Source organism: Ascaphus truei, chromosome 8 (genome assembly GCF_040206685.1).
Source record: "Ascaphus truei isolate aAscTru1 chromosome 8, aAscTru1.hap1, whole genome shotgun sequence".
Classification (NCBI taxonomy): domain Eukaryota; kingdom Metazoa; phylum Chordata; class Amphibia; order Anura; family Ascaphidae; genus Ascaphus; species Ascaphus truei.
In genome coordinates, this window is record NC_134490.1 from 45,055,877 (window position 1) to 45,127,965 (window position 72,089).

The 72,089-nt window shown below is 43.7% G+C and overlaps 3 long non-coding RNA genes and 2 gene segments (V, D, J or C); all 5 read right to left on the reverse strand.

The window, feature by feature from the left end:
* Nucleotides 1–4,354: 4,354 nt before the first annotated feature.
* Nucleotides 4,355–5,141, reverse strand: LOC142502170 (T cell receptor beta variable 20-1-like). The segment is given in 2 exon segments: nucleotides 4,355–4,740; nucleotides 5,093–5,141. Coding segments are annotated over 2 exon segments (435 nt in total).
* On the reverse strand, nucleotides 5,091–15,407 carry LOC142501650 (Ig kappa chain V region 3381-like). The segment is given in 5 exon segments: nucleotides 5,091–5,170; nucleotides 8,735–9,124; nucleotides 9,500–9,580; nucleotides 10,495–10,567; nucleotides 15,267–15,407. Coding segments are annotated over 3 exon segments (444 nt in total).
* Nucleotides 15,408–24,453: 9,046 nt separating this feature from the next.
* LOC142501654 (uncharacterized) lies at nucleotides 24,454–26,528 on the reverse strand. 2 transcript variants are annotated; one of them, XR_012803532.1, is made up of 3 exons: nucleotides 25,487–26,528; nucleotides 25,162–25,239; nucleotides 24,454–24,593 (listed from the first exon to the last, which is right to left on the reverse strand). It is a non-coding gene; the product is annotated as an uncharacterized LOC142501654 (long non-coding RNA). The 2 variants fall into 2 exon arrangements; XR_012803531.1 differs by having other exon boundaries at nucleotides 25,444–25,501.
* Nucleotides 26,529–36,725: 10,197 nt separating this feature from the next.
* Nucleotides 36,726–44,388, reverse strand: LOC142501657 (uncharacterized). Of its 2 annotated transcripts, XR_012803535.1 has the most exons (4): nucleotides 43,968–44,388; nucleotides 39,326–39,473; nucleotides 37,427–37,504; nucleotides 36,726–36,859 (listed from the first exon to the last, which is right to left on the reverse strand). It is a non-coding gene; the product is annotated as an uncharacterized LOC142501657 (long non-coding RNA). The 2 variants fall into 2 exon arrangements; XR_012803534.1 differs by having other exon boundaries at nucleotides 39,326–44,388.
* Nucleotides 44,389–44,635: 247 nt separating this feature from the next.
* Nucleotides 44,636–46,022, reverse strand: LOC142501656 (uncharacterized). The gene is made up of 3 exons (XR_012803533.1): nucleotides 45,871–46,022; nucleotides 45,400–45,600; nucleotides 44,636–44,772 (listed from the first exon to the last, which is right to left on the reverse strand). It is a non-coding gene; the product is annotated as an uncharacterized LOC142501656 (long non-coding RNA).
* Nucleotides 46,023–72,089: the final 26,067 nt, after the last annotated feature.

A 72,089-nucleotide genomic window follows, 5' to 3' on the forward strand; every position in this document is an offset into this window, starting at 1 on the left:
GAGGTGTCTTCCAACACTATAAGGTGTCTTCCAACACTGCGAGGTGTCTTCTAACAGTATGAGGTGTCTTCCAACAACATGGGGTGTCTTCAAACATCATGAGGTGTCTTCTAACACTATGAGGTGTCTTCCAACACTATGAGGTGTCTTCCAACACCATGAGGTGTCTTTCCCCACCATGCAGTGTCTTCCAACACCATGCAGTGTCTTCCAACACTATGAGGTATCTTCCAGCACCGTGAGGTGTCTTCCAACTCTATGAGGTGTCTTCCAACACCACAAGGTGTCGTCCAACACAATGCAGTGTCTTCCAACACTATGAGGTGTCCTCCAATACTATGAGGGGTCTTCCAACACCATGAGTTGCCTTCCAACAACATGCAGTGTCTTCCAACACCATTAGGTGTCTTCCAACACCATGAGGTGTCTTATGGCAGATGACTGTTTAGTAAATATTGGTAATCCCAATAGCATGTAAATTACAGGACTGGATCCTAAGAGATTGTTTTTCCCAAAAAGAGTGATTAAGATATTTACCATTTGTACATTTGCAATTAATTGACTATAGTATATTATGACTGGACAAAGACATGCATATTACATATTATTACATTAAAATACTGATGTGGTAAATGTATTTCAGTGAAATGGATGAATACAGAAGTCAGTCCCTTAATATGTCTCACCTTCCTTGTTGTGGTGGTAGCCGACAGGTTACAGAGTGTGAGAACTCACCGGTCTGTTCCACTCTCAAGCAATGGGATATCCCAGGTGTTTATCTGTTTACTTTATTTATTTAGCTTCACTTTTTAACTGCTAAACTACAAATGCTAGGTGTTCTTCTGCCAGCTTAGGCAATAAGGTACCTCCCAACACTGGAAGATACCTTATAGGAGCCTCAATGAGGAATACGGTATCTTCCAGTGCCGGAAGGTATGCTATTACAGAATACTGCTTAGTAAATATGGCCCATAATCACATATGAATTGATTGCAGAGTTTCACTATGGTAACAAGTATAAATGTTTTATTCACTTTGCAGACATGGTAACATGGTACCATGGCAACATGGCTTCCCAGTCTCATTCCCTAACATGTTGCAGCAGCATGGGTGAGATATGCTGTCAGAAAGAGGTTTACCCTTCACAGCTGCTGCAACATATGTATTTTTTTTTTTTGCTTTTTATCTTTTAATTAACACTAAAGATTATGGAAAATGTTGTTACATAGTTCATACATATTCAGCCCATGTTTCTTTTTACAATAGTGTAACAGCTAAAGGTGTAATAATTATAATATCACTGACTCCATTGTCTTTGGGATGAGATAAGCAACTCCACCATAAACAAAACACGTACAAACTGAAGATCTACATTTTACTTTACATCTGAGATATTTATCTATGTTTTAATTTTATTTTCCTTGAATTTACCATGTACTTTGTAGTGCATCTGGATCTTATGGTGCCATTCTGTGCTGTTTGCATTGTGTAATGTATCAGAGACCTTGGAAGGTCTGAGAAAAGATTTGGGTGTTTTACCATTTGCTCACTAATGTCCTATAGAGAATATAATCTAAAATAACTGACGGGAAACGTGAATATTATTATCGTTTATTTATAAAGCTCCAACATATTCCGCAGCGTGGTACAGTGGGGGAATAGAATTACCCTATTTCCTCGATTCTAAGACGCACCTTTTTTCCAATTTTCACATGTCTGAAATCAGGGTGCGTCTTAGAATCGATGTATTAAAAAAAAGTATATATTTTTTTAAGTGTCTACAGTACTATCCCCTTTTTTCTCTTACCATGTTTCAGTAGAGGTCCCATGTCAGCGGAGGACGAAGTATGCGGCGGCCAGAGAGGTCCCACGTCTGCAGATGGTTGAAGATGGACAGCGGGCGGGAGTGCGGCGGCGGCAGGTCACGTCCCAAGTCTGCAGGTGAATGAAGATAAGATGGCGGGTGTGCGGTGGCTGTGGCGGCAGGAGATCATAATAGCAGGAGAGCTGAGCAGAGCGGCATAGGGAAACGGCTTGGGAGGTGCACACTGTAACACTGGAAGTTGACCGGTGTCTGACTTCCGGTTACAGTGTGCACCTCCCAAGCCGTTCCCCTATGCCACTTTGCTACTGCTCAGCTCACCTGCTATTATGATCTCCTGCTGCCGCTGCCAACGCACGCCCGCTGTCTTCTTATCTTCATTCACCTGCAGACTTGGGACCTGTCCTGCCGCTGCACTCCCGCCCGCTGTCCATCTTGAACCATCTGCAGACGTGGGACCTCTCCTGCCGCCGCCACCGCCAGCTTCTTCCTCCACTAACATGGGACCTCTCATGAAACATAGTGAAAAAGTAATTTTCCTCAATTGTAAGTGCCAAATCGATGGCGTCTTACAATCGAGGAAATACGGTATATAAATTACACAATACAATAATTACACAGAATGACATACCCATTAAGGACAAACAAGCACAAACAGATACAGAAGGTAATGAGGGCCTTGCTCCTCAGAGCGTACACTCTGAACAGAGTAAGGGGCAAAGTCGAACTAAAAAATAAAGGGACTTCTCATTGTGGTACTGAGTATGCCTCAGGGTGGAGTATGGCCCAGCCGCACCGCTGGTCACAATTGGGTTAGGGGCTGCATATGTTAGGTGGCTGTAGATGTACAGGGGGATGTACATGTATAGGGGCTCTAAATGTTTGGGGGCTGTATATTTTATGGGGTGGACTTTATATGGTTGGGGGCTGTATATGTTTGGGTGCTGTATATGTATAGGGTGCTGTATATGTATAGGGTGCTGTATATGTATAGAGAGCTCTATATGTATAGGGTGCTCTATATGTTTGGGGCTGTATATGTGTAGGGGGCTGTATATGTTAGGGGTGTACTGTATATGTATAGGGGCTGTATATGTATAGGGCACTATATACTGTATGTATAGGGGGATGAATATGGTAGGGGGCTGCATGTTAGGGGTTGTATATATTAGGGGTGTATATGTTAGGGGGTATATATGTGCAAGGGGATGCCACATAGGAAATATGTTTGAAACATTAACATACAGTATAGCAGAGAGAGAAATGACTGTGGGGCCTATACTAGTAGCCTTCATAAAAAAAATCGCTGTGCCGGTTACACCGCCAGTTTTTATAGTGTTGCTATCACAGTATTCAGAAAGCTCCGAAGACCTGCGATAGCAAAATGACCAAAACTGGCACGTAGCCAGCGATGTGATGCTCACCTCTCTCAAAAGGGCTCACCCAGCGACCTACTGTGATCTGGCCTGCGCATATCTCGCCAGTAATCGCAAGATTTTAATAACAAATGTAATACTAGTGTATGTGAGCAGGGGGTCTCAGAGCAGAACTGCGTTGATTTCAGGTCCGGGGATCCCCTGCTTCCTAAGATACAGGCCCCGTTATGGGTTGCGTCACGTGACCGGGACATTTAAATGCATAGGAGATACCGGCACTCCATAATCGAATTTAAATGGTGATGTAGTTACTCTCAGCTGCTGGTATCTCCAGGGACACCACTTTCCTTGTACAATAGGGATCCTTTATTTAGAAATTAATTACAGCAATAAATCGCCTGGACTGGGCTGGCGGCACACAGCATTTCCCTTGCAAGGTGAGGTTGCTATACAGCTGTATACCAGACTTCCCTCTCATTGGTTTGAAAAGTATTTTGCTAACATTGGTCTAAATTATCTGCACTACCAATTCTTGTCTTCCCCTCCAGCGGTCGCGCCTTCACGCTTTGTGAGCGTGCGCACACACGCCTACTGTGGCCTGCCCTATAGAGGGCTGTACTTTGTGTGCTGCTCGCACACCATAGCGCGCAGGCGCGGCCAACTGGGACGAAGCCTTATGTATAATCCCTGACTGGAACATGCCATAAACTCCTTTCTGAGGGTCTCCAGGGTTTCAATGACAACACATTTGCTACAATGTTGCAAAACCTTTAGTTCTTACACATATTTCCCTAGCAACTACCCTAAGAAAAGGATTTAACCCCTTAAACCCTTATAGATTCCAAGAGTTAGTAATCTACTTCTCTAACCAATAGTAATGGATATTCAGGTTTATTACACTACCCTTTTTGCTGCTTTAAACCTGGAAGCTCCAGCGATCCAATAATGGCTTTGTGTTCTTGGAACATCATGAACTGATTTCTAGCCCAGAATCCCATTTGTGAACACATCAGGGAAAATAAAAGTTACCGATTCACTATGGGGCCAGTAAATTGGGAAACTTTAATTATGATTACAAGGAATCATAGAATATAAAGAGATGAAGGAGTATCCTCCTCTTCGGACTAAGTTAGGATATGCAGCTCTTCAGCCCTCTTCAGACTGTGTTAGGGTGTGCAATGTCTGAACAGAGCTGAGCTGTGGTTTTGTGTTGGCTGTTGCTTAGCTCTCTGTGGCTGTGTATACTGGATGCACAGAAATACAAAGCTGAGTCCTCAATGTTTGCTGATGTGAGTATCAAGGTAGATTTCAGCACTTCACTTCTCTTTAGGTTCCACCTAGATTTAAATGCCTCTTCCATATTTTCCTCATTAGCATTTATTGACAAAACCATGAGCTTCAGCCCCTCTCCTGGCTTCTGCTGGTACCAGAGCATATTGTAGTAGCTGTTGTCATTGTGTTGGCAGTGAAGATCAACTGACTTTTCAGTCTGGACTAGAAGGAGCTTTGGTTCCTGAATGACTTGAACCCCATAACATAAACCTGTAGGAGAAACATGGAGACACAGGGAAGAGGGGGTACAGATGTAATGTAAAAACAATATAACCAATATTGTATCCCTTCTGCCTGTAGTGGAAATAAAGTATACAAAGAACCCCCAAAGGAAAGACAAAGCTGACAGGAAATATCAGGACTCTGCATAAAATCAGACTTTATCCCCTGTGCCTCAGACTCACTTATTCACTTCAGATATCACCTTACATTGTTATTACAATTTAACCCTGACTGCAAGTGAACTCAGCCCCTTTATCTCCCTGTACCCCACACTGACCACTTTCTTCTTAATGTGACCCCAAACAGTCCCATCATTACCGCCCCTGTGCCTCAGTCTTACATGGGACAAAGTTCAGCACCAAAAGCATCAAGAAGTGTCGCCTCCTCATTTCACTGAAGATTCTGATCTTAAATTATCCTGAAACAAAAGCAGACAACATGTTTGTGATTAAATAAAGAATATCATTCCTATAAAATGTATCACAATCGGAAGAACAAAGTATCATTTCCTTACAGCTCTGAGTGACCTATATAAAAAGTTACATTCCTTCCTTTGCATAAGATTGGATCTTAGGATGTCTCTGTGTATGTTCCCTCTCTGAATATAGGCAACTGCCCTGTCCTCCCTAGGTGCCTCTGACTCCCCTGTCCCTCTGCGGTTTCAGGGGTTGCTTGTTAAACACAGGACATTTCAGAGAAGTTGTTTCCTCCCACACTCAGGAAGCTGAGTCTCTTTCTGCATCTCTTCCTCCCCTCTACCCCAACTGTCTCTGTTTTATAAATGTTCCCCATAACCACTTCTCTTGTGAGCCCATGCTCAGGGGGAAGTTTGGGGTTACAATGTGGTCATGTCTAAGAGGTATAAGGGAAAACTACTATAACATCATCATCAGAACAGCAGGCGCTAGAGAATAATGAGACTGTAACTGTATAATACATTAGTGACAAACTACACCGTGAATTATTTGGGACATCAACACATTTCCTCCATTCTGTCTCATTCCTCTCCTTTATATTCTGCCCCATTCCTCTCCTTTATATTCTGCCCCATTCCTCTCCCTTATAGTCTGCCCCATTCTTCTCCCTTATATTCTGCCCCATTCCTCCCCTTATATTCTGCCCCATTCCTCCCCTTATATTCTGCCCCATTCCTCTCCCTTATATTCTGCCCCATTCCTCTCCCTTATATTCTGCCCCATTCCTCCCCTTATATTTTGCCCCATTCCTCGCCCTTATATTCTGCCCCATTCCTCTCCCTTATAGTCTGCCCCATTCTTCTCCCTTATATTCTGCCCCATTCTTCTCCCTTATATTCTGCCCCATTCTTCTCCCTTATATTCTGCCCCATTCCTCTCCCTTATATTCTGGCCCATTCCTCCCCTTATATTCTGCCCCATTCCTCCCCTTATATTCTGCCCCATTCCTCTCCCTTATATTCTGCCCCATTCCTCTCCCTTATATTCTGCCCCATTCCTTCCCTTATATTTTGCCCCATTCCTCCCCTTATATTCTGCCCCATCCCTCTCCCTTATATTCTGCCCCATTCCTCCCCTTATATTCTGCCCCATTCCTCCCCTTATATTCTGCCCCATTCTTCTCCCTTATATTCTGCCCCATTCCTCTCCCTTATATTCTGCCCCATTCCTCCCCTTATATTCTACCCCATTCCTCCCCTTATATTCTACCCCATTCCTCTCCCTTATATTCTGCCCCATTCCTCCCCTTATATTCTGCCCCATTCCTCCCCTTATATTCTGCCCCATTCCTCTCCTTATATTCTGTCCCATTCCTGTGGAATTCTTTACTCATTCACAGCTCCATGAGGAAAAAATGTTTTGCTTGACTGTATCTAAGTGTAACTGTTCATTAGCGTATGTCTTTTTATATAATGTATTATGGAACGTTGTTGTGTTCTTTTTATTTCACTTGCTGGTCCCATGTGACTAATATCTGGTATTGTTTATTTTGTCAGCATTGTCCAGCTGGACAGAGGACTCGTTTCCACAGGGTGTGTCTTCTGAAATCAGTTCTAATATGACTTGCTTCCGTTTATAACATTAACATTGGTGTGTATCCTTTATTCCAAGATGAACTTTCCAATGGAAACCGCGTTTCAGTGAATATTTTCTGATAATATTTTTTTCATAAATAAAATAAGTTAAATACATTTTACAAAATGTGTAAAAAATAAACCCAGCCTGTACTGTTTATTGAATGTTACAAATTTGTCATGTCACTTTATGAGCCTTTCTATTATTAATTTATCATCACAATAATTACTTATTTAATTGGAATAAGCAGTTGCGGGCATGTTATATTTCAAATTATAGGCTAAAGCAGTCAAATTCCGGGCATTATTGAAATTCCTGCCCTCTGATTGGTTAAAATTCCGGGCATTACCCAATTAGTAATGCCCGGAATTTTAGCTGCTTGCAAAGTGTTGATTTCAATGTGATTATTCCCAGCCATTCAGCTTTCAGAACAGCTGAGACAGGGCAGGGGATTGGTCTAAAAGTAGGAACAGCTCTGAGACAGGGCAGGGGATTGGGTACGAAGTATCAGCCACGGGTTGACTCCTCCCCCTTACTCCCGTGAACTGAGCAGATTCAGTTGAATTAGTGGGGTGGGGGAGAGAGAGTCTGCAAAGCAAGTGAGTGTCTGTCTGCAGTTTGTTTCAGGCTGTAGTGTGTGTGTGTGTGTGTGTGTGTGTGTGTGTGTGTGTGTGTGTGTGTGTGTGTGTGTGTGTGTGTGTGTGTGTGTGTGCGCTGTTGTGTTGTAGAAGCAGTTTGTGTGTGTAGAGGTGCTGTGTTGTGTGTAGAGGTGTTGTGTGTAGAGGTGCTGTGTTGTGTGTAGAGTTAGAGCAGCAGTGTTTATGGGTGTAGCAGGAGTGTGTGTGTGTCCTGTGCTGTTGTGTTGTATGTGTCTGTGTAGCACCAGCAGCAGAGTTTGTGTGTAGCAGCAGTGTGTGTGTGTGTGTATAGAAGAAAAACACAGTACAAGTGCGCAACTATAATGAATAAACAGAGTAAATTGAAATAAATTGCATTAACCACTTAATACCCAAGTGAGTATAAGTAACTAGGTTACCAATAAGGAGCGTCTGATGCTGTGATAGGGTGGTCCAAGACCCTGAATCTAGACAAAACAAAACAACTAGTTTCGTAGAAACTATAAAGGCCCTGATGAAGGCCCTGATGAAGTGGCCTTTATAGTTGCTACGAAACTAGTTGGAATTATACTTTTATTGATCTACTAGTACCCTTAGTATTCTATCACTTTGCTGGTTAAGTGAAGAGTTCGATTACCAGCTACTCCTAAACGGAGCTTGGGACTTATCTACGTGGATTACGTGGAAGCCTAAAGGGAACCCTCCGCATCTAAAGAGCCCAGCAGATGAAAGCACTGCCTGATATGACTGCAGATTCCTGACATTGGGTGATCCGCTGCAGCCTTCTCCTGTGTCCTGATACCTGAGTGGTAACAACTGTCATAGTTACAGTTACATGCCTGTTTTACCTTTATCTGATGTACGCAGAACCTTGAATTAGTTTTTAATATAAATTGTTCATTCTTACCTCACCATGAGCGTTGTGCGCTGTTTTGTGTTTTGTTTTGTGTGTGTATAGAGCTGTTGTGTTGTGTGTTGAGCTGGTGTGTGTGTGTATACACAGAGGGGGCGGCAGTGTGTGGATATAGATATCTGCAGTGTAAGCGTATATAGGGGTGGTTTCATGTATTTACCATTTTATATTAATTAAAAAATCTATATAACTATACAAAAGTGTCTATTACTTATGAAAAAAGCCCACATTTAGCCTATAATAGTAATAATCCCCTCAGAACAGGGCATTATTGGCCCTTAATGCCCTGTTCTTCGGGGATTATTACTTAAATAATCTGTATTACACTATAGAATACAATATTACATTACCTCTAGTGCAGTAATAGCTCCCCCTGAAGGTGTAACAGGGATGTACAGTACCTTGACTCTCTCCCCATGTAACTGTCCCTATGAGCAGTGCTGAGCTGCAGGTTTTCAGCTCACCGCTGCTCTTGTATCTGTGGCTGTGTTTACTGACTGCACAGAAGTACACCGCCGCATCCTGAGACTCTGCTGATGTCAAACACAGAGTAGAATTCAGAAGGTGAGTTCTATTCAGACTCCATCTGGCTTTGAATTTCTCCTCCATATCACCAGACGCTTCATCTACTGAATAAACCATGAGCTCCAGACCCTCTCCTGGCTTCTGCTGGTACCAGAACATTTTGTGGTAGCTACTGTCATTCTGTTGGCAGTGAAGATTAACTGTCTTTCCAGTCTGGACTATAAGAAGCTTCTGTTCTTGAGTGACTTGCACCCCATAACATAAACCTGTAGGAGAAACATTGAGACACGGGGAAGAGGGGGTACAGATGTGTAGAAAAAGCAATATAATTCACATTATATCCCTTCTGCCTGTAGTGGAAATAATGTACACAAAGAACCCCCAAAGGAAAGACAAAGCTTCCAGGGAATATCAGGACTCTGCATAAGATCAGAATTTGCCTCTCTGTGCCTCAGACTCACTTATTCACTGCTGCTCATTCCCTGTGTGACTTCAGATATCACCTTACATTGTTATTACAATCTAACCCTGGCTGCGAGTGAGCTCAGCCCCTTTATCTCCCTGTACCCCGCACTGACCACTTTCTTCTTAGTGTGACCCCAAACAGTCCCATCATTACCGCCCCTGTGCCTCAGTCTTACATGGGACAAAGTTCAGCACCAAAAGCAGCAAGAAGTGTCTCTTCCTCATTTCACGGATGAAGATTCTGATATTCAATTATCCTAGAACAAAAGCAGACAACATGTTTGTGATTAAATAAAGAATATCATTCCTATAAAATGTATCACATTCGGAAGAACAAAGTATCATTTCCTTACAGCTCCGAGTAACCTATATAAAAAGTTACATTCCTTCCTTTGCATAAGATTGGATCTTAGGATGTCTCTGTGTATCTTCCCTTTCTAAATATAGGCAACTGCCCTGTCCTCCCTAGGTGCCTCTGTCTCCCCTGTCTCTCTGTCGTTTCAGGGTTTGCTTGTTATACACAGAACATTTCAGAGAAGTTGTTTCCTCCCACACTCAGGAAGCTGAGTCTCTTTCTGCATCTCCCCCCACCCCCAGCTGCCTCTTCTTTATAAATGTTCCCCATAACCACTTCTCTTGTGAGCCCATGCTCAGGGGGGAAGTTTGGGGTTACAATGTAGTCATGTCTAAGAGGTATAAGGTAAAACTATTGTAACATCATGCAAAAAAACAGTAAATGTTAATATAACATCATCAGAACAGCAGGTGCTAGAGAATAATGAGACGGTAACTGTATAATACATTCGTGACAAACTACACCGGGAATTATTTGGGACATCAACACATTTCCTCCATATGTCTCTTCTGACAATATAATGTATACATTGTGATACAACATATGTATTAATCCCTTTTAGTTGTTTAGGATTAGTAGTTAAAAACAAGATTAATTTCACTATTGCTGTATTAATAATAATAATTGTTTGTTCTTGTATAGGGCTGCCATTTTTACATAGCTCTTTACAGACACAGTCCTGCTCTGTAAAGCCTGGTGCCCGAGGCACAGGGAAATAAAGTGACTTGACCAAGGTCACAAGGAGCCAACACCAGGAATTGAACCAGATTCCCCAACTCAAACTCAGTGCCCATCAGTGTCAGTGTCGTTACTTACTGAGCTGCTCCTTTTCCCTTCTGCTGGAGGCTGGGAATACACATTATTACACATTTTGTTTGTTGTCTCATTACTGCAAAGAAACAAATTCTGTTACATTAAAGTTCACACAATTATTTAAAATAAGTGTGTATATTGGGTGAACCCTAATATCTCAGCTAATACCTGTTTCCTTCTCGTGAAACCACAAAATTATTATTTTTTCTTCTATTGATGGAACAAATACTTTATTCGGTATCATTACAGATTACCATTAACTAAAATAATGAATGTTCAGTACAATTCGTAGTGATGCTGTGGTGGAGGAAACCTCGCTCTTGAAACCCCTTGTTGGAAAGAGCGTGCTGCCTAGGGATGGGTTGAAATAGCTAGAAAAGTGTATCAAAGGAAATACACCAAAGGAATCCCTTTCGTAGGTGCACCGCAGACCTTTATAATATATACGGTCAGGGGTGAATGTAGTGGGTGAAGTTAACTTTATTTCATATTAATGTGTCAATCGTGTAGTTAAAACAGTATATAGTGGTGATCTATATACTCAAAATAAAAATAGACAACTAAAGTCTATTCGATCTCTACCATGCCTCTCCTTTGGTATCTATCTACTACTCTATATGAAATAGATATGTCCCTTTTATTTTTTATTTTTTTCTCTTATGCTTCTAATCCCCGTGTGTTTGTTTGAGGTTCTCGTGTCCTTGGTATATACAGATGGATAGATGTAGATCCTTCTGCGTAACTTATTTTTGTTTTAGATAGTTTCACCTGATCCCTCGTTTGTGAAGGTTATATTCTTATCATATATGACCAATGCTCCACTGTAGGAGTCCGTCCCCTGTATCCCTGTTTAGTGTATGTAGCTGTATATTAGCATAGGACAAGGTGCCGTGGTTGGCTGATGGTAAAAATTTCAAGGGGTTGTTTGTAAAAACACCTCCTGTGTTAAACAGGTTATGGGAATATTGGTATATATTTAACACGTATGTTCATAGAAAACAGTGTGTTATCAGTGGATCTAGGTTGTAGTTACTGAAAGTAAACTGTATACTTGATACGGTAAGTTTGCTGATAGTGTTAATTTCAGCAGAGTGTTGTGTTGCTAGCACTACAGCTGAGGAATTAGGGCATTCTATCTATTTCATATAGAGTAGTACATAGATACCAAAGGAGAGGCATGGTAGAGATCGAATAGACTTTAGTTGTCTATTTTTATTTTGAGTATATAGATCACCACTATATACTGTTTTAACTACACGATTGACACATTAATATGAAATAAAGTTAACTTCACCCACTACATTCACCCCTGACCGTATATATTATAAAGGTCTGCGGTGCGCCTACGAAAGGGATTCCTTTGGTGTATTTCCTTTGATACACTTTTCTAGCAATTCGTAGTGATGTCAGATATAAATGTGTGAGCACAATCAGAATCATCTCAAATGTGAGAATATGTCCTTCTAATTACAAATATCAGATAAATAATTCCAGCCTCTGTGGTACCTCTATGTTTGTCATACATAGGGATGCAGGGCCATTAATCTAGGGAAACCAGGAGAGAGTCGTGAAGTATTTTCTATTCTCTGATTGAATTGTAAATTACATTATTTTCTTCTCCCAAGACACCTAGTCATAAAGTGTCTTTGAGTGGGCGAGTTTGGGTCACCTGCCTGTCAGGGATCTGGAGTCTGTCAGAAAGAGTGCTTGGGTATAAAAGTGTGCTTTTGAATCTTACTAAAAAGATCCAATCATGGGAGTATATTGTTTGCATAGTTCTCATATTTAGTAGCATCGATGCCCCACTTATCTAGGCTTTTGAGCAATCATCGCACACAAAAAATCACGCCTCGATAAGTGCACGGCGAAAGCATTTAATCACCATTTTGGCACTCGCCCAAACACGCCATGCGGTATGCAGTGATGACCCCTAAATCGCAAGTTTTGGGAAATCGTGCAATTCTGGTAGCCTCAATTATGTTTTCGAGGCTTAAGAATTGTGATTTTATCCAAAATTCTTCTCGCCCGAAAAAGTTGGCGAGAAGCAGGTGAGAAGGCAGCGACAGAGGGACTTAGAAAAAAAAATGCATTTTCCTGTATCAGATTGATGCTGGGGGTCAATGGAGCTGATACACATTAATACCAGCACCGGAGACCCCCGGCATCAATCCGATGTAATAAAAATGCATTTACAGACAACTTATTACCTTAGCGGCTAACCGCTAAGGCAATTAAGGGGTTAACTACCAGTGCCATGTTTATTGTGTGTAGCGGGGGTGGGTGAAGGTGGTATTTGTCCCTTGGTGGGTGTTTAGGCCTTGTGGGGGTGTTGCGGGCGGAGTTAACCACTTCATGACCATAGTGGTTAATACTGCTGAGGTAATGAAGGGGTTAAACCTTCCCGCTACTCACCTGGTAGGTATAAACACCCACCAAGGACCAAAACTCACCTTCACCCAACCTCGCTACCCACAATAAACATTCAAAAACACAACAACCCTACTACCCACCTCCTCTACCCCCAACACATACAGTACAGTAAAGGGCAAAATTACTATTATCCAGATATGCATAATAGCTCATTTGCCCATTCTAAATAAAACATTAGCCAGCCAGCATAATTAAAGTAAATACAATTTCTACTTACCCCTGCATAATGAAGGGCATCCTTGGCTAGCCGCTAAGGTAATGAAGCTGTTTTAATAAAAACATGTAATACAAGTGTGCATGAGCAGGGGGTCTCCGGACCAGAACCACTTTGATTTCAGGCCCAGGGACACACTGCTTCCCGAGATTCAGGCCCCGTTATGGGGTACTAGTATCCCTATGCGTTTAAATGTCCCGTGTCACATGACCGGGACATTTAACCGCATAGGAGATACCGGCACCCCATAACAGGGCCTGTATCTCGGAAAGCAGGGGGTCCCCGGACCTGAAATCAACACGGTTCTGCTCCTGAGACCCCCTGCTCACACACACTAGCATTAAAAATGTTATTAAAACCCTGCAATCACTGGTGAGATATGTGCAGGGAGAGGCGGCTCTCTCTGTGCAGCTCTTTTTGCCGCTGGGCCAGATCGCTGCAGATCGCACCGATGAGACCTTTTGAGAGAGGTCGAGATCACATTGCTGCTCATCGTAAGTTTCGGTCATTTTGCTATCACATGGCACCAGAGTCTTTCTGGATACCATGATAACTAAACTGACAAAACCTCCGGCGCTAGCATGCCAAACTTGCGATTTAGCAGCGATTTCATCAAGGCTAATAGAATACGGCCCTTTCTGTTCTTGACCCCTTGAAGAACCCACCGTATTACATCATATTTGCTGGTAATGTACAGGTTTTCTTTTTTACGCTTTTTTTATTTTATAAACTATGATTTTCTAATCCTTTTTCTGGCACAAGCACTGTACACCTTTCGTAATATTAAATCTAAAATGGAATATGTACTGTCTTTGAGCTGTAATTGAACCTACTAACATTTATAAGGATTGCCATCATTTTTGGACACATTTTGCTAAACTGTGTTTTTGTTTAATTTGTATATTTTTCTGGTAGAAAACAGGAGCGAGGACTCCTGAGGTATAAGCCTTTAAAGCGGTACTCCTGGTTTTTTGATACAGGATTGAAGCTGGGGGTTTCAGGAGCTGAGCTGTGTTAATTTCAGACCCCCTATTTACAGAGATACCTCCATAGGGACGGGGGGGGGGGCGGTATCTCTCTGCAGGTTTAAATGTCATGGTCATGCAGGCCAATTGGAACTCGCAAGAGATGATGTCACAGCTTCCTATTGGCCCACTGGAACGGGACATTTAAAACATATTATTTTAATAGCCCCACCTAGCACGGATCTGCTGCCTGCACAGCGATACCGACACCCCCTACAGAGGTGTCTCTTGAAAATGGGGGTCCCCAGATTAACATAGGCCATTTTTTTAACCTAGCGAGTACTAAGGAGTACCAGCAAGTACCAGCGAGTACCAGGGAGTACCAGGGAGTACCAGCGAGTACCAGCGGTGACATCTCTGGTAAGTGGCTGAGGGAGCAGGGGGTCCCCAGAGTGGAAATCAATGCTGTTGCACTCCGGAGACCCCCTTGCTTCCTCTACATTTAAAGGGGAACTTCTTTAAGTAAATACTGCCGATGGCAGCGTAATTGGGGTTCAGTGTGTCAGATTTTTGGTTGCAATGTGACAGGTGCAGTGTGACATATTTGGGGTGTAGTGTGACATATTTGGGGTGTAGTGTGACATATTTGGGTGCAGTGTGACAGATTTGGGGTGCATAATGACAGATTTGGGAGTGGCGGTACTCATTTATAGTGCTTTGGGGAGAGATGAGTAAGATCAAATATTAACCCCTTACACACACATACACACGGGTATGCGTGTATGTTGCACTTTATGTGCCATTCTAATATTTGTTTATCATCACAATAATGATTTCTTTAATTGGAAGAAGCCGTTGGGCCATGATAGGTTTACAAATAATCTATATTATATTCTAGAATACAATATTATTATATTATTAAATAATCTGGTATATAAAGATAAGGAGATAGCTCCCCTTGCAGCTGTAGCTGGGATGCATTGTGACTCCCTCCCCATGTAACTGTCCCTATGAGCAGTGCTGAGCTGCAGGTTTTCTGCTCACCGCTGCTCTTGTATCTGTGGCTGTGTTTACTGACTGCGCAGAAGTACACCGCCGCATCCTGAGACTCTGCTGATTTCAAACGCAGAGTAGAATTCAGAATGTGAGTTCTATTCAGACTCCACCTGGCTTTGAATTTCTCCTCCATATCACCAGCCTTAACATCTGTTGAATAGACCATGATCTCCAGCCCCTCTCCTGGCTTCTGCTGGTACCAGAACATATAGTAGTAGCTCTCATCATTGTGTTGGCAGTGAAGATTAACTGAATTTCCAGCAGTGACCATTGTGAGCTTTTCATTCTGAGTCACCACCACTCCTTGGCAGAGACCTGCAGGACATGTCAGGAGGATAACAGAGGGCAAGCATCAAATACACCAAACAGAACTGGACACCATGTATTCGTCCCCTTCTCCCTGTAGTTGAAATCAAGCTACATTATATCAAAGTAATTTCCTGTTAATCAAGATCATTCTCTGCCCATAGACACAGGTTGACAGCAAGAGCAGGAGAAGCAACAATATTGAAGAAAAGTGATAGCTGGACCACTTCTTACTCTGAAGCAGGGCACAAAATGAATATACTATTTATTTTTTTATTGTAAAGCAATTTCCCTTTCCTCCTCCTGAAGCTCAGTGTCAACCCCAGTTCTGATTCCCAGAGTGACTTCAGTCTTACATGGAAGAAAATTCAGTATTAGAAGCAATGTGAGGTGTCTCCTCATTTCACTGACGATGATTCAGATGTTGGATTCTCCTGGAACAAGAACAGATAATTCATATTATGTGGGATAAAATATCCTTTTAATAAAAGTGACTCCCATGTTAACAACATCCCATAAAGATAATCACCCCTCACTAAGTTCACTCATATAGATACACAAGTTTCCCCCTATAGATTCAAAAGGAATTCTTCCTATCTGCACTTATGTAAGCCAGTTACCTCCTTACTGTATATGGCTTCCGCTTCTATCTCCTTGAGATTTCTCTGCCCAATCTGCACTTTAAGTGCATCTACTGTACTTCTCCATTCCTCACTGACTGTCTGGGTTTGTCTGACTGTTACAGTATCTCCCTAAATGTTCTGTTCTTGTCTCCTCCTCCTCCCCGTCCCCCTCCCTCCCTCTCTCTCTCTCTCCTCACAAGACAAGGTGTTAGAGAATCTTGTCATCTTGTTTCCTGTCTCCTCCCCCACTCATTTTGTAGATTCTCTTTTTTCACTCTCCAGATGACCCTGCAGACCTTCTTTGTACAGCGTAATTATTATATATTTTATGTCCGTCCCTAGGTAAGTTTAGGTAAACTCCTGGTAACACACATTTCCATTCTTCTCTATCTATTCTGTTTGGTGTCTTTAGAGATATAACCCCAATCAGCAAGAGGCACAAGAGAAGCCTGGTAGAAGAAGCACTTGGAAGAAGAAGTATATTGGTGTCAGCGGCATAGAGATGATACTGAAAGTCAAATGAGTATATTAGTTCACCAAGAGAAGAGGTATAGCGTGGGAAGAGAATAAAGCCTAGGTCAGAGCTTTGTGGGACCCCAATAGAAACAGAGTGGAGAGGAGAAGATACAAAAGAACGAGAACATTGAAGGAGCTGTTAGATATGTGGGCCATGCACGGACGCCAACAGAATGTTTTAGGTCCAGAACAAATATGAAGAATTGGGCCCCTGCAAATGTTACAACATAATGACATTCGTCTACCTTGCCCAGTCATGTCTTTATCTTTCCTTTTCCCCCTACTGTCTTTCTCTTTTACTCATCTTTTCCCCTTGTCTTGCTCTCTGCTCTCCTCTCATATATTTCACTTCCCCCCCCCTCATGTCTTTCATTCTTTACCTTGTTCAAATGTGTTTTTCTTCTTTCCTTCCCCTAATGTGTTTCTCAAATCCATTTCACCCTTATCTATCTCTTTCCTCCAATGTCTTTCTCTTTCCACCTTTGACTCTCTTTCTTATTGAAGTGAAACTTCTTTGCTGGCACCTACCGAATGAAAATTTCCCTTGGAGTAAATCACGTTTATGGTGATGGAAGTGCAGTCCCGGAAGTGACGTCACTGCTGGCAGAAGAGGCCGCCAGTGTTGGCAGCTCAGCGCGAATGCGGAGGCCTCTGCGCTCTGTGCACATACGCAGGAGCCATTGCCGCTGGCTCGGCACACCCGTGCAATAGGCGCCGGCTGCGCATGCCTGTGCAGACGCAGCATGCGCACAGATGCAGCACACACACGAGCAGACGCAACACACACAAACAGACACACAGAGAGACACACACAGAAAGAGAGACACACACAGGGACACAGACACATACACAGAGAGACACACAGACACACACACACAGACACACAAAGACACACACACAAGGAATTCAAAGTTACTATACATATAGAAGTGCAAATAGATAAAACGGGGTGTGTGCCACGCACACACGTTCTAAGTCAAACTTCTTTGCGTTTTGGCACTGAAATTGTGTTTTGATTTTTAATTACATTTTTTTTAAAGTGTGTGTGTCTGTGATTGTGTGATTGATTGTGTGATTAATTGTGTGTGTGTGATTATGTGTGATTGTGTGTGTCATTGTGTGACGTGATACTGTGACGTGGTTGTAGGCTTAACATATTTTGGACAAAGGATTGAAGTAAATGACCCATATTTATGAAGAATAAATATAAATAAATAAAATACATAGTAATGTACTAAGTGATTTGTCATTGGAAGTAGCATTAGGGTCTTTTTGTTACTTGGGGTTTTTTTTGTTACTTGAATTTGTTATTGATCTTTTTAAAGAGAAGGGATACATAAAAAAGAAAAAAAAGGGGGGGGTACATTGATACATACAATATGGTAATAACACGGTTGGGGGAGTAGGGAAGGAGGTAAGGGGGACAGCATTTGTAGATATATAGTATAGTGGGCAACAGTTTAAACACATCGTGAAACACACTGCTCAGAGACTATTTTAGTCTAAGTATGGGGATATACCTGTGTGTTGAATTTTAACATTTAATGGTAATTAGAGGATTGTTTATTAGCTTGAAGGAGCATCTGTAAGAAGAAAAGTTGTTTGTAACAGGAACATCTGTTCAAAGGAACAGCATTATAGAGTTACAGATGCCAGTGTAATGTTATTGTAACCTGACGCCCACTTCCGGGAGGAAAATTCTGTCTCACGCGCAACTGATTCAAACCAATGGCCCCTTCACCCCAGGGCCACCAACAGCGGGGGACTGCCGGTATTGGCATCCCGGGCCTGTGGGTCAGACGGCCCATCCGCCCGGCCCCCCTGTACGGCCGGGCCAGTTATTTTTTTTTTAAACGCTGCACCCGGTGCCAGGTCTCCCTGGCAGCAGCACCGGAAGTCAGCTTGGCTAAGCTTCTGGCGTGCCGGCATGAAAGGGAGGCCCGGCGCACGCGTGAGCAGCCAGCGTGGGACAGACAGGTGCCTGCAGCGTTGTGGGACCGTCAGCAAATGCTGTGACCTGCCACCGGGCCCCCACAAACCCCCCCACCGCCAGCCCCCGGGCCTCGCCCCCGCAACACCGCCTGCCACCACCAGTTTTGCGCTGAATAGCGAGGGGTCTCTGTAGCCGCCGCGTCCCCCTAAAATCTGTCATGCCCACCTGGGGGGCACGCCTCCTAATTTACGCACCCCTGGTATATAGTATTGGGTCTGTTCATTGTGTTCAACTAACGTTTTGCAGATAGATAAAGTAGCAGCTCCCCCTACAGATTGGTATAAGTGGTGATCTATCTGTCTGTCTGTCTTCTCCCTTCTACCCACAGTATGAACCACAACTGAGCTGCAGGTTTTGTGTGGGCTGCTCCTCAGATCTTTGTGGCTGTGTTGACTTGATGCACAGAAATAAACAGCCGAGTCCTGAGTCTCTGCTTCTTTCCGTCTTAGAAGAGATTCGGTGACTTTAAGTCTCTCCAGGCTCCACTTGGTCTCATATTCTTTCTCTATAGTGAAGTCATTAATGCCTGTTGACATAGCTATGAGCTTCAGCCCCTCCCGTGATTTCTGTTGATACCAGAACATGTTGTAGGTGCCAGTGATGTCATCATGTTCACAGTGAAGCTTCACTGGATCTCCAGAATGGACCATTAGGAGATTTGTTACCTGAGTCACCACCACACCCTGGCACAGACCTGTAGGACGCAAAGGGAAGCAGTGAAAGGAGGATACACAATATGAGAGAAACTAAAAATCTATAAAATATTGCAATAATCCTCCTGTGACCTGGCGGGCACTTTGTCTCCCTTGTGTCTCGCATTGACCCTGGATCTGCCATTAACCCTGTGTGTGGCCTCCAACAAAGCCTCAGAATCTCTACAATGTGTCCCAGTCTGATGGGTTTTGCCTCTGATTAAACACGTCCCCAAAGATGTTAATGGATCTCTGAATTAAAATGGATATCAATTTAATTGCTCCTTGTGTCATTCTTGCCCTGGTACCAGTCCTGCTTGGGCACAGTATTCTGTGCTTTATTCTTACATGTGGAAAAGCTGAAGGTGAAAAGCAATGACAGGCATCTCCCCATTTCATTGACGAGGATTCTGATCTTTGGTTCTTCTGTAAATACAAATAAAGAAAATATACAGTATGGTTAAATATTCTACTAACCCATAATCACAATACATAGAAGTCCATGGATGCCTCATACACCTTTTATAAGAACATTCCCATTATAAGCACCTTGGTGGGCTTTCTCTATGTGGCTCTCACTGTGTGTGTTTGTAATTCTGATACTGGATATTCTCTCTCTAGATGTATCGGTCTGCCTCCACTCTCTATATGTCACTTCCTCTCTAGATGTCTCGTACACATCCTCTACATTAATGCACAAACACAAACATCCATTCTTCTATTCTGATTGGTGTTGTGGCTTTCAGACACTGCAGCGATCAACCATCTGCACAAGAGAACATTCTATAGCCTTTATTGATTATCACAAAGGCCAACAGATCTTTTGATATTTACTAAACATAAAAAGGGAATTGTAAGGTTAAATTTGTTTTACACCTGGAAATTACATTTTAAGCTCTTTTGAAAATCAACTAATTCCATATACAGTACAGTCAAGTTCTATATGGAACATGAAACATATGATATAACTGAAAATCTCATGGATCTGGCTGGGAATGCACACTCCCTGATACAGGGTACTTAACACCCTCTGATAGCAGAGTACTTAACACTCCCTGATATCAGCTTACTTAACACCCCCCGATAGCAGGGCACTTAACATCCCCTGATAGCAGGGTACTTAACACCCCCTGATAACAGAGCACTTAACACAGCCTGATAGCAGGGTACTTAACACCCCCTGATAGCAGGGTACTTAACACCCCCTGATAGCAGGGTACTTAACACCCCCTGATAGCAGGGTACTTAACACCCCCTGATAGCAGGGTACTTAACACCCACTGATAGCAGGGTACTTAACACCCCCTGATAGCAGGGTACTTAACAACCCCTGATAGCAGGGTACTTAACACTCCCTGATAGCAGGGTACTTAACACTCCCTGATAGCAGGGTACTTACATGTTTTATTTTGGAGGATTACCTGCTGATAAAGGTACAATTACTGGACAGAAACCATGATTGGAAATGTATATCATATTAACCATTCCTGTATTAATCATGTCATTGTAACTACTACATTTTTCCAATGAAGAGATACTGTCGAAGTTGAATATCTCTCTTATGGATCGTGACTCACCGTGGACATTTCTCCATCTATAACACATGAGACATGATTTATATCATTCATGATGAGTTATTCTAATTTATTTAAAATATGTTAAAAAAAATGTTTGGACTTATTTTCTGATACAAAGGGGGCGATTCACTAAACAGTGATAACTGCTTTTAAGGGTGATAAATGCCCTTTATGTGCAATAATGCCTGCGGTGCGATTCACAAAGCAGTGATAACAGTGCAGTATCGCACCAAAAAAAAGTTGTCCGATCAGGCAAAAAATGGCAAACCCGGTGTTTTTTTGCCAGTCAGTGCAATTCACAAAGCAGTGATAAGTGAATCGTACAGAAAAAACTCAGCATTTCAATTCACCAGCTAAAGGCTGGCGCAAAAGAGATGGAGCCATGAATAAAAGCATTGTTTATGTTTGTAAGGACACCGAATTAATACAAGAGGCCAGCGGGTGTCCCCGGGTGGTTCCCACGGGTGTCCGGGGGCCTCCATGTGGTCCTCGTGTGTGTCTGGTGGCCCTCAGGTGGTCCCCACAGGTGTCCGTGGGTCCTCGGGTGGTCACCGCGGGTGTCTGGGGACCTCGCTGGCCTGCGGGGCCCAAAAAAACACAACAGCCAATACTTTGAAATAAATACACCCCCCTCCCCTCGCCTGCCCCCTAACACATCCATGAATGGTCAAAATTTACTATTATCCAGATAGGGATATAGTGCATTTGTCCATAAAAAAACTAAAACATTAACAAGCAGAAATAAAGTAAATAAAACTTGCACTCACCCCTGCCAGGCTGCCACAATGATGGCCATCCTCATCACCGTCCATGTCCTCCGTTGCCACAAACAATGCAGTACAGTAAAAAATACAATGTAATGTCCCCTAACCCCTTAATCACCTGGTGATGAGGAGGAGGACGGGCTTCATTGTGGCAGCCTGGCAGGGGTGAGTGCAAGGTGTATTTACTTTATTTCTGCTTGTTAATATTTTATTTTAAATGGGCAAATGCACTATTATCCCTATCTGGATAATAGTAATTTTGCTCATTACTCTACTGTATCTGTTATGAGGGAGGGGTTTGACTTCACTTTGTTTCGTTCGAGTCAAAATTTCATACTCTCAAAAGCTCACTGCTTAGTGCATAGCCCCCAAAGTGTGGAAGTAGCAATAACATTTATAAACTGACCTGGAATTACACAATTTTATCCATGTGCAAGTATTACCACTGAATCATCTGAGAAATGTGTGGTATGCTGAAAAATGTTGAGAGCACGACTTATACTGTACGTCAAAGGACGTTAACTTTGCATGTTACAAAGAAACCAGATCTCTATATCCGGTACGGTTGCCAGATTGCTTATCCAAAAATACTGGACACAATGGGGAAAGGTGCGACGCGCTTGAGACACACACACACGCTCGAGACACATGCTCGAGACACACACACACACGCTCGAGACACATGCTCGAGACACACACACACCTCTCTCTCCGCTCTCCACTCCATGCTGTTTCCTCCTCTCATTAGCCCTACCATCAGGCTCCTGACACCTCCTCCTGATTGCTGCTGGGTAAAGCAGTCAGCCAATCAGGATGGAGGAAGCTGCCCAGCCTCCTAGCAACAGCCCTCATCTTTCCCTGCTCAGGGAAATCCCGTAGCCCCTCAAGTCACTCAGTTCACTATGTCCAGAGAGGTAATACCGGACACATACATGTCCAGTATTACCTTTAATATTTTACTGGACAGAGTGTCCAAATATAAGGAAAGTCCAGCTCAATACTGGACACCTGGCAACCCTAATAGCCGGGATTCACTGAGCTGCAATGCAGGTGATAGCGCCCTGATCCAGAGTTGCCTGCCATTCAAATCAAGGGAGGTTTATGTCGGATCGGGTGCAGAATTAGGTTCACATATCTGTCTGCTATTGTACAAATAATATTTCTCTGTCTTTGAGACATAGGACAGGGCTTTTATTGCCAAACTTTGTCTGAAGAAGCAGCGCCCCCTGTAGGCCTGTTAAGGAGATGTTCTGACTCTTTCTCTCCCTATCCCAGGTTGTGAAATGTTAATCTTCTGCACTGCACTGCACTATACAGCCCTATACAGTCCTATACTGCAATATATAGCCCTATACAACACTATACATCACTATATTGCACTATACTGTACTACATCGCCCTATACTGCACTATACAGCAATATACTGCATAATACAGAACTATACTGCACTATAGAGCACATTACAGCCATTTCTTGTATCTCAACTTTTGTCAGATTCAGAGAAGATTCCCGTCAGATCTCTTTACATCTGGCTTTAATGAGTGTCCCCTGCAAGTGACCAAGCGATAGCCCCCTCACCTAGTTTCTGTTGCTAGGTTGAATAAAAGGGTCGAGCCTAAGTCTATACGGCCTATGTACCTGTAATAAGATTATATTTTCCTTTTTTCCCCAAAATGTCTGTGTGCGTCGTACGTATACATATGGTGCATCATTTGTTTTTAATGAATCGCATCATGTTGAATACCAGATTGATACCATTTAAATTAAAATACAATTGTCTATTTTATTTATAATTAGTACTAATAAATAATAATAATTAGTGTAATATCATTTTTAATAACCATAGTGTGAAAACAATACATGTTTGGTATCCATTTATCATGAACACCTCTGATGCTTCAAATATATTTTTTGTGTTGATGAATAGCAACTTTGTGCAAACACTATCACCAGTCATTTAAGCATAGAGAAACGGGTAAACAAAGTTAACCCACCAGGTGCTCTAGAAGCCAACACAGTCACTGAATTGTGTAGAGATATAAAATGCGCAGCAGGTCAAGGCAACACTCCCAATAAGTGATGTAAAGTTTCTCCCAGGCATTGGCTCCGTATTGGCACAAGTAGCATTGAGTTAGAGAGACTCACGGTTGATGGAGTGTATGCTGCACGCTTCCGTCGCACAGGGCGGTCACATGACCGGCGGTGATGACGTCATCAGGGACAGCAAAACAGCAACCCGGCGTGCGGTCAGTTAGTAAACAGCAGAACTCCTCCCACAGGAGGCAAGTAGCAGCGCACAGCCGTAGGACAGAACGGAGGAATAGCTTGTGATAGTGACTAAAAAAAGTTTATTGTGAACAGAGTATACAGCTGACGGATCCTCTGACGCATTTGACAAAGGACTGAATATGTGGGTTAGTGGGGTGCTCAAGTTTGCCTATTATAAAAAGGGAATCAATTAGCCAATAAACAAAAGCAATTGTTTCTTAAGCAAATCCTATTCCAGCACCAAAACACAATGTGATATGATGGAGGACCAAATTAATTGTGACCACTTTTTCTCTTAGAAAGGGGTTATTCTCATATTAACAAGCAGCTATGAGACGTTCTGATAATAAGTGAAAATAATACTACGTTTGCAATATGGAGTTCTTATGGCAGCTCATTATCACTAGGGTAATTCCTGAGCAGCCCCAGGAGGTGTCCCCCTGTATCTCCTCCCTCTGTCTCTCTCAGGGACTGAGTAGGTTTTGGGCTGGCTGCTGCTTTGGTATCTACGTCTGTGTATACTTGCTGCACAGAAATACACAGCCGCATCTCCAGTCTCTGCTTGTGCCAGATACAGAGAGGATTTCTTTGTCTCAGGTCTAGTCAGATTCCACCTGACTTTATATCCTACTTCCATCGTAGCTTCTTCATTAGCTCCTGTTGACCAGACCATGAGCTTCAGCCCTTCCGCTGGTTTCTGTTGGTACCAGAACATGTTGAGGTAGGTGTCATCATCGTGATGGCAAGAAATATTTACAGATCCCCCCTCCCGCACTAATAAGAGCTTTGTATCCTGAGTTACAAGCACACCCTGGCACAGGCCTGAGAAAGACACAGGAACAAGAAGAGAGCACATTTCAATGACTGATTATAAAATGGGACATACAGAACCATCTATTAGTATAGAAATTCAAAGTGGTGACTGTAGAAAAGGCAAGAATATAACCCCCTGGATCACATGCCCAGGCAGTCAACTGTTTGTTTTTTTTGTTTTTTTTTACGTGTCAGTAATTCACATAACCCTTATTTTAGTTCTAACACTAAACTTAATTAAATAAATTCAAACATGAAAAAAAACATTTACAGTAGCTCAACAAGTCAATATATTTCTCCCTATGCTTCAGTCTCGCCATGGCTGTTCCGCTCAGTCAGTGTATGACCTTGGGCAGAGTCCTTTCACCTCGTCCTGTCCATCAGTCTGACCCCTAACAGTGCATCTGAGTGTAATCTATGTATGGCATACGCCCTGTGCCCCTGAGTCTTACATGGGAGAAGGTTCAGGACCAGAAGCAGCAACAGGCGTTTCGTCATTTCACTGACCGGGACCGGGACTGTAAATTCTCCTGAAACAAATAATCCACGAATGATCAAATATCCTTCTGAAAGATTTTATAATAAACCATTTATATAAGAACACCCTGTGGTGTCCTGTCATTTATGTGAACTTCTACCCTACATAAGCACCTCTTAACCTAGCATTTATCTTCCAATTATAAGGACCCCCCCCCCCCGTGGGCATCGTTTTGGGTTTCTCTGACTGTACCCACTGCATCTCTGAAAGTCCCTGACAATACTCTTCCCTCTTGATACCTCTGACACTCCCTCGTTTCTTTCTCTTTGTCTATATCTGTAAACGTGTTGGGTTAGTGCATGTGACACGCAATATCACAGAGATAATTCATCATACACGTTTCCTTCCTCACACAGGAAGTGGCTTTTCTTATCTCTCTTAAGTGACTAACTGACTCCGGATCACCTCCAGGTGTTAATGACGGGCAGCTTGTCTTACTTAGGGCAGCTGTTGTAAATGTCTAAACTGACTAAATCTCCCCTGTTACTATGTGAGGTGGCCACATGGACTTCTTCAGCCCAATTTATAAAAACCTGTTTCTGGATGGAGATTTGTGTATGACCAGAAGCCAGGTGACAGTACTACTCATCTCCAATGTCTGTGATTTACAACCCACCCCATCTCCTCCCCTTTATCAGCCACAGATACAGATTGGAACAGAGCAATTGTTTACAGTTTGGGTGACAACGGGTGGAGCTGCAGAACCATGTACAAAGCCATTCACATCTAACACATCTGTGACTTTATCTTGCGCCTGGTGAAATGTAGATTCATTAGACAGTAAAGACTATAGGCCCTAATTTAGATCCCTCTTAAAAGTATCATATCTCCATGGCACTGTGAGCCATCAGCTGGTTTAGCTCACACTACTAGAGCTTTTATGGGTTCTAGTCCTGTTGGGTCTGACACCATTCCAGTCATTAGGTTGGTGCTTTAGGCTAATCAACTCTATATAGTTGGTATGGAAATCTTTTTAGGAAGTGTAGGATGGGACTCATTTAAATATACTTTGCATATCTCCCATGCAGGTAACTCAGTGTGCTCCTTTTCAGCATAGGCATGTCTAACTCATCTATTTGAGGGGATATATACAATTGGAACACTACTAAATTTGAAAGACCCTTTCCCTCTCCTCTATCTCTCCCTCGTGTTTTTGAGATTGATCCGTGGACCAAAGGAACCAGCGGATCCAAATCCGCAAACATTTTTGCCCATCTCTAATTATGGGGCGTGACTTTTGAAGCTCCCAAAGATAGTGGCAGCTATATCCGCCATGCTGCCTGCACACATTGTGGGGCAGTTTGCGGCCTTATTAAAGCTGCAGTTCAGTCTTTTTTTTATTTAATTTTTTTTTTACTTCAATAGTTTTATGTGTGCAATCTCTAATTACCTAAAGAACTGTATAGCTGTCAGTCAATTCGTTCTCCATGTATTGATAGGTCGAAATTTGGTGACATAATTAGTGAAGGGATCTGTTTATATTCTGCTTGTCTGTCAGTGGAAGCTCATGAATATTTATGAGCACTCCTGCACTGACAAGTGCTAGAGGGAGGGCAGGGCTGACAAAGGGGTGTGCCAGGGCTTGTGACAGGACATGAAGGGGCTGTGCCTTAGCAAATGGCTGTTAAAATAGAATACAAGAAAATTGGTCTTTCAAAGTTGTTTTTTTACAAACAGAAAATGCTAAAAGTATTTTTTCTTACTACAGAACTGATTTATTAAAAAAAACACACATGCAGGATATTGACTGAACTGCAGCTTTAAGCATGTGTTCTTTCCAGTAGCTCAGGACAATATACAGCCTGGGATCGGTCACACAGTTTTGTTAGTAACAGTCTGATGAGTCAGCAATAAGATGTATTAATTGTGAGTTTGTGGAACAAATATTTTCTAACAGGGGGAGCACAATGTAAAAAGATATTGGATGGGAACCACTGAGGAGCAGCTCCCCCTGCAGGTCTGGTTGGTAAGTATCCTGTCTCTCCCTTTGGCCATGTTACAGCTGGTTTTCTGTTGGCTCCTGCTTTAGTGTCTGTGGCTGTGTACTAACTGCACAGAAATACACAGCCGCATCCTGAGACTCTGCTCTTTCCAGTTTCAGGGAGGATTTCAGAAGCTCAGTTCTCTCCAGGCTCCATTTGTTTTTAAACTCCTGTTCCATCTGACTGTCATTCTCTCCTGTTGACAAACCGATGAGCTGAATCCCGTGTCCTGCTTTCTGTTGGTACCAGAGGGTGGTTATGTAGCTGCGGTCATCATGGTGGCAGGGAAGCGCCACTGAACTTCCAGTCTGGGCAATTACAAAAAAATTTCCTTGGGTCACCACCACCCCATTGGACAGACCTGCAGGAGATGGACAGAGACAGGGAGAGGGGAGGAGAGACAGGAAGAGGAGGAGAGATTGGGAGAAGAGGAGAGACATAGGGAGAGAGGAGAGGCAGGGAAAGAGTAGGAGAGAGAGGCAGAGAGGAGGAGGGACAGGGAGAGAGTAGGAGACACAGGGAGAAGAGGAGAGACAGGGAGAGAGGAGGAGAGACACGGGGAGAGAGGAGAGATAGGGAGAGAGGAGGAGAGACACGGGGAGAGAGGAGAGACAGGGAGAGAGGAGGAGACACAGGGAGAAGAGGAGAGACAGGGAGAGAGGAGGAGAGACACGGGGAGAGAGGAGAGACAGGGAGAGAGGAGGAGAGACACAGGGATATTGTCATGATCTAAGACATTTTGATTTAGGAATCCTCTTTCCATGGTTGAAAAATCCAGAATGAACATAACCTAGTCCCGGGGACGTCTCTGTGACTCGAGTTACTTTTTACATCCCTCTGTAGCTTTATCTGACACTGGCACTGATGGTGATCACAGACTTTACCTCTTATTTTGGCTGTGCCCCAATCGGCCCTTGTTTCTGTCACTTATTCTTAGCGGATGTTTGAACAGTCTCTTTACCAACCCCTGTGCATCAATCTGATCATGCCCCTTGATTCTCTCTTTAGTAGAATCCCTTTACTTTGCCTCTTCCTACTCTATTTTCTTGGCTCTGCCCCTGATTCTCAGTATGACCTCAGGAAGAGTCTTGTGTACCACAGTTTGATCTGGTCACATGTGCTGTTGATTCTAAGTGTGACTTTAGGCAGTCTTACAGTGGGAGAAGTCTTACATGGGAGAAGGTTCAGGACCAGAAACAGCATCAGGTGCCTCCTCATTCTCCTAATGAGGATTCCGATGGTGGAAGTGCAGAAATAGTCTCCTTCTCTGTGTGTTTTAGGACTGCCCTCTCCTCTTCTGCTTCTATGGATGTTCTCTCTCTCTCTCGCTCATGTTTCTGAGAGCTTCTGGTTTCCTCGATCAGGAAGTGGCTTCTCTTATCTCCAATCCTCCATGTACCTGCATAAAACACCCACTGGTTACATCACAGTTTCACCACCACATAGCTGCATCATATTACAGAGTGGAAGTTTGTGGGATTAATGGTGATCACAGTAATAGAGTTAGGCCCTGAACAAAATCATTAACTCTTAACCCCTTCCGAGCTGCTGAGACTTTAAATTAAATACACTACTCTTTTTGCACCAGGGACCATCAAATAGAGAGTAAGCTCTTTGACACAGCAAATTATTGTGCCAGTATTTCCTTTTCCTTGTAACATGGTCTAATAAAACTGGGAACTGTAAGCTCCTTTGGGCAATAACACATTGTGCTTTTTCCCCACAATGTCGTACGGTATAAGTATTTATTAATAATAATAATCAAATTATACATATAACTAAGTATATGTATGTAGCCCTCATGACTTGGGCCCAGGTATTTCCCAGTGTTATGGGGCCAGATTCTGAGACGTGATTGGATGTCCCGCAGCCAGATCCTGAGACATGTTTTGATGTCCCGCAGCCAGATCCTGAGACGTGATTGGATGTCCCGCTGCTAGATGCTGAGACGTGATTGGATGTCCCGCAGCTAAATCCTGAGATGTGATTGGATGTCCCACAGCCACATTGCACCTGATTTTAGGCTCTTACTTGTGGTTCCGAATCTGACCTCTTTATAACCTCTTATGATTTCCTTATACCTGAGCAACTAATACATGAAACGGGGCAGCATTGTGTGCTACATACAGCAGTGTACTACTTTATTTCAGATCCTTTATTCAATCCTCATGTCACTGCTATTGTTAATATTTCCAGTTGGACAAAATAATTTTTCGTGTTTACTCTGTTTATAACAATGTTGGTAACTTTGTACTTTATCCCATAACATGCTTTAGAATGAGATGCACAGTACAGAGTATCTTCCCAGCACTTTATACATTATATAGAAACAGGAGGAGCTTTTCTGAAAGGACTTGGTACTGTTTTTATACAGACTCCTATTCGTCCTCTCTCTGCAGGGTCCATCTATCGTTAAATTCCTTCTCTGATGCTCTTACATTGGTATTTCTGGATGTGACTGCCATTAAAGCTGCAGTTCAGTCACTATCCTGCGTGTGTGTTTTTTTTTAATAAATCAGTTCTGTAGTAAGAAAAAATACTTTTAGCATTTTCTGTTTTTAAAAAAACTACTTTGAAAGACAAATTTTCTTGTATTCTATTTTAACAAGCATTTGCTAAGGCACTGCCCCTTCATGTCCTGTCACAAGCCCTGGCACACCCCTTTGTCAGCCCTGCCCTCCCTCTAGCACATGTCAGTGCAGGAGTGCTCATGAATATTCATGAGCTTCCACTGAGTGACAGAAGCAGAAGAAAAACATATGCCATCTCTAAAGATCTTGCCAAATTTTGCCGATCAATACATGGAGAACGAATTGACTGGCAGCTATACAGTTCTTTATGTAATTAGAGATTGCCCACATAAAACTATTGAAGTAAAAAATTAATTAAAAAAAAAAAAAAGACTGAACTGCAGCTTTAAGCCTCTGTTGGTACCTGTACATGTAGTAGATGGTGTCATCAGCGCTCTTGCACGGCCGATCTGTAATACCGGTTTTTAAAATCCACACTTCTTTGCTGATGTCACGTTTCAGAAACCCGACCTGTGTTATTTTAAGCTGTACCATTTTATATTTGCTCATATTTTATAGGGGTTGCATTTGATGTTGAAGGAAAAGCAGCTGCCACTTTAATTCACAGGAGAATGCAACGCACTGAGAGATTTAAACACATATTCTCTAATGTCTAATAATAAGCAATAAAAGCATATGGTTTCTCAGTGACATGAAATTATGGAACCAGCTTGAGAGAGAAGGGCAATACAGAATCTCGTCTGTTGTGTTGTGTGACATCATCTCTTTCATGTTTCTCAGACCGATGATTACCCCCTTACCATGTATGCACAGGTCTTCACAATGTATAAACCGGGGGTACAAGCATTTACATTAAAGTCATTTAAAGATGAGCAGCACAAGAAGCATCTCTGCATTTCTCTTCTTCTGTGATAACGTATTCTATTAACTAAACCCGTTCCGCTGTTCACATTAATACCTATAAACTGCGATTAGAAATGAATCATTTAGAATATACTACTGGGTTATCCACATACACAAACCTGCACGCACATGTAACCCCTAAAATGTATTATAGAAACGAAACTGTTTTCTGACTCAGGAAGGGGTTTGGTCTTCTCAATAATGCTACATGCACTTCCATTTCACAAACACAGGAGAGCTTCTTGTGGGTGCAGTAAGTGTTAGGACTTGCAAAACAGGGGATACCTTGGCAGGGTTTGCAAGCTTAAAATGCTTTGGCCAAAGAATTGAACTGAATGACCCTCTCTTATGTAAAGATAAACAGATAAACAAACAGGAAAACAAACTGCAATTCATTGATATATTAACAAAACAAAAGTTAAATGTTCTTATATCTCTAAATTCATATAAGTACGTGTGTGCTGTGAAGTGAAAACATAATTCCCTTCTTTTTACTAGTAATATCTCTCTCCATATGGGCCACCTCCACCCAACCTTCCCGAATCCTGACAGATTTTAGAAACAACCAATAAATTGGCAAACAGATGTTCATTTCTTGTTGATGGCTTCTGTTTTCCTAAAACATGGTCTGTTTGTGGTTCCCTAATCCATGCCTCTAGATTGATAAAGATCCCACCCATACGAAGGTGAAAGTATGAGCTTGGGTGTCCACATAACAAAGATTCCTTACAACCTATTCTCAAGAAGGAATGTTCTTACAACAGGAGTTTCTCACACAATATTTGGGGGACATTTATGTAGCCCCTTCTTTGGGGTCTACTGGTTCTTTAAAGGGGTTAATGCCTTAAGGGGTTAATTGGGGGATCACTCAGGGTTCATCCCTCCCCTTCCCCCCGTGAGCAGTGATGTCATCATAGGGAGCATAGAGGGTATACATAGTTCCATCCTATGTTCTAGAACCAGGGTATCAGAGTTCTGACTGGGGTCCTCACTGTGAGTCCTGTAAATAGGTTTGTATGTGTATAGCTGAGTGTATTAAGATGTGTCCTGTCACCATTTGTTGTGTTACATTGTTACATAGTTACATAGTTACATAGTAGATGAGGTGGAAAATAGACATACGTCCATCAAGTTCAACCTATGCTAAATTTAGACGACAGATACTTTATCCTATATTTGTACTTACAGTATATTGATCCAGAGGAAGGCAAACAAAAAACCCCAGTGAAATATCATTCAGTGATATTTCATAATGGGAAAAATAAATTCCTTCCTGCCTACAAGAATTGGCAATCAGATTACTCCCTGGATCAATATTCTTCCCATGTTTACTTATTTGGTATATCCCTGTATACCTTTCCTTTCTAAAAAGACATCCAACCTTTTTTTGAACAAATCTATTGTATCTGCCATCACAGTCTCCATGGGTAATGAATTCCACATTTTAACTGTCCTTACTGTAAAGAACCCTTTCCTTTGTTGCTGGTGAAATCTCCTTTCCTCCAACCTAAGGGATGACCACGAGTCCTTTGTACTGCCCGTGGGATGAATATTTCTTTTGAAAGCTCCTTGTACTGTCCCCGAATAAATTTGTATATAGTTATCATATCCCCTCTTAGGCACCTCTTTTCTAAGTTGAAGCTAGGAAACATGCTCCGATCTAAGTAAGTGCCAGTAGTAAAGGCCCATGATTGTTCTTCTCATTGATAAGGATGCAGCATGCTCTTGATAGGAGTTCTCAGCATAGTAACTCCGGAGTATGTTTGGACCAGCCTAGTGCAATCCTGACGGAATAGGTATGGACTTTGGAAGAAGTTTGCAATACATAATGGCGGGCTGCTAATCCAAGAGCCTGAAGTATATGCCTGAAAGGCCTATTCGACAAGTGGGGGAGCATTTCTTACTCTATGCAAGAGACAGTCAATGTATCCTTTACTATGGGTAACAATTTAAGTACCTCCACAGCGTAGGAGTGAGAGCTACTGGGGGATGAAGTATTGATATATACTATTGTTTGCAATACCAGTGGAGCATTAGTGACCGCTATTAAATAAAGCACCTTTTTGTTTTATAAAAGTTCCTGGCACTCATCTTTTTCCTATCTGCATAGTGGAAAAGCATGCCCAATCTCAAACTGTGAGTATTGGTAGGTTGCCAGGGCAACTGACTAGAGGCTGTGTAAAAGGGGATTACTTGTAACAACTATGTTGCAATATACACAACTCTGTCTGCTTCAGAGCAGGGAAAAGAATGTAACTTTAGCTGGGGAGGGCTGGCAGTCTGAGAGCAGGAAAATTACAGAGAAATAAACAATCCTTTTTCAGGACAGATCTAAATAATTTAAGTAATGTTACAGAAAAAAACTAAACTCAGCTATGGAGACATCAAAACTACATTGCCAGTTACATGAGTGGCACCTTGTGGTCAATTTGTCGAACTACAGCTAAAACAATACAGAATCAAGTAATAATAGAGGTAATTTGTTTAAGTTTGTACTAGATTTAAATAGAGTGATTCCTGAATATGGTTGTGCTAGAGCTTTTAAGACCTCATATGCTCTCATGATTTTCATATCTTTATAATGTAAAAAATAATTGATCCAGAACTGGGAGATGTCCTATAGTGGTCAAGGAATGATGGTACTGGGCTATATATAGTGTTACAATTTCTTTATTTACAAACCCAGACTATATTTTTATTTATACACCTCTAATGTCTGTTTAATTTGTTGGGAAAGGGAATGTACAGTATTTTAGAAAGCCTCTCTCCCTTTCTGTTTTAATTAATATAGATATTGTTCAAATCATTCCCAGAACTGGTCAAACGCTTGCAGCATTTAGGCCAGTGATTCCCAACCAGGGTTCCGTGGACCCCTGGGGCTCCTTGAAGCAGTCTCAGGGGTTCCTCCTACAGACCACAGACCCCCTCCCTCCCTCCCCCCCCTGGGGGTGGGGTTTTTTGGTATGTATTTTGTAGGGTGGATTGAGTGAGAGTGGGGTAATTGACCAAAGGTAGGGGCGAGTGAGAGAAGAGAGGGGGGCAGGAGGGAGTGAGTAAGGAAAAGAGGGAGTAAGAGTGAGACGCAAGGGATAAATACATGCAAGGCGGGGAGGGGGGAGAGTTAGTGAGATGGATGGGACAGAAATACATGGGTAAAGGGTGGGAAATAGAGGTGGCTCGTGAGGTGTGAAATGTTGTGACTGACCCCTGTTGAACCTAATATGTGTCAGCCAGATAGGGGTTCCCCGAGATTTTTCGAAATACTTCAAGGGTTCCTCCAAACAAAAAACATTGGAAATCACTGATTTAGGCATAGTACCTCTTTTTTTTCCCCTGGAAGATGTGGGGAAAATTAATGAAACAAACAAAAAATTAATTTGTTACTTTATTGGACCATTGAATAGTATATAGCAGAAGTAGCCAATTCAAGTCCTCAAGGGCAACCAACAGGTCAAGTTTACAAAATATCCCTGTCATTATGACTGAGCCACCTGTGCTAAACCAGGGATATCCCGAAAACCTGACATTTTGGCGGCCGTTGAGGACTGGAGTTGGCCATTCCTGGTGTATAGTACAAAGGGCTCTTCATTTATTTATCATGCGCAATAATGCAATGAGATACATAAAATACTATACAATGACATGCACAGGGAGACACATAACATACAGTACAATGATATACACAATAAAACACACACAGGTACCCAGCAACCTCTAAGGAACCCCAAAAATTACCACATAATATAATAATATAATATATATATATATATGTCAATTGGAGTGCTTGTGGGCGTGGCTAAATGTATGCAACAAAGAAGCCCAAAGCTACATCCAATATGACAAAAATACACAGTGAAATACCTATATATATCTCGAAAAAGGGTCATTTAGTTAAACCCTTTGACCAACGCCTTATAAGCCTGATAGCCACACCAAGGCATGACCATTAGCAGATCCTAACACTAACTGATTAAAATTCTTATTTACCTCTATAATTAGAGGTAGAATGATTCTAATTCTCATTTTTCCTCTAATTATAGGATGTAACTGACAAGAGGGTCTGCTGCATGGCTGGGGCAACAAGATGCCTAACAGAAGTGTGGAGGTGGTAGGGTGGTTAAATGATGCTGTAACTGGTAGGGTGCCTAGTGGATTTGTGGAGGGAGCATTGTACTCAAAAGATGTTTGAGAGCAGCATGTAACCTGAACAATGCTTGATGGGTGTGTGTCAATACAGACCTTAGAGCAGCAATGTGTTCTTTTTTTAAATAAATCAGTTCTGTAGTATTAGATAATACTTACTACCTTTTCTGAACTTTAGAATTCTACTCTTTGCTATTTTAATGAGTTTTAATATACTGAGTATCTTTTGATTTCTATAGCAGGCTTCTTTGTAACACTTTCCTGTTTGTCATAAATTGTTGCCAATATTCCCAGCCGTTTGAGCTGTAAACTGCTACAATAGCAATGTTACCTTCGTAATATAACAATACATTGTTGCTGCTCAGTTACACTGACTGAAGGGTTGATTGAAACTGAAAGGCAGCCATTTAGTGAACCCAGGGATGCAGGGTCGTTGCTGATCGATCACGGGAGAACAAATTAATTTGCAGTTTAGGTAATTAGCTTTCAATAAAGGTAATCAAATGCTGCATATATTATAACCAAACAAAGATTTTTTAAATATTTTTTTAAGCAGCTTGGCTTGCCTCCTTAATTACATCTTTCTCTGGGATTCCTCCATTATGATGTGTGGGGGCATCAGGTCAGGATTGGGTATGGTGGTTCAATAATGCACTTTTTCTTCCATGTGTGCTCATATTACTGCCACCAACATAAAAAAGTATAAATACACTTCTAGGAAAAGGGTAGAGCCTAAGGCCCGGGCCATAGAGGGGGGGAGCCGTGCTGAGGCGAGCGGACGCTGAGGCGAGCCTGCAGAAGCTGGGCGATTTCATGCCCATACAGGCGAGCCAGCGTCCGCGATCGGAGGTGGGGGGAGATTGTAGGGAGGCGGGGCAGTGACGTCGCTGGGCCAATCGCCTGCGACGCACTGACGTCGACGTCACGGCGCCGACGTCACGGCGCCGTGACGTTGACGCAGCCCCACTCTCATTGGAGGGTTTCAGCCGACAGAGCGCTGAAAAACAGCTTGGCGCTCGGCTGAAACCTCCAACTCCTCCGCACGCCTGCGGACGCTCGCGTGAGCCCCCTCTCAAGGCATCCTCATTGAGGATGCAGGGGCTCAGCGCGGAGCGTCCGCAAACCTCAGCACGGCCTGTCCATCTATGGACACGGCCTAAGTCTGTCTGAGGGGCAGACAAGGTGTTCAAAATGTTTTCTGGGAACAAAATGCTTAAAGAATGCACGAGGCCGCAGTGTCCCTGAAATGTAACTAAGGACAGCATAATACCTAATACATGTGTGGGGTTAGTAAAGTTAGTGGGGTTAGTGAGGTGCTCGAGATCACCTATTAAAAAAGGCACCAATTAGACTTACCCTAAATCCATATTCAAAAAAGGACACTAAAGTTGGACGCGCATGTGCGGTCGGCGCTCATTGCTCGCGCAATAAAAAAGCCGCACATGTCTGTGAAAATACAGACATATATACTTTGCCATTAAACAAAAGCCCATATTTCTTAGGCACATTATATTCCAACTCCAAAAAACAATGTGAAATGATGAAAAAACAAATTAATTTTGACCGCTTATTTTTCTCTGTTATGAGTTGTTCTTTTAAGTGGAAAAATAATACAATAATAGTTATTGTTTAATGTAGTGTTCTCATAACAGCTCACAGGGTCCCAGATTCACTAAAGGGTGATCATTTGTAACCTTTACTCCAATTCATATGACTTTTTGTGGATCAGCAGTAGGCTTTGGGTGGCTCCTAAAATAAATTAGCAGCCCCTGTCGGTCTACTAAGGAGGTGTCCCTCTGTATCTCCTCCCTCTGTCTCTCTCAGGGACTGAGTAGGTTTTGGGCTGGCTGCTGCTTTGGTATCTACGTCTGTGTATACTTGCTGCACAGAAATACACAGCCGCATCTCCAGTCTCTGCTTGTGCCAGATACAGAGAGGATTTCTTTGTCTCAGGTCTAGTCAGATTCCATCTGACTTTATAGCCTACTTCCATTGTAGCTTCTTCATTAGCTCCTGTTGAGAAGACCATGAGCTTCAGCCCTTCCGCTGGTTTCTGTTGGTACCAGAACATGTTGAAGTAGGTGTCATCATCCTGATGGCAAGAAATATTTACAGATCCCCCCACTGCACTAATAAGAGCGTTGTATCCTGAGTTACCAGCACACCCTGGCACAGGCCTGAGAAAGACACAGGAACAAGAAGAGAGCACATTTCAATGACTGAATATAAAATGGGACATACAGAACCGTCTATTAGTATAGAAATTCAAAGTGGTGATTGTAGAAAAGGCAAGAATATAACCCCCTTGATCACATGCCCAGGCAGCCAACTGTTTGGTTGGTTTTTTTTTTTTTACAATGTGTCAGTAATTCACATAACCTTTATTTTAGTTCTAACACTAAACTTAATTAAATAAATTCAAGCATGACAACAACAAAAAACATTTAGCTCAACAAGTCAATATTTTTCTCCCTAAGCTTCAGTCTCGCCATGGCTGTGCCGCTCAGTCAGTGTATGACCTTGGGCAGAGTCCTTTCACCTCGTCCTGTCCATCAGTCTGACCCCTAACAGTGCATCTGAGTGTAATCTATGGCATACGCCCTGTGCCCCTGAGTCTTACATGGGAGAAGGTTCAGGACCAGAAGCAGCAACAAGCGTTTCGTCATTTCACTGACCGGGACTGGGACTGTAAATTCTCCTGAAACAAATAATCCACGAATGATCAAATATCCTTCTGAAAGATTTTATAATAAAACATTTATATAAGAACACCCTGTGGTGTCCTGTCATTTATGAGAACTTCTACCCTACATAAGCACCTCTTAACCTAGCATTTATCTTCCAATTATAAGGAAGTGGGCATCTTTTTGCGTTTCTCTGACTGTACCCACTGCATCTCTGAAAGTCCCTGACAATACTCTTCCCTCTTGATACTTCTGACACTCCCTTGTTTCTTTCTCTTTGTCTATATCTGTAAACGTGTTGGGTTAGTGCATGTGACACGCAATATCACAGAGATAATTCATCATACACGTTTCCTTCCTCACACAGGAAGTGGCTTTTCTTATCTCTCTTAAGTGACTAACTGACTCCGGATCACCTCCAGGTGTTAATGACGGGCAGCTTGTCTTACTTAGGGCAGCTGTTGTAAATGTCTAAACTGACTAAATCTCCCCTGTTACTATGTGAGGTGGCCCCATGGACTTCTTCAGCCCAATTTGTAAAAACCTGTTTCTGGATGGAGATTTGTGTATGATTAGAAGCCAGGTGACAGTACTACTCATCTCCAATGTCTGTGATTTACAACCCACCCCATCTCCTCCCCTTTATCAGCCACAGATACAGATTGGAACAGAGCAATTGTTTACAGTTTGGGTGACAACGGGTGGAGCTGCAGAACCATGTACAAAGCCATTCACATCTAACACATCTGTGACTTTATCTTGCGCCTGGTGAAATGTAGATTCATTAGACAGTAAAGACTATAGGCCCTAATTTAGATCCCTCTTAAAAGTATCATATCTCCATGGCACTGTGAGCCATCAGCTGGTTTAGCTCACACTACTAGAGCTTTTATGGGTTCTAGTCCTGTTGGGTCTGACACCATTCCAGTCATTAGGTTGGTGCTTTAGGCCAATCAACTCTATATAGATGGTATGGAAATCTTTTGGAAGTGTAGGATGGGACTCATTTAAATATACTTTGCATATCTCCCATGCAGGTAACTCAGTGTGCTCCTTTTCAGCATAGGCATGTCTAACTCATCTATTTGAGGGGATATATACAATTGGAACACTACTAAATTTGAAAGTCCCTTTCCCTCTCCTCTCTCTATCTGAGCTGCAGAACCATATACAAAGCCATTCACATCTAGCACATCTGTGACTTTATTAAGCAAAGGCCTTTTAACTATGTGTCATTCTTTCACAGGGCTATTATTATGTATAATTATAATATTATTATTTTAATTAATTTACATCTCTTCAGGTACACTCTTCAGCTTGTACAGCTGCTGCTGCTGTTTTCTCTCATGTTCATGTAATGTAATGCAGTTTTGTGAATTCTAATTGAAAAGGATTGTGAGATGGCATTCTCTAGACTAGGAACATCTCCCCCTGGAGGTCTGGGTGGGAAGTATCCTGTCTCTTTCCAGGGGTGCTCAAACTTTTCCCCTTTCCCCGTGCACACCCCTGCCTGCTCTCCTTGGCGCCTCGCACCCACCCCCTCCCCCCGCCAACTCGACCTCGGCGTCAAATGATGCACGGGCTCGTGTCATCACATCACCATGGTAACGTGATGTCACGCGACTCAGCGGCGTCATTTGATGCCGGGTTGCCAGGACGATGTGTCACTGGAAAGGAAGGTAAGTGTATTATAGAGGCCTCGCGCAGACCCCCGGCATTTAATTTAAATGCCTGGGGGGAGAGCGCGGGACCTCTATAACTGCCATGCCCCCCCCCTCAGAAAATCTAGCGCCCCTCCCCCCCCCCCAGTTTGCGCACCGCTGTCTTCCCTGTACCTCTCTGGCCATGTTACAGCCTGTGCAGGGCTGAGCTGCAGGGTTTCTGCTGGTGTCATCATCGTGATGGCAAGAAATATTTACAGATCCCCCTCCCGCACTAATAAGAGCTTTGTATCCTGAGTTACCAGCACACCCTGGCACAGCCCTAAGGAAGACACAAGAACAAGAAGAGAGCACATTTCAATGATTAAATATAAAATGGGAAATACAGAACCATCTATTACTATAGAAATTCAAAGTGGTAATCATAGACAAGTCAAGACTATAACCCAGGATCACATGCCCAGGCAGCCAACTATTTGGTTGTTATGTTTTGACAATAAGCCAATTTAGCTGAAAATCACAGAAGGCCATTTTTAATTTGTATTTACTAATAATAAAATTATGCATATAAGTATATGTATGTAGCCCTCATGACTTGGGCCCTGGTATTTCCCAGTGTCTGTTATGGGGCCAGATCCTGAGACGTGATTGGATGTCCCGCAGTGATTGGATGTCCCGCAGTCAGATCCTGAGATGTGATTGGATGTCCCGCAGCCAGATCCTGAGTTGTGATTGGATGTCCCGCAGCCAGATCCTGAGACGTGATTGGATGTCCCACAGCCAGATCCTGAGATGTGATTGGATGTCCTGCAGCCAGATCCCGAGACATGATTGGATGTCCCGCAGCCAGATTGCACCTGTTTCCAGACCTCATTTTTAGGATCTCACTTGTGGGTCCGGATCTGACCTCTTTATAACCTCTTATGTTTTCACAAACACACACAAACCTGCACTTGTCCACCCAAACCTGCACATGCGCACACAAACCTGCACACACACAGAAACCTGCACATACACACAAACAAACTTGCACACACACACAAACCGGCACACACAAACCTGCACACATGCGCAAACCTGCACACACACCTGCACGCACTGTTGTCTAGAACGCTGTGCACCCTAGGTCATCGGAACATTTCTCTTGCACGAGAACGTCTCCACGTATTTTCTTGAAACGCCTTTGTGTCTCTTTGTTAACTGCCATCAGGAGGTTGTTTTCTCCCTGGACATAACGAAGAACAGTCTCTTTTGGCCTTGAAAATCCCTTTATGAAATGTCTCTGCGACTGTCTCTTTTTAGACGTGTGAGAGGACAGTCTTTTTGTCCCTTTGGCTTCACCTGCAGGGTGCAATCTTTTGCAGCTGTACCAGCCATGGCGGCTGGCTGCTCTGCCACCTAGTATTTACGGAAAGGAAGGGCTGTACGTCTCAGTTGTGCCATTGCTTGCAGGAGAATTGTCCAATTGTTTCTCTTAGTTTGGGCGATACTTTCGTCGGTCACCTTCAGGAGGTTACTTTCTTCCTTCGGTGTGTTGGTCGTGTTCTGAGGTAGTTGCCGGGAGGGTCCTTGCGGTCGCCTCTTCCTTGGCGTGTACGTGTGATGACTGCTGGTCAGTGTGAGGGGCTGTGTTTTCCCGTGCGGGTGTACCTGGATTGCGAGCCTGTTGTAGTGCATCCGTGTACGCGCTGTTGTGTGGATCACTGTTCCGGCTGTGGCTATCCAAGGTAGCGTGTACCCTTGGTGGAACAGCGCCTTTTCCACGTGGATCTAGCAAGTCTTCGGTGTCTGTGGAGTCACCCCCGTTGTGTTAAGATGGTGCGCTGGTATTTACGCTGAAGAGGCTCCTCACATAGTCCTCAGTGCGTTGGACTGGATCCTCTGAGGCTATCCATCTGTACGGTTGCTCCCCGCTGTCCTGTCTCGCAGCTGCTTCTAAGACTTCAGCTTGGGCTATGGCGGCGGCGTCCTCTTGTTTGCTTAGAGCTTCTAGATCCGCGTCCAATTCGTCCTTTCTACGCGCAGCGGCGGCGGCATTGGCGGCGGCATTGGCAGCGGCGGCGTCATTGGCAGCGGCGGCGTCATTGGCAGCGGCGGTGGCATTGGCAGTGGCGGCGGTGGCAGCGGCGGCGGTATTTGCGGCATTCTGCTCCTCCTCTTCTATGCGCGCTTTTTCTGCCCTTACGACTGCCTCTCTCCGACTATATTCAGCCCTGGCACGTGCGGCCTCGGTGGTGGCTTGCGCTTGCGCTCGCGCTGGATGCATTAGATTGCGCTGATTGCGCTGACCTTGATGAGTGCCTGGATGTGCTGGAGCGCTCTGATGCGGTCTCCAGCAAAAGGTCCTTTCTCTGGTCTTCGGCCTCAGTGATAGTAGTCTGCACGAAGCCGTCGCGCTCCAGGTCGGTTGCCTCCTGCTGGTCACGTTCACTGAGGCTTTCTTCCATGTTGATTCTTTTCAGGTAGGCGAGATATGTTTGTGACAGCATTTGGTAGCGTTTGTGACTTGACCTCAATTGTGCTATAGCTGTTTCTCCTGATCGCTAGTACTTGCAACGTTACATATTTCATGACCAGTGTCCTCCAAGGCCTTCTCTAACCTTTCGCGGTGCGTGTCAATGTCAGCTTCATATTATTCGCGGGCCTTTTGTGTGAGTGTGACTATCCGTTTAGGCCTTGCATCTGCCTGTGCCTGTGGCAGTTGTGCGGCGGTCTCTGTGTCTGAATGGTCACTCTCCTGCGTCGTGTCTGGTGGCGATCTGAGTTCTGCCATGCTGTTGGTGTATGAAGGCCTTTAGCCAATGCGTGTGGCGTGCGGTCTGTTACCTGCGTCAGCGATGGGCGACTGTCTCAGATAATGCCGGGCGGTGTCCTGCAGCGTTCAGCTTAGGGGTAGCTGTACTCACAGGTGTCCGGTGGCTCTGACCCGTGTCCTGGCGGTTGTCCGGTGGCGTGGCCCTTGGTGGTGCTAGCCATGGGACGGTGCGCAAGGGTAGGTGAGATGGTAGATCCTCACTGTGTAGCTGTGCAGAGGGTGGACTCAAACAGAAAAGGCAATCAAAGTTCTGTGTATAATGTACTGTCTGTCTGCAGTGCTGCTGCCTTGTGTGCAAAGTTTGGGCTCTGTGGTATAGAGCCTGCTGCTCTGTTTGGCAGTGTAAAGCTGCTTGCTGTTTGTAGAGCTGTTTTCCTTGAGCTGGTGTGCAGAGACTGATATGTATCTGACAGTGTAAATTGCTTGCTTGTCAGTGTGCAGAGACTGCTCTGTATTAGCATAAAGGCTGTGAGTAGCAGCTTTTGTGTGTGTCCCCAAAGCACACAATCTCCTTTTCACTATTCTGGACCCAGGGTCATGTCTAGGGTATGAATGGACCCAGATAGCTTCAACTCAGCCCCCTTTCCAAAGCACACCAAGTCCTGTTATATTTTCTTCACTTTATTAGGAAAGGAGCAGTATATACAGGCACTTGTGGATGTAATGGTGTTGTAAGGGAGTGCTTCTCTATAGGTGCTTCATAGTTAAGGGCAGGTGAAAAGGATTGGGCCTTGCCGGGAGGAGTATAACATAGAAGGGGTACCCACTCAATCAGTGTCAGGAAGTAAAAGACAGTGAGGGGGATCTGGGAGACAGGAATGGTTTAGGGACAGACCAACTGTCAGCAAGACAGGGGGGAGGGCAGAATAGCCCATTCTGAGAAAAGCTCTCAGGGGTTGCTGTAGCAACTCGCTGGCTACATGCTCAGAGGCAGAAAAGGCAACATAGTAATATATCACATTAACACAATTTGTTTGATAAGGATACGTGTGTGTGTGTGTGTGTGTGCGTGCGTGCGTGTGTGTGTGTGTAGAGCAAATACATGCAGCTGAAACTAAGCAGCTGACAAGCAGAAGCTGCAAGGGGGGTCAAACAAAAATATGATTCTTGTTCCATGACAGGGGAGGTTAGAGGACAGTATGATCTGTACTGCAAGGTGGGTGAGGGAGTACAGGTAGTGTATGCCCCATGGTGGTGCTCCTTTTTTTCTGATACATGAGGATGTGGTAGTGACAACTGACAACTGAGGTGGTAGTGACCTTCCGATAGGGGCTCTGTGCATTCAGACTAACAAACTTGCCGCACACACAAACCTGCCCATGCACACAAACAAATTTGCACATACACAAACCCACACATACATGTTGCTCCCCCTCTAGGGAGTACTAAGTTATGTATGGAGTTAACGGTCTTAATTGGTTAATCGGGTGGGATCACTGGTATTGCCCTTCCCCATCATATGATGTAGGATGACTGTGCAGAAGTAATTGTCCCTCTCTGTATGTCTTGTGACCGATGATGCCACCATAGAGAGATAGCAGGGTATATATAGCTTCGCCCTATGTTCTAGAAGTAGGTTCCTCTGAGTTCTGGCAGAGGGCCTCCCCGTGAGTCCTGTAAATATGTTTTTTAAATATGTAAATTAAGAGTGTCGTGTCACTGTTTTTATTGTTTTCAGTTAAGGGAAGTGCCCTATATAGTTAGCGCCTATAGTAATGGCCCAAGGTTGTTCTGATTCGTGAAGTGGAGTGAGCGGGGCTCAGCAGGGAGTTTTCAGAGTAGTAACTGTGGAGCATAATCTGATCTGCCCCACCGAAGGTCCTTAGTAAACTCCCAATCCAATATGCATGGACGAGGTTTGCAGTACACAGTACTGGGATACTGATCCCAGAAAGCAAGGCGGATTCCTGGCAGGGGCCCACCCGAGATTGGGTATTACTGATGCTATGCAGGAGATTGCCAATCTAACGCATACTAAGGGAAACAAGCATAAGTACTTACCCAGCACAGGAGAGAGAGCTGCCCAGGGGAGTAACTTTATGATATGCCCCCAGTTAATATGTCTAACGTGAAGTATGTCCTTCTATGGTAAACCTTATCAACAGCTGTGAATAAAGCTTTTTTTGTACTATAAAAGCCAATCCTTATTCTAACTGCATATTCACGCCCAGCCTTCAAGTTGTTCTTATAACAGGGGATCTCTCACACAGCCCCTGCTCAATGTATAAAGTTGTCTTGTAGCAGGAGCGATCACTCACACAGCTTCTGCTTAATGTATAAAGTAGTTCCTATAACAGGGGTCTCTCACATAAGCCCCTGCCTTTCTCCAGCGCTAGGAAGCAGCTGCCCAGCATATTGAGTAGAGACCACAGCCTCTGCCCTTTGTTCGAGGGATAGGTCTTTTGCTCAGTATCTGCATTTCTCTAGTTAGTGAGTGTTATAACAGGGAGGAGTTTCTCTCCCAGTTCTGCACAGTCTCTCTCTCTCTTTCTCTCGCTGTGGATGCTGCTGGCGCAGTAATACACCGCACTGTCTCCCACTGACACATTTGAGATGCTTAGGGTGCTTTTCTGAGCACTCTCGGGATGGATAGTTATCCTTTCCACATTGAACGCTTCCTCCATGGTGGGATTTTCTGTGTTATATGTGTATCCAATGAGATCCAGTGGCTGCCCTTTCCTCTGACGGTACCAATATTTAGTGAGATAGCTGGAGTCCTGGTGCTCACACATCAGTGTCACGTTCATCCCAGGACCAGGCAGCAGGAATTCAGGTTTCTGGACAACATCAGCAGCGAGACAGACAGCTGGGAAAAGAGAGCAACAAGAACTGTCAAAGACTGCTGTCTGTCTCTCTCCCTCTCTGTGTCTCTGTCTCTGTCTCTCTGTCTCTCTCTCTCTCTCTTTCTCTCTCTCTCGCTCTCTCTGGGGGTGATGCACAAAGCAGTGATAAGTGCTTTTAAGTAGCCATTATAGCAGGTTACTGCACTGTTATCACTGCTTTGTGAATCTCACAGCAGACAGTATCACGCTATAAAGACAGTTATCTCACTTAAAAGCACTTATCACTGCTTTGTGCATAGCACCCAGAAACCCCACTTATCATTGCTTAGTGCATAACCCCCTCTGTCTCTCTGTCTCTCTGTCTCTAGCTCACTTTATTCCTCTCTGTCTCTCATTGTTTTTGTGTCTGTCATTATTGTATTGCTAATTCAAACAAAAAGACAGAGACATAAGCAACATAATGTGATACACAAGTGTGCCGTGACACATACAAATCAAGTTTACACATTGAAACAAGCACCAAATGGCACACACAACACAAAGGGACACATAATGACAATCATGCAATAATAAACACACAGCATGTGGGGATCATGCAATGACATGTATATTACACACATACAATCACAGGCACAGTGACATCCACACACCTGAGATCACACACTACACACAAGCACACCGTGCTATACAGTACTAATTAGCCCTCCTCACAGTACAGCCACCGCAGGGTGATGAATAGACACAGAATGTGTCTCATCTTCTACGATTCCCAGAGTCACTGAGGAGCAAGGACCAGCCACCGAGTCTGTCACACCGGGACAGGAAATGACATCATTGCAGACTTTCCTTTACTTAAAAAAAAGAAGAATATTCCCGTTAACATAAAGAATTTGATCATTTTATTAAAGAAAATATTGATAACGCATATTCAATATATCATTGGTGATGTGTTTATTTGTTTATTGCCTTAACCTGCCTATATTTAATAACATCTTGAATAAAAATGTTTTAAAATAATGTAATTTAGCTTCCAAGGTGACAGCAGGTATGTAATATGTGTTAATGGAAGACGTCAGCAGAAGGTTTCACACATTCTTAGCATTTGCGTCTGATAGACTCACCAAATCAGCACATTTCCATTGAAATAACATTAATGGTCATAAGTCCCCAAATCTCCCTGATTTTAGTTGTTGCAGGAAAGTCTGGGGTGTCAGGAAGACAAATCTAGAGATGGGTTCAGTGCCAACACCATAATCCCTCCTCCATTACTCAGATCTGTGCCGCCGCACTGATCCCTCCCAGGAGATCTATACCTCACGTACTGACCCCTCCCAGGAGATCTATACCTCACGTACTGACCCTTCCCAGGAGACCTATACCTCACGTAGTGACCCCTCCCAGGAGATCTATACCTCACGTACTGACCCTTCCCAGGAGATCTATACCTCACGTACTGACCCCTCCCAGGAGATCTATGCCTCACATACTGACCCCTCCCAGGAGATCTATGCCTCACTATTGAACCATCCCAGGAGATCTATGCCACACGTACTGACACTTCCCAAGAGATCAATGCCCCACATATTGAACCCTCCCAGGAGATCTATGCCACATGTACTGACCCTTCCCAGGAGATCTTTGCCCCACGTGCTGACCCCTCCCAGGAGATCTGTGCCCCACATACTGACCCCTCTCTGGAGATCTGTACCCCACGTACTAATCCACGGGGCCAGCTACAATCATCATGGGCCACCAACAGGTCAAGTTTTTAGGATATCCCTGCTTCAGCACAGGTGGTGCAGTCTTCGACCTAGCCACTGATTGAGCCATCAGTGCTGAAGCAGGGATATCCTGAAAGCCTGACCTGTTGGTGGCCCTTAAGGACTGGAGTTGGCCACTGGATCTAGTTAATAGAAATAATGTTACTGATATAAAATTGCCATCGGAACATCATCTTCACTGCATTACCAGTTACATGAGTGACACCTTGTGGGCAAATTATGCAAATGTAGCTAAAGTGAATCCTGACCAGTGGGGGTGGGGAAACATGACCATCGGGGGCCTAGTGGGAGAGGCCTAGAGTGAGAGGAGGAGGGAAGGTGTAGGTTATTTAAGAGGCTCATCTCTACCTCTCTCCCTGTGCACCTCCCCAAAAGGTTCCCGCCCATGCACCCCTTTTGGGTGGTGAGGAATGGTGGGGATTGTTACTGTATCAGGTGTTGGTTTTGGTTGCATTTTGTTAATAAGTGATATGGATTATAAAAAAATGGGTAAAATATAGCAACATTATAATAAAAGAAGAAAGAGAAAGAAGTTATGTTGAAAGGTGACCGTTATGTTGAAAGGGTTGTCACAGCTGGAGTGGTGCGTACTGGTCAGTTTTGTACAGGTGGATAATTTGGAGGAATGTGAAGGATTCAAAGGCGATGGTCTTAGGTCAGGTCCAGGAGCGGCGGGCCTAAAGGGTGTCCTCCTAAATGGAACCCCAGGGGTTATTAACCAAGAGTACTCACTGGGTCAGCGGTCAGCATGATCAGGGTTTTAGGGCTACTTGCTGACCAGGTCTAGAGATGTTAAATGGTTTATGGTTAATAAAAGGCTGCGGCAATTTGAATCCAAGTTAAAAATGTCTGTGTTTATTGGGATACCTGGGTACACAAAAGGGTCAAGAATCGAGGGTACAAAGGTCAAGCAATACAACATCCAGTTACAATAGAGGGGGTTGTACTATCTTTTAATGCAGTGGTGCTCAAACTCAGTCCTCAAGGGCTACCAACAGGCCAGGTTTTAAGGGTATCCATTGGAGTGATTCCTTCATGTAGTTGTACTCTGGCTTTTAAAACCTGATATTGTTTCATGGTCTTAAGATCTGTAGTATGTAAAAAAAAAATCTAGATCGGGAAATCTTTCTACATGAAGATGTTGTACAGTGATGAAGGAATGATGGTACCGGGTTATATAAAGTATCTCTATTTTTAGTAACCCATAGTATAGATATTACACTTATAATTAACTTGCTTGTTTTTATTTTCTTATTGTTTGGATGGCATTGTATATTGTTTGTAATTGTTTCTTTTAGTTTGAACATTGATTAGCATAGTGTTACATGATGCACAGGTTATTTCCATCATGTACACACAGTATCATTCACTTGTTTGATTGGGATTGGTTAGAAGATATTTAATTGGCTATGTGATGTTTTGATTTTGAGATGTGCTGGGTTTTACATTTGGCTAAGTCATGATTTTATTTGGAGATGTGCTGTGTTTGATATTTAGCTCTGTGATGGTTTGATTTTGCTTTGCTATGTGGTGTTTTGATTTTGAGATGTGCTGTGTTTGTTTTTGCAATGTGATGTTTTTATTTTGGCATGTTTTTGAAATCCTTAACTATTTCTTTGTATATTGGTTAATCATGCTGCTTGGTCCCCCGATGGGTCATCTGGCCAATGGAGGCACATTCGGGCGGCGGCAGGAAGCGCCATGTGTGGTCCTGGCCTGAGGCGCGAGGTAATGGTGCGCTCCCCCGGCCGGCTGCTCCGCCGCTTGTTCCTGGGCAGTTGAAGCGGGACGCGCAGTGGTGTTCTGTGGCAGGGGTTTAAGGTGTGAGGCAGGAGGGGTGTGAGGCGCAGGGTGTAAGGTGTGAGGCGCAGGGTGTAAGGTGTGAGGCGGCACGCCTGCGGGAGGGGTGTGAGGCGCAGGGTGTACTGTCTTATCTGGGCTGCTGCACATCGTGTGGTAGGCCATCTTGGAGAGGAGCATGCGGTGTGAGGGTGAGGGTGAGTTTGTGTGTGTGTGTGTGTGACCACACCGGCCAATGAGAGGTGTGCGGGGCGGGCGGGCCAAGGGAGCCATCTCATTGGCCTGAGGCAGAGTTACGGGCCAAAGGTCCAATGCGATTGCCCCTAGACACAGGGAGACACAGGACAGACAGACACACATACAATGGTTTGAGAAATATATATATAGATGCATAGATGCATGATGAAGCCACTGTACAAATGAATGGGTGAAGGGTGGGGTTAGTTGCCTGGGGAGGGTGGTTAGGCCTTGTGGGTGGGTATGGGCAGGGTGGGTTAACCCCTTAATTACTATAGCGGTTATTACCGGCACCCCATAATGGGGCCTGTATCTCGGGAAGCAAGGGGTCCCCGGACTTAAAACCAACGCGGTTCAGCTCCGGAGACCCCCTGCACATCTACACTATGAATAAAAATTTATTTTAAAATCTTTTTTTCCGGCGAGATTTGCGCAGAGAAAGTGGCGGATCTCTCTCTGCTGCAGACAGATCTCGCCAGGTGAGTCCTTCTCAGCAGGCAGACCATCTCGCCGCCGGCTACTCGCCATGTTTGGAAATGTTGCTCTCGCAGGTATTCGGGCCTTCCTGCATACCGTGAGAGCAACTCACCAAAAGCATGCGAGTTCAAACCCCTGCCGAAAGTGCTTTCCCGCCGCTTACTGCATAGATCCCATAGTGTCTCTTTCATTTATAAGAAAAAGGGGGTGTATTTGAAAAAGCCTCTCCCGTTCCCTTTTTATAATTTCAAGATATTTAAATCTCTATAATCCTTTTCAAATGCTTGCAACAATAGGCACTGTGACAGTGTCACTGCTTCCTTCTCCACCATAACCTTGTTTCTTCCAAGAACATGAGGGAAACTAATACATTTTTAAAATAGGTAATCTGATACTACCATTGGAGCAATAAATAGTGTTTAGTATACAAGGATATTTTTCAGGTTGGGCATTTTTTCAGAAATACTAGTCGCATTGCTAGTTATAAAAAACAGTTTCCTCCCATAGGGAAAATATAGTGTTACTTTAGAAAGGAGTTCTTGTAAGAAAGGAGAAATTGTGTGTAAAACTTCACATAGCTGAGTTCTAGACACTGTTGCACATTATACAGTAAAATACAATATTGACTCCGTGAGAACTTAGGGGGCTATGCACTAAGCTCAATGGCTTTGCGTTCTGATGTTCAAAAAAAGCACGTCCGTTACAAAGTGAGGCCAGGGACGCGATTCACTAAGGCCTTGAGCTCATTTTTTAACGTACCTGCTCAAAACACCAACAGCATACGGGTTGCTTTTTTTCCCCCTGCTAGCGTTCTTAACCTTCACGTACGCTAGCTGATAGAAAAAAAAGCCGCATGTAACATTTGCATGGAGATTTGCCATCTCCATGCAAGGCGGTTACAGGTGATCGTACACTAAATAAATACATTTGATTAATAGTGTACATGAGCAGGGGGTCTCCGGAGCTGAACAGCATTGTTTTCAGATCCGAGGACCCCCTACTTCAGGAGATACAGGTCCCGTTATGGGGTGCCGGTATCCCCTGCACTTTCACGCTTCCGCGTCACGTGACAGGGACATTGAAGCTCTACAGGGGATACCGGCACCCCATAACGGGGCCTGTATCTCCTGAAGTAGGGGGTCCAATGCTGTTCAGCTCCGGAGACCCCCTGCTCATGTACACTATTAATCAAATGTATATTTAAAAAAGATTTAACAAACATCAATACACGACCCTCCCCCCCCCCCCCCCCCCCTCCGCCCTAACACATACAGTACAATAATGTGCAAAATTACTATTATCCAGATATGGATAATAGATAATTTGCCCATTATTAAACACTGCATTAGCATACCTAAATAAAGTCAATCAAAACAGTAGCCAGCTAATCCAATCAATACAAGCAGTAACAACATCAACAATGAATTAATTAAATCATTAACCAATGAAACCAATTAATTCCTAAACAACTCAAAATGAATAGTAACACTAACCAATCAAACCAATGAATTACTACAACATTAATGAATGTAACCATTAAAAGATAAAGAAATACATTCAAACAATCTCTGAAATAACCATAAAACACATTAGCTAACATAATACAACATTAACTACAAGCGAACACCAATTGCAAACATTTTATTACATTAAGCAGGAAAAAAACAAACAATGACATCCACATAAAAAACTGACATTAAAAACACCAACAGCAATACCAAGCCACAAATGCCCCCCAAATATTGTCATAATAATGTATTAATCTGTACCTTAAAGTGGTACAGATTAATATATTATCAGTCAATGTGCCTCCCCCAAAAAAACAAAAAATACATCCAATGAAGACACCTGTAAAAAGAGACATTTACAAACATTCAATATATTACTTACCATTAGAAGCGGTGGCCCTCCGACTCCCGGGGTAACAGGAAGCTCACGTACCTTGAAGGCCTCCAACAGCATCCGATGCCATCCGCCATGAAGATCCAGATCAGGTACCCAAATCTTCTTTTTTCTTTCTTTAATCACCTTCTTCTATCTTCATCTGTCACCATTTCTTGATCTTCTTTATCTTCTTTCTTCATCTGTCAATCCAAAAAACCCCATGGTAAATCCCAACCGATGTTGTCTCGTCGGCTTCTTGGTCTCAAATGAGGCGTCACGGCCTTAAATAAGAAAAAAGAAGATTTGGGTACCTGATCTGGATCTTCATGGCGGATGGAATCGGATGCTGTTGGAGGCCTTCAAGGTACGTGAGCTTCCTGTTACCCCGGGAGTCGGAGGGCCACCGCTTCTAATGGTAAGTAATATATTCAATGTTTGTAAATGTCTCTTTTTACAGGTGTCTTCATTCAATATGTTTTTTGTTTTTTTGGGGGAGGCACATTGACTGATAATATATTAATCTGTACCACTTTAGGGTACAGATTAATACATTATTATGACAATATTTGGGGGGCATTTGTGGCTTGGTATTGTTGTTGGTGTTTTTAATGTCAGTTTTTTATGTGGATGTCAATGTTTGTTTTTTTCCTGCTTAATGTAATAAAATGTTTGCGATTGGTATTCGCTTGTAGTTAATGTTGTATTATGTTTGCTAATGTGTTTATGGTTACTTCAGAGATTGTTTGAATGTATTTCTTTGTCTTTTAATGGTTACATTCATTAATGTTATAGTAATTCATTGGTTTGATTGGTTAGTGTTACTATTCATTTTGAGTTGGTTTAGGAATTAATTGGTTTGATTGGTTAATGGTTTAATTAATTCATTGTTGATGTTGTTATTGCTTGTATTCATTGGATTAGCTGGCTACTGTTTTTATTTAGTGAAGTATGATTTTTTGGAGTTAGGGTTTATTATTGTGTGTCTTGTGTATTAATGTATTGTAATTGGGATGCCCATTGAGTGCTATAGAGGCTTACCATGCCCATAATATTATTATATGGGTATGATGTACCACTATACTACTCAATGGGTACACGGTGGGTATAGTCAGTTCAGGGTGGGTGCTTATTGTACTGTATGTGTTAGGAGGGTGTATTTAGTTAGAAATAATGTTTATTATTTTTGCAGGCACAACATTGGTACCGCAGGCCCGCGGGTACCCCAGGACTCCCGCGGGGACCCGGGATTGCCGCGGGGTCAGCCGGGACACCCGCGCGACCCCCGGCCTCCCTCGGGGACCCCCGCGGGGTCAGCTGGGGACACCCGCCGGCCTGTTGTATGGGTGTTGCGCATGCAAAAATATAAAGCAGGAAAGTCCAGCTTTTTTTGCGTCTACTTTGAGCTGACGTGTTCTGTTCAACGCAACTTTCGCGTACGCTAAGGTTGCGTTGCATAGAGCATCCCGCTTAAGGGCAGAATTTAATGCAAACAGGGTAACGAACAAGTATTTCCTGAAAAAAGTCAGTTTTAGAGCGCAAAGTGCCTGTTTGCGTGGCTTAGTGCATCTTGTTCAGCGCAACATCACGTTCTAAGAGCACTTTGTGCTCTAAAAGTGACTTAACGGAGCTTAGTACATGACCCCCTTAGTTTGTTACTATACTGTATTTTGCATCTCACTACACAGAGGGACAGAAATACTGTACAATATATACAGTAACAAGGTGACATTGATCTAAAAATGGGTTTGAATCTCACTTGAAGACATTCCAGTCGCTGCTCCACACACAAAGGTCTCCTTAGGTCCAATGTTCTGTTTCTTGCACTTTTCAGTTTTTCCTATACATTGGTCATATACCCTCTCTGTCTGTTCTTATATCTGTGAGTAGTCTCTCACTCTGCCTGTGTCTTGTGAGTGTTATAACAGAGGAGTCTTTTGCTCAGTATCTGCATTTCTCTAGTTAGTGAGTGTTATAACAGGGAGGAGTTTCTCTCCCAGTTCTGCACAGTCTCTCTCTCTCTTTCTCTCGCTGTGGATGCTGCTGGCGCAGTAATACACCGCACTGTCTCCCACTGACACATTTGAGATGCTTAGGGTGCTTTTCTGAGCACTCTCGGGATGGATAGTTATCCTTTCCACATTGAACGCTTCCTCCATGGTGGGTTTGTCTGTGCTATATGTGTATCCAATGAGATCCAGTGGCTGCCCCTTCCTCTGACGGTACCAATATTTATAATAAAAGCTGGAGTCCTGGTGCTCACACATCAGTGTCACGTTCATCCCAGGACCAGGCAGCAGGAATTCAGGTTTCTGGACAACATCATCAGCGAGACAGACAGCTGGGAAAAGAGAGCAACAAGAACTGTCAGAGATCTCTCTCTCTCTCTCTCTCTCTCTCTCTCTCTCTCTCTCTCTCTCTCTCTCTCTCTCTCTCTCCCCCTCTCTCTCTCTCTCTCTCTCTCCTTGTTTTATCCAACTGTGTCTGTCTGTTGACATGAGAAACATGTGATATGCGCAAATGCACAATGACACAAAATGAGATATAGAACATAAAGGACAATGACACACAAGATATTGTACAATAATACACACAATGGGACAAAAAATGGCACAATACATATGAGACACACAACTTACTGTGCAAATATACATTCAATGAATCACACATTTTATAGAGAGAAGATAACTACACACAGCATACACAGACAGAGTGACACAATGACACAAGCAGAGCCATACACAATGTGCTGCAACTTACACTGTAGAACACACACGAGTATTTACAATTACATATTGATACTATTATATGCCCACACAGACAGACACACACAGTTATACTGATCTGCTCTCCTCACAGTGTAAGCACCATAGGGTGACAAGCAGGAGCAGGCTGTGTCCCATCTCTATGGATCCTATTGTCACTGGGGACCCTTCACTGAGCCTGGGTGACACCTGTGCAGGAAATGGCATTGTTACAAGACACAGGCATCTCGCTTATAGGAAAACCACATCCCCTCTACGTGACATCACGTTACACATGAGGGACTTCGGGGGTAATTCAGTGTGCTGCAAAGTAGCCAATCACATCACAATCTTCCTAAAAACCCCATTGACATGAGCGATTTCTCTGCATATTTAATCATCGTTCTTGTAGCTATATTGGTACTGGAGGAAGGGAGATTAGTTTTATGGGTTGGTAACTTTCAGGGGACCAACATTAGTGTTCCTCATAAATGAAATGCTTGTGTACAGATGTTTCTTGTGTCTTCTTCTTCAAGTCTTGTACAAAAGGTTTGGAAGACTTTACGAGACATGTACGAGAAGTTTGGAAGACTTTACGAGACCTGTACGAGAGGTTTGGGAGACTTTACGAGACCTGTACGAGAGGTTTGGAGGACTTTATGAGACCTGTACAAGAGGTTTGGAAGACTTTAGGAGACATGTATGTAGCCAGGTCCCCAAATAGTCCTCCCGGTGGCGTCAGAGGCACGGCGCCGCCATCTTTGTTATGTCCGCACGGGCGCGGAGGCTCACGCATGCGCAGACGCAACGCGGCGGCCAGTGTAGTGAACGCGAGGGGGCAGAGATGGCGCTCCGTAGTGCAGGGACTCCCCAAGGTCGCGCAGGCGCAGTTAAGCATAGCGGTGGCCATTACAGCTTCGCACAGGCGCAGTAATGATAGCACACGCGGTCCCAATACTAAAGAGGTCCTGAGTGGACTACAATTCCCAGCAGCCTCTGGGGACTGCCCTTTCACCCATATCACGTGCAGCCAGCCAGCAAATAGAGTTTGCAGCTTCTCCTGTTGGAGAAGGATACAATGTTGCAGAGACCATGCTAGTCAGTTGGAGCTGGGAGAAGGAAGGGGGAGGAAGTGTGTAAGGAGCAAGTGGCTTCTTACACTAGGCCAGGTTACCCCCAGGCCCCAGGTAGGCCCCACTCCCCACTAGGGTAGTGGGTAAGTTCTTAGGGAAGGCCCCTTAGGTAGGGACCCTGCCCTTAGGTGAGTGTAAGTCTTGTCAGTGAACACAGCTGCAGTGCTGTGTGCTCTGACAAGAAGAGACAGTGTTGTGTGCAGTGCAGCTAGAGTAGTTAATTTGGCTGTGTCAGGGAAAGGCCCCTCATAGGAAGAAAGGGGGGGACTGCTTTCTAGTTATACAGTGTGTGTAATATCACCAGTGCCAGTTGCATGTGGTGAACTGCCAGAGTCTGGGATCAGACGGAATCTACAGCAAGAGATCTTCTACATGCAGGGGCTAGGGTAGAGGTATACCCCCAGGGCCCAGTTAGTTCCCTGAGACACTAGAGGAATACTGTTTGTGATAAGGACTACCTTAAGACAGGTACTCCTTCACCATACTCAGAGAGGAAGAGACATGCTGCAGGACAGTGCCTGAATGCCCGGGCAGTCTGAGTGCAGAAAGAGTTTCTGACTCCATAGCAGAGACTGTGGTAAAGGATCATTCCGGCTGGGGATCCCTCCCCTGTGGAGTCAGCGTGTGTATCCATTCCTTCAGAGAGCAGCGCAGTGCGGCGTGGGATCACTGTGCGGTGTTGCTGAGTCCAAGGATTATCCTGATCAGGAGCAGTGATTAGGGAGGTATTATAATAAGTGCACCACCGGGCCCCAACACAGGGAAGCGCTATCCCTCACACTCTCTTTATTGTTGTGGACATTCAAGGGATAAGTGTCCAAGCACTGACTAACTCTTCACACTTAAAACAAGAACTTATAATACACATACAGAGAACAATATCTTACACAATACAGATAGACAGAATGTGCAGAAATGTGTCTGATGCCTTAGGCTGCGGTCCCAGTCCGGGCCGCGCCGGGCGCGCGTGTCACAGTGATGACTGGGACCGCAGCCTAAGGCATCAGACACATTTCTGCACATTCTCTCTATCTGTATTGTGTAAGATATTGTTCTCTGTATGTGTATTATAAGTTCTTGTTTTAAGTGGGAAGAGTTAGTCAGTCTGTCTCCTGTAACAGGGAGGAGTTTCTCTCCCAGTTCTGCACAGTCTCTCTCTCTCTTTCTCTCGCTGTGGATGCTGCTGGCACAGTAATACACCGCACTGTCTCCCACTGACACATTGGAGATGATTAGGGTACTTTTCTGGGCACCCTCGGAGTGGATAGTTATATTCTTTCCGTTGAATTCACTTTCCATGTTAGGGACACCATCCCTGTACGTGTATCCAATGAGATCCAGCCGCTGCCCCTTCACCTGACGGTACCAGTACTTATTGGGATAGGTGTTGTCCTGATGCTCACACCTCAGTGACACAGTCTCCTCCATCGGGGAGACAATATGAGCTGGGGTCTGCAGGACATCAGCAGCAAAACACACACCTGTGAGAAGAGACACACAATCACAAAACACACCTGTGAGAAGGGACACACAATCACAAAACACACCTGTGAGAAGAGACACACAAACACAAAACACACACCTGTGAGAAGACACACAAACACAAAACACACCCCTGTGAGAAGAGACACACACACAAAACATACCTGTGAGAAGAGATATACAAACACATCACTGAATGTCCAACTCTCACTCAATATACTGCAAACCTGCTTCTCCATAACACAAAAGGAACAAAGATCTGAGGTTTATATACATGAAGAAGCAGCCTCACAGAATATTCAATATTCCTCTGTCTTAGTGCATCACTGTCATGGATATTTTCTGCACCCCTTATTTAATATAGCGAGAAGAGGGTGTCACAATGCAATATGTTCACATATTGAATAGTGGCCTCAGAGAAAGAGAAGACAGGGGGATCACAAAGACAATGAATCATATGAATAAAAAGAGAGAGAGAGACATGGATAATTAAACAAAAAAGGGTGGAACCATACAGTGAGAAAAAAAGCTAACGGAGTCAGAGGAAGAAGGGGGAGCGCAGAACAAGCACAAGGGAGCAAGAAATAGTATGTGAGACAGAGAGGAGATCAGGGGTGAAAGCCCGAGTCACTCAAAGTTACAATCACACACAGTCACACAATGATACAGACACAATATATCGCAATCACACACAGACACACAATGATCCAGACACAATATATCACAATCACACACAGGCAAGGATGCAGACACACAATATATCACAATCACGCACAGCATTAGGCCCGTTCTATATCATTTTAGTTGGCTGACGTTAGTCAGTCTTTCTATAATGGAGCCGCGCACGCGCACGGCAGGGAGCGGGGAAGACGGGCAAAAGAATCTTTTCGCGCCGCTGCCGGTATGAAATGTATGTATGTGTGTGTTTGTATGTATGGATGTGTATGTATGTATATATGTGTGTGTATGTGTATGTATGTGTGTATGTATGTACCTTCACACAGCTCACAGCTCAGCATACACACGAAAAGCATGCGGCACGTGCACGCGCGTATGCACACGCGCACACATGGCCGCAAACAGTATAGAACGGCCCTTAGACTGGTCAGCTGTGCTTACAGGGAAGGCACCACAGGATAAGGAGCACGATGTGTGCCATCTCTGTAATGTCACAGAGTGACTGGGGAGGGGACTTGAGACTGTGGGTGTGTGGCTCCTGCGCAGGAATTGACATCAGTGTGAGTCACAGGCACCTCATTAGAATACCAGCCTTACATGTGGTCACAGACCAGAACATTTCAAACCTTTACAACCAGTGCTATCCCTTCTATTGAATGCACCATTTTCACAATGTTGACTCTTAATAACCCCTTCCTGTTGTTCTTGCTGTTTGTGGCCATTTTTTCCCTCCATTACCCTCGGTGGGTGACTTTGTCTGCTTGGCAATTCTTTGCTCAAATTCTAACTAATTCGCCCATCTCTAGTTCTGACCGGTTGCATGACCTTTCCTCTCAAAGAATATAGTGGAATAACGCCTCTAATGAAATGTTCATTCCATGTATAAGGACAGTTGGGAAGATTAAAAAATTAAAAACATTTTCTGTATGTTTTCAAGCATATACTGCCCCAGCTGGTACGCACATCCCACAGAGGGATTGGGAGGCATGCATTTGAACACTTTCACTGCCAAAAAGAGTCCTGCAATGGTTTAATAGGGTTAACAAAAATAACACCCCCGGTTCACACTTTGTAACATTGATAAACTTTATATGAATCATACCCCTCACAGGCTGCACAAACAAATAATTATTTTTTATTTTGACATGCACAAACGTTAATTTAATAAAACGGAGTCAGAAATGCTATATGCTGCAATGCTGAGGACATTCGGACATTCGGACATTCGGACATTCATATTTTCTCTCTCTCTCTCTCTCTCTCTCTTCAGTATTGTCAAAGCATGAATAATAGGGGGTGGGGGACAATAATTACACGAATATTAGGGGGTAGGGTATAATGATTGCACGGTATATGGGTAACAGTTTCACACAGGGATGTGGGAGTTAGTGGACGTCTCTCAGCTTGTGGCAGGTGCTGATATAGTGTGCAGCCAATTCTGCTGTGGTTTCATCTTCTCCCAGGAGGATCGCTATTTTTTGGTTCTCCTCTATATTATTAAAGTTCTGGATAACAGCAGTTAGTTTCTCTAGGTGGGCACTCCTCACTTCAGAGTATTGTGTGCAACGCAACAGGAAGTGCGTTTCATCTTCTACCTCTCCTAGCTCACATCTTTGGCATATTCTCATCTCCCAGGGCTTCCAGTTCTGTCTGTGGCTGCCTGTTTCTATTTCTAGGCTGTGGGCACTTATTCTGTACTGGCCCAGGGTCTGTCTCTGTTTTGGGTCTTTTACCTTCAGTAGGTAGGGTGCCAGAGTGTATTCTCTCTGTAGGCTGTGGTAGGTTTCCAGCTTCTTTGAGCGTTGGATATCATTTTCCCACATTGTTACATACTGCTCCTTCATTTCGCTGGAGATTGAGTTGATTTCTTTTTTTGGCAGGTTGTTGATCTGTGTGGGGTTTTGTCCTTGGAGTGAGAGGACAAGTTGTTTGATGGCACACGGTTTAGTGAGGATGTCCTGGCTTCGCATTGCTCTGTAGCTGTAAGACTGTGGATGGCTGTTGTTTAGGTGAGTCCAGAATGTCAGCGCTCTCTTCTGTACAGTGAGCAGTAGAGGAAAGCGGCCCAGCTCAGCCCGGGATGCATTCTCTCTCTCTCTCTCTCTCTCCAAGATAATATTGCATAGGAGTAGGTAGTTTGGGGCACAAGTCCCAACAACAGTGCTCAATCCGATTCGGACTCCATGTCACTTGAAAAGTTAATGTCCACATATCATGGTATAGAGGAAGCACATGAAGCCAAGAGATAGAGCATTGGACCCAGTGTTTTGAAGTGCAGCAATGGTACTATATGGTATAACTGTCCATATGTTGGAGTAAGTAAAGGGTTAACATACCATCAATCTTTTTGACTCCGCTGGGCAGGACATCTTAGCTGCAACACTGTTCCTGGTCAACAAATCCCCTCGTGAAGGAGAAAGGCAATACTCACAAGTGGCAGCTTCCTGTAGTGCGTGCATCACGCTCAGAGTTGATGTAGAGAAGAAATCCTAGGATTGCAGCGGTGCACAGCCAAATAGGAGAAGGGGACCAGCAAGGTGTGGGTTAAAAATATATATTTATTGATACTACATGGTAACGGGGACACACACTCTGACGCGTTTCGGACAAGGATTGTCCTTTATCAAAGAGCTGATTCGCGTCATTCGCCCTTACAGTCTTATACAGCACTCCCCGCCCACCTACGTCATCGTGCTGCGTGATTTCGGCGCGAAAAATCGCCGAAGTGCGACCTCATTGGTCGGAGCTATCGGCCAATGGGACAGCTCCCCTCCCCTCGCTACACACCTACTCCCCTCCCCTTGCATAGGAGTATACTGTAACTCAGACATTCATGAGGTGAATGACTCATCTGCTATTTATTTGAGGTGCAATAAATGGCAACTGTCACTGTATAGCCAATGGATGTTGCAAGCTTTTCAGTTGCGCAATCACAATGGCAATGCTGATAAGCACCACAAGATGTCACCATCTGTCCATGAGAAGAAATCCTTCTGATTTGGAGGGTTGTTCTGTGTTAAAGTCCCTTATCCAAGGTGCTTGCAGGAAAGGAGATATAATGTTTAGTCATTAATGCATTACGTCCTCTTGTTTTAGTGTCAAAGAGTATTATCATTTTGAGTAAAAAATGTGGAACGGAAAATATTTCAACTCAAATTGATAATACTTTTTGACACTAAAACAATAGGATTTAAGACTGATTTGGGTTTTTTAACCCACTACCATAATTGTATATAATGTTTCTCCCTGACTCGCTGTGAATTTTACAATTAACCCCCTCTCCCCCTGCATCTCCACCACCCTGCATATTGCTGATATTTGTTAAGGAACTGACACATGTTAATCTGTTTTGGATTATTTTCTATACATTTGGATCCAAAGCAGCGTCCTTGTTCTTAAGATATTTGAACACAAAGTCTTGCCAAGGCGCGGGAAAAATCGCAGATTCCAATTTCCTTGCCGATGAGCCAATCATGAACTGGGACAGAATTAGAAACAGTTTGGTGCCTTCAGATGATGTCACTGTTACTGACTGGCACTGAACAAGTACAGGCAGTCCTCGTTTTACAAAGCTTCGCTTTACAACGAATGGCTTATCCAACGCTTTGAAATGCATACCTATATTCATTTTTACAACGCCAAAATGGCTTATCCAACGCTCTTACGACGCTTTGCAACGTTGTGTATGTGTGTATATATATACACATTCACATTAACAACGTTGCAAAGCGTCGTAAGAGCGTATATATATAATATTATACTATATAATTATATATTATACTATATAATATATTATTTATTATGTTATATTATATATATAATACAGTATATACACTATATAATGTATGTGTGTGCTGCATATCTTATTGCCTGCATAAAATATTTGGTGTATTTTAGTGTTAAAAATGCCTTCAGGAACGGAACCTTTCATTTAAACAGTGTTCCTATGGGAAAACGTGTTTCGCTTTACAACGTTTCGCTTTACAACGCCATTTTGAGTAACGCATTGTGTCGGATAACCAAGGACTGCCTGTAATACAATCACAACCGGCTATTTTAGGATTTGAAAAGAGGCTAATAAACATGAATTACTGAATCGTCTACCAGAAACTGTGCTGTGTCCTTACAAACAGACATTCATGCACACATTAACTATACTCCCAATCTATAAATGTAAGTATTAGCATAATATAAAACATTCACATTAATTTCATCACTATGCAGACCAGTTTAGTCACTTTCTTTTTTTTTTTATTCAGTCTTAATTAATGTTAAGTCATTATTAATGTGGGCTTCATAATAAATTTATTTTTTTAATGTATTGTAATATTAATTTGTTTCTTTCATATTTATCTGACTATTACAATTGCGCTACATTATTAATATTATTTATAATTATTCACCATATTCTAAATTATTTATTATATTAAATTCATGTTTGACAATTTGTTTGTAGCTAATGTAATATCTACAATATTTAATGAATGTTTAGCTTTTTAGAAACTGTAATTCATTCTTCTTTAGATTGAAAACCCTTAAAAAATGAAATAACCATACAGTATGCATTTTATGTCTCTTATTTTTATCTTAATATGGAAATGATGTGCTTTCCTCTTCGAATATCTGATTCTTTTAATTGGAGAAATCCGTTCAAGAGTTAATACTGGCGAACAGTAAGGTATTTACTTTTTCCCGCATGTGACAGAATTGGCTAATGTTTCACTGGGGTTTCATGTTTGCCTTTATATGGATCAATATAAATATAAATACCAAAAAAGTATAAGTATCTTAGTCGACTAACTTTAACATATGTTGAACTCGATGGTCATTTGTCGTGTTTTTCAACCTCATCTAATACAGTATGTACAGTATGTACAGTATGTACAGTACTATGGAATGTGCTGATGAAATTCATGTGGATTTCAACTATAAAATCATGACAGTTCATTGTGTGGGATAATATATAGCCCTGAGGAAGAGCTGCTCTCAGCTACAGTACAGTACCAATGTGTCGGCATTGAGGGGGGTGATGGGGGGAGGTTTAGTCTATATTTTAATCATGGAGATAGCTGCAATCAAGTAACCACAACACGGCAGAGACAAAGTCGCAGAGTGCGGGAAATGGTTTCCCATTAGGCTGTGATTATACCCAAAAACGCGCGTGGCGTCGCGTGTGGCGGCGCCAAAACAAGTTGGATAAATCCGATGAAACTACTCATACCGCTGGCGACGGTCGCGGCGCGGCGTACTGCAAAGCGCACGGCTGGGGAAGAGACTGAGAAATGTGCGGCGGGCGTGTCACGTGAGCGGTTCAGCCAATTGGGGGCGAACCGCTCACGGCCACACCTTTGCTACGCCTCCATGCCTCCCCTGCTCTCCCTCCCCGGTATAATCAAGATGCTGCTCGGCGGCAGCACTGGGTGACGTCACAGAATAGCGCTGCCACCTTGCAGCACTTGGTATAATCAAGGCCTTAAACATGGAGTCTGATGAGACTGTCCGCATAAGCGCTAACCTTAAAGACAGCCGCTGTGATAAACTATGTGTCCGTTTAGAGCCGGAGTTATGGCTGTGAATTTGTTCTCGTGTTTGGGCTTCACATACACTGCAAGATTTGTCTGACGCTGTTACGCTCAGGACACTTTATTTGAACTTTTGGGGGGACTTCAGATTTTATGAGCAGGCAAATAATTAGCAGACACATGGAGGATCCCTTAGTTTGCCGTCACTGACATGCATGCTGAAAATCCCCAATATATGGTCTGGCTGGGATTCCCCCAGGGTTGGGTTGTGCGTGTTGGTTGGAGAGAGGGAACAGAAGGCAGATGTGAAGAGATCCAATGACCAGATTCTCTGGGCCTTTCTGTCCTGCAGTCCTGTACCTCTTTTTTTTCTCTCCCCCCCTATCTCTCACGGTGGCCCCTATTCGATATAGTGAGAGACCTTCTAATGCACAATTAGCGATGACGAGTCCATTGGTGCTAACGTGTAATTATAGCTACTGCGGATTTATGAATCTTCCCCTATGTTGTTACATCCTAATTTCTGTATCTTCTGCTCCCCACCTCTTCTGCTGTCTCTGTCCCTCTCTCTCTTTCTCTTTGTTTTTACTTTCCTGTTCGATTCCTAGACACTCTCTCTTTTTTAATGTCTTTCACTTTTCCCATCATCCCCTCACCTTCTCTTATCTCTTTTTATTACTGTCTAATCTCTGTATCCCCCTCCTCTCCCTCTCTTATCTCTTAATATTACTGTCTAATCTCTGTATCTCCCCTCCTCTCCCTCTTTTATCTCTTTGTATTACTGTCTAATCGCTGTATCTCCCCTCCTCTCCCTCTCTTATCTCTTTATATTACTGTCTAATCTATGTATCTCCTTTCCTCTCCCTCTCTTATCTCTTTATATTACTGTCTTCTCTCTCTCTCTCTCTCTCTCTCTCTCTCTCTCTCTCTCTCTCTCTCTCTCTCTCTCTCTCTCTCTCTCTCTCTCTCTCTCTCTCTCTCTCTCTCTCTCTCTCTCTCTCTCTCTCTCTCTCTCTCTCTCTCTCTCGTCAAGCCTTTAATTAGATGCTCATTAATTACAGTTCTGTGTGATCCCGCAGGGAGTCTCTGAGTAGAACATTAACCCCTTGCTGTCAGATTATTCATGCTGTCTGATCTATATATAACTCTCATATATATAAATATATATATGAATGGCAGGGACCTGAATTATTCTTTTTCGATGGGCTTTCTTTTGGGAGTGTTAGAAATAAGGGTGTAGGGCTTTATAACTGCAAGCCCCAAAAAGCTTACTATCTAGGGTTGGCCGCTCAAATTCCGAATAGCTTGGGGGCCAATTCTTAAGTTCGACTGCAAGACTTGGGGAGCACCAGGAAATAAATATTCATAGTCACTATAACTTACACATACACTTTGTCCTTGAACTTTCCATATAAAAATATGTAAACATCGATGGTATCTTTCACCCTTCATCCTCTCTCTCCCCCTCCCCATCCCAATCACTCTCTCCCCCTCTCCATCCTCACAATACACACCCAATACTCCCCAACAATACACACCCAATACTCCACCTCCAACACAATACCCACACAATACACCCCTCCCCCACAATATACATCCAATACTCCACATCCGCCACAATACCCTCGTCCCAACAATGCACACCCAATACTCCCCTCCCCCACAATACACACCCAACACTCCCCTCCTCCACAATATACACCCAATACTCCCCTCCCCCACAATACCCAACCAATACATCCATCCCCCACAATACACACCCAATACTCCCCTCCTCAACAATACACACCCAATACTCCCCGACTATACACGCCCAATACTCCACTCCCCCACAATACAAATCCAATAATCCCCCTCTCCCACAATACATACGCAATACTCCCCTTTCCCACAATACATACCCAATACTCCCATCCCCCACAATACATACCCAATACCCCCTCCAACAGAATACACAACAAATACTCCTCTCCCACACAATACACACCCAATACTCCCCTCCTCAACAATACACACCCAATACTCCCCGACTATACACGCCCAATACTCCACTCCCCCACAATACAAATCCAATACTCCCCCTCTCCCACAATACAAATGCAATACTCCCCTTCCCCACAATACACACCCAATACTCCCATCCCCCACAATACATACCCAATACCCCCTCCAACAGAATACACAACAAATACTCCTCTCCCACACAATACACGCCCAATACTCCCCTCCCCTACAATACACACACTTTATTGTACCTTGGGGAGAGCCTCCAGTGTTGTGCAGTCGCAGAAGTTGGGCCCAACTTCCTGCTGGGCTCTACTTCCAACGCACATCATCGGGGAGAAGGAATGCCCAGACCAGTGGAGGGAAGGGCCCGGAACACTTGTCCCAGCTCTCCCTCCCTGGTTTCAGCCCAGCATCTGTCCCATGAGCATGCAACATGGAAACAGTAGAATCACAGATTACTCCCACACAGATGGGCCCCGCTACCGCGCCCGGTATTGAATGCTGGAACGCAGCTGGAAAGCAGCTCAACCAGAGAGCCACGGTGGCCGTAAGGTGTCAAAAATCCACGCTGATGAGAGCAACGCGTTTAGCAGAATCCTCTGCTTCCTCAGGCTCAATGAATCTGCGCGTGGTCCCTCTTGACATCCATGTTGATTACTGACATGCTTCATTGCTGTGCAAAAATCAGCTGATGCTACTGTATTTAGCTGATGTTTGCAGCATTTTCACTCTGTCAGTTATTGCTCCGTTTTCAGAGTATGATGAATGACACAGATGTCCATAAAACAGTAGTACACCTATGATACACATTGCACAGTGTTGTTAGTTAGATCCCTTTCTACCAGACCAATATAAAACATAGATATAACATATAGAAAACATTGACCAATATTAACAGGCATGATAAAGATCCATAGCTCTGTACTATGGCCAATATGATCCACAGCTAAATAACAGTTGCCAGGTCAGGGCACAATCTGAGCACCTCTGTACCTATGCAGCTGTATTATGAGTGTGTCCCATAATAGACCCATAATTACAACCTTACTCGGTTCTAATAATAGTAAATCTTTAATACAATATCATGATCGTGAGATTAAAAGTGTAATGCACTATTTATACAATATCAAAACATATATCAAAATACAAAACTAGTTAAAAATCTTTAAGAGATTTGCTCATTTGGAAGGGGGAGAGTGAGAATATGCTCTATAGACCTTCTATCTACACACAATGAAGAAATATTGTTCAGCACTTGCAAAGCATTGGCTGAAATTAATAGCTGAAGGTGTTCCAAAACATCATCCAAATTAATAAAATGTACGTCAACATGCCTAGAGTATTTCATATAGAGCAATAAAACAATACATAAGGAGACGTAACTCCTGACGATGGTGTTGGTGATCTGTGAAAAATCAAATGAAACTACGTGAGAATCATAAAATATACAATGTATAAGATTAAAAAGATTAAAAAACTGCATCATTGGTCATCGAACGCCAAAAACTTGATCAGTGTGCAAAACGTTTCATAAAGGTACGCATCAATAGAATATATGGATTCGTGTTATAGACACGATGTATGTGTACTGGTGAAATGGCCCTTCTAAAGGACCAAGCTGATTTAAAGTGATTTAAAAACAGTCCGTTGAACTTGTAACCAAACCTAGGGGACATATCAATAGGATATAATAATCCCAAAGTGGAGTCTATTCAGATGAAAGCCCCAATGTCAATGTCTACATTGAGTCCATTGGGGACAAGACTCTCAAGCTTAGAAATCCAGAACATCTGTCCCCTCACCTCCAATTAGGGGATACACACTCAATCCCTCTGTAAATTAGCCCGGCAGGGTTGCCAGCATGCACCAAGTAGAAATGTCTGGAGACGTGTGTAAGGAGTTTTTTCCTTATACTGCCCATGTGCTCCAGTATGCGGACTCGTAGAGGTCTTGAAGTGTAGAGGTCCACATGGGCATTCCAAAAGGTAAACTACAAATGTCGTTCTGCAGTTAATAAAATCCTTTGTGTTAAAATCTTCCCCTGTGGTATGAGAGGTAAATGTAGTCCTCTCACTGGAGGCGTGTGTACATGCTTTACACTTATGGCAACCATAAACACCAAAGGGTTTCGATAGCCACTGGCACGGTGTTACTTGGAGCTACCGGGGGAAAAGTCTGGGCCCGTATGGAACAGCTGGGAATGCAAATGCCCTGAACAGACTGATTTTATCAAGGAGTTAAATGTCAGTTTATCTCTCCCCATCAGCTTTGAATATATTCTTTGTCATAACAATATTACATTATTGTATCTTCTTTTTTCCTTTTTCTTTGGATCCATGCACCTAAAGATGTCTTCTCTCGTACCACTTCAATAATAGGGGTCTGGAAATCTTTGGGACTCTGGGTGCAGGACTACAAGACTATAACACTTTACACAGGGGCGTAGCTACATTATAGCCCGGGGCAGGGCATAGCTATAGCCAGGGGGTCCGCACTCTTGGGAGGCCCTCTCTCCCCCACCCCCCCTGTAGAGACAGATGGGGAGATGGTATGCGGCAGCGGGCCCCCCGTGTTTAAGGAAAAGCAAGCCGGTAGAGTAATCAGCAAGGCACGGGCGGAGCGGCCTCTAGTAGTCTGACCCGGAAGTCTTTCTTACTTCCGGTGTCTGCTGCCACAGCTCCTCTGCCGGCTGCTCATGTGATCATCTCCTCCCGCCAAGGGTAGGCATGGGAGAGAGAGCTGGGGGAAGAGAGAGCTGACGGGAAGAGAGAGCTGAAGGGAAGAGAGAGAGAGCTGAGGGGGAGAGAGTTGAGGAGTGAGAGCTGAGGGGGAGAGAGAGCGGTGACAGGGAGAGAGAGAGAGAACTGAGGGGGAGGGAGAGCTGAGGGGGAGAGAGAGCCGAGGGGGAGAGAGAGAGCTGAGGGAAGAGAGAAAGCTGGGGGGAAAGAGAGAGAGCTGAGGGGGGAGAGAGAGCTGAGGGGGGAGAGAGAGAGCTGAGGGGGAGAGAGAAAGAGCTGAGGGAGAGAGAGAGCTGAGGGAGAGAGAGAGAGAATGCTGAGGGAAAGAGAGAGAGCTGAGGGAGATAAAGAGCTGATGGGGAGAGATAGAGAGCTGAAGGGAAAAAGAGAGAGAGCTGAGGGGGAGAGAGCTGAGGGGGAGAGAGACAGCTGAGGGGAGAGAGAGAGCTGAGGGGAGAGATAGAGCTGAGGGGAGAGAGAGCTGGGGAAGAGAGAGAGAGAGAGAGCTGAGGGGAGAGAGAGCTGGGGGAAAGAGAGCTGGGGAGAGAAAGAAAGCTGAGGGAGAGAGAGGGATATAGAGAGCTGAGGGAGAGATAGAACTGGGGGAGAGAGAGCACTGACAGGGAGAGGGAGAGCTGAGGGAGAGAGAGAGAACCGAGGGGGAGAGAGAGAGAGTTGAGGGGGAGAGATAGCTGGGGGGAGAGAGAGAGCTGAGGGGGAGAGAGAAAGAGCTGAGAGGGCTGAGGGGAGAGAGAGCTGAGGGGGAGAGGGAGATAAAGAGCTGATGGGGAGAGATAGAGAGCTGAGGGGGAGAGAACTGATGGGGGAGAGAGAGGGATGAGGAGGAGAGGGAGAGAGCTGAAGGAGAGAGAGAGAGCTGAGGGAGAGAGAGAACTGAAGGAGAGAGAGAGCTGAGGGGGAAAGAGAGCTGAGGGGGATAGAGAGCTGAGGAGAGAGAGCTGGAGAGAGAGAGCTGGGGGAGTGGGAGAGAGAGAGAAGGGGGAGAGAGAGCTGAGGTGGGGAGAGAGAGCTGAGTGGGGGGAGAGAGCTGAGGGGGGAGAGAGAGCTGAGGGGGAGAGAGAGCTGAAGGGGGAACTGTTGATGGGTGTGGAGCTGATGATGAGGGGGAGTGCTGCTGCTGATGATGATGATGATGAGGGAGAGAGCTGATGATGGTGATGAGGAGGAGAGCTGATGATGGTGATGAGGCGGAGAGATAATGATGCAGAGGGATGATGAGGGAGAGGATCAGGGAGGGGATGGGGGAGGGAGAGAAAAATTACAGTGTGTATTAATATTAATGGGGCCATGAATTTTTTGGACCCAGAGACCCGCCCATGTCTAGCTTTGCTACTGACTGTACATTCATTCACTTCACATCAAAGTTTTATGTATGATTATATACAGATTATTTTCTTCTTTTTTTCACTTTGCACACTTTTTTTAAAGTGACTTTAGCTGATAATCACAGGTACTTTAATTGCTAGTGCTGGATTTCTTGTTTATTTCACAAAAAATTGTATAAATGCTCGCAAAATGCTGAAATAAAATAATATTGAAGTCTTAAAGCAGCTACTTTCCAACATTTAAAAAACATATTTGTATATGTAAAGCATGTGACAATGTGTGCATTCTTACCTAAGCTGGCAATCGTTTGGTGTTCCTGTTCTAAATCTGCCAAAATCCTGATTGTGTGCCTAACATAATGGCTGCTTCACTCAGTGCAACTCAGCAGCTGCAATGTATCCTTATATTACTAAGGTAAGATTATATATTGTTACAGTTGAACATTTGCAACAAATTATCCCAAACAGGAAAGTGTTGCAAACATCTTGCACTGCTTGGGAGGTGAGTTAAAACCTGCTATAGAAATCAAAGGATGCTTTAAAACTCATTCAAATTCCATTAAGAGTTGAATAAAAACAACAAAAAAACAGTCACTATTATCTAATACTACAGAACTGATTTATTTTTAAAAAATACAACAACAAAAACATAAGATTTCCCATGTTTTGCTGTTTAAAATGTATCAGAAACAACATTACAATAACTTGTGGCCCTGCTACTTCTAAATCGTCTTGGATCTGGTCCCTTTGGAGATCTAGTTGAAGAGCCCTGTGGCAGAAGGGAGTCCCTGCCCAAACAATTAATTAATCAGATGTTGCTACTTTGTGTTCCATTAAGTGTAAAGATTTTAGATTAAATACTGTATGTCAATTTCATTGCATAATCATCTTGACTTATTGTCCACACATGCCTGCAGTGTTTATAGATCCTATAATCAAGATGAGGTTATGACGTTCCACAAGATATCATTCCAGCCCTGGTAATCATTAGTAAGGAAGCAGAGATGTGACCTCTATGTGACAAACACAATGTTGCTCAATTTCAGAACTCACCTCCTTCTCCTGTACACTTGTAACAAGATTATAAAAATTTTTTTTTTTTTTTTTACCATGATGGTAATCAGACACAATATGGGCTCTGATGTGAGTCACGAAATACCAGAATCGTGGAACGTGAATCCAAAGACTTATTAAATGGGGATTTTGTAAATGAAATCCCTTGTTTTTTTCTCACAGTTACTGCAGGTAAAAGGGAGTACAAAGCGTATTAGAACCTGTCTTTTATTTCTTACATAAGGAAATTGGCTGCTGGATATTTTATTCTCACTCCGGCTCTGCTCCTCACTCACCAAGTGTTGTTGACCAGAGAAAGTTGCCATGTACATGGAAGACTAAGAGCCCCTATACCCCCCCCTCCCCAAATAACAACAGACACTCTATGTGGGGGGCAAATGGGCCCAGCTTTATTTTTTAATCTAAGATTTACCAACTCTTTTGCACAACCTGTCAGGCAGCCCAACTGTAGTTCAGAGCCAATGGCTTTGTCTCGCCAGAAAAGCGCCAAACCCTATGACCCCAGTGGCATCGGTGAAACTCACTATCACAAACCGACTCCTGAAGCCGCATGAATCAGCCGTTATACAGTGACAACAACTGATCTCATATTCTTAAATCTTGCTTGACATATTTTCGCATGCACACAAAGTGGTTTGGCCTACTAACCCCGGTGGTTGCCTTGGTAGCTGTCTCGCAGCGGTGCGCAAACTGGGGGGCGCAAGATTATGTAGGGGGGGCGCAGGCTGCTTACGGGGAAACCTGGGGGCGGGCAGAGCTGTGCACGGGCGGCCAGAAGCTCCATGCTGAGGCTGCTTCCAGTTCCCTGCTGTGTCTGCCTGCAGAGGGGGCGGGGCTGTCCCTGCACACAGACAAGCCCTCCTCCTCCTCCTGTCTGTTACCCGCCCGCCCATTTTCAGCAGCACATGGGGGGACCTGAGCAGGCTTAGTTACTCCCTCCCCCAGGTGTTGTGTGTGTGTGTGTATATATATGTATGTGTGTGTGTGTGTGTATATATATATATGTGTGTGTGTATATATGTATATGTGTGTATATATATGTGTGTGTATATGTGTATATGTGTGTGTGTGTGTATATATGTATATATGTATATGTGTATGTGTGTATATGTGTCTGTGTGTGTGTGTGTGTGTGTATATGTATGTATGCGTGTGTATGTATATATGTGTGTGTGTGTGTGTGTGTGTGTGTGTGTGTATATGTGTATGTGTGTATATGTGTGTGTGTATATGTGTCTGTGTATATGTATGTATGTGTGTGTGTATGTATATGTGTGTGTGTGTATGTATATATGTGTGTGTGTATATATGTATATGTGTGTATATATGTATGTGTATATATGTATGTGTGTGTGTGTGTGTGTGTGTGTATATATATGTATGTGTGTGTGTATATATGCATATGTGTGTGTGTATATATGTATATGTGTGTGTATATGTATGTGTGTGTGTATATATGTGTGTGTGTGTGTGTGTGTGTGTGTGTGTGTGTGTGTGTGTGTGTGTGTGTGTGTGTGTGTGTGTGTGTATATGTATATGTGTGTGTGTATATATGTATGTGTGTGTGTGTGTGTGTGTGTGTGTGTGTGTGTGTGTGTGTGTGTGTGTGTGTGTGTGTATATATGTGTATATATATATATATATTTATATATATATATATATTTATATACTGCAGTGTGTGTTGTGATTGAGTGTGTGGTGTGTGCACTGTGAGTGTGTGTGGGTGTTGTGATTGAGTGTTGTGTGTGTTGGTTGTGATTATGTGAGTGTTGGTTGTGTGTGTTGTGACTGTGTGTGTTGTGATTGTGTGTGTGTGCGCTGTACCTGTTGGTTGTGCCCTCCTTACGGTGTCTGCCCTACAATAGCGTTGTGTTTCTGCTCTCCTCCGCTGGCAACCTGCTTCGCTGTGATCCTCTGCAAGTGAGAGGGTAGGCTGCCACTATATCAATCATTCTATGAATGTACAGAAATGATAAAAAAAAAGTGTAAACACTTCCCTGCTCGTGCTTGCAAAATTATGCAGTACACCCTGCGCTCATGCTTCGAGAGTTGGTGATGTCACCGCTCTCCGCGGCAGCGTGGACGCAGCCTAATTTTGCAAGAGCGAGCTGTTGAAGTATGTAAGTATTTAGGCTGCGCTTATTGTGCCGGCGACTCGCGACGTCGCCCAAAAACAAATGCATTGTCGCCGCCACCTCGTGCGCTTATAGTAAGCGTGACGTGGTGTCGCAATTTTTTGAAGCCGGCAATATTTGATTTTTCAGGGGCTGTCGCCTGAACCAATCAATGGCCTGGTCGCCCATGGTCGCCCACGCCGCCGCCGCAAAGCGAAATACAACTTTCGCTAGCGTCGCCGTCGCGGGCACTATATGCGCGGCCTTAGGCATATTTGTATTTACATTGTATACCATTTAATAAAGGTTTTTTTAATGTGATTTTG